The following is a 72,089-nucleotide window of genomic DNA, read 5'->3' as shown; positions in this document are numbered from 1 at the left end:
TACAAGCGAGAGAAGTCATAGAAATAACAAACATGTAATAATCGGGTGAATCAGTTCTGCAATAATGACCGTACTAAAACCTCCACAATACAGTAAGAACATTAAAGATGTGAACGTCTCTTTCAGGAGAGGTTCTCATCAACTTCTGTAGATTTTTCTTTTTTTTTTTGAGAAGTCAGGATTTATTTTCTCTTTTTTGAAGATCCCATTATTTTGGGAGATAATAAATATGTCTGTGAACAGGTTCTTGATTCAAAAAGAAATCTGATTGCCACTGTGAAGTCAAGAAGGTTTTTTTTTCCCTTTCTGTGACGCAGGGCCAGATTAAGAGCACATAGCGCCTGGTGCTGACAATTATGATAAATACATAATTATGGTAAATCCATACCTCCTAACAGCAAGTCCAGTGAAGTAGAATGTTGGTCGGCGAGGTAAAGGGGTGAACCATTGGCGCGAGTCACGTAACCAGAATGAAAGCATGTTAATAGTTTAATTGACATGCCTTCTGGAAGAAGTGATATTTTTGAATTAATTTAGACTTGGCGAGAGTCTAATTGAACAAGGAATGGAGGACAGACACATGTTGTTTTTCACAGTATTGTTAGAAATGCCTTATTTAACAGTGAGGACAGGTGTATAAGAGCAGTGTTATGAAGTTATTTATAAGTAAGGACAATAATTTTACAATCTAAATCTAATGGGAAGCCCATTTAAGGACTGACAGAGGGGTTTGGTATGGGATGTGCGGGAGGTCACGAAGATGATCCAGTGGAGCATTCATTATAGATTATGATGGGGTGATCAGGGAATGTTTAAGTTCAGTGACAAGTTGATTATATTAGTCTCACTTAGAGGAAATTGGATGAGTGAGCACCTTAACTGCAACTGGTGTAGGGTAGAGATGGATGCAAGCTATTTTTGTCAGAGTGAAGAACATAGAAGAGAATGCCAATAGGCCATAGAACATGATAAAATGATAGGAAATGAAAGTACCTTTCAAAGACATCATGTGCCTTCATCTATAAAGCCAGAGACCTTGTTAAGATAAATCCCCACCTCCACATCTTAATGAACGGACATCAATGTATTGAAGGTCAGCTGGTGGTCTCGGGATTCCACAATACCAAACACCGTTACTTATTTTATCGTAAGACTTTCTTATTATTTACACATATTCCCAGGTGGGTTTTTTTGGGTTCTTTTTGCCCAGGGTGTATTTGTTTCCATTCTGTAACGCTAAGCCGGTGCTTATGATTACGTAATCACTGCTTTACAGTGATCTCATTATGTTTTGGTGCTCACTGTTTGTTATATAATTTTGCATGCTCGAGAATATGTTACCATTTTTTCAGCTGTCCTTCCGAGTCAATCGTTTTTACTCTCTCTCACTTCAGCCTTGTTTTCACAGTTCATTTAGTTCGATAGAAAAAAGTTACATTTACCGGGAAGAGTTAGTGAGATCAAGTGACATTGATCTCTGTGTTACGATATCATACCGCAGTGTTCTTGGTGTCTCGTAATGTTCTATTCACTAAAGTAATGAATTGCTGAAAATTCTAGGTGAATAACATTTTTCTTAAATTTGACTTTCATATTTGTTCCTGTTTGGCAATTTTGGACAAAATTTAAAATGTACTATGATTTCAATTTGAATTCCCACCAAATTTACACTTTAGTGTGGTTCAGGGTAAAGATGACAAAAACATATCTTTGCTTTTGGAGACACAGATCTAACAGCTCCCTACCATATAGGCCACCAGAACAATATTGTGCTTTGACGTCCTAACGTCTCTTGGTCTCAGAGTATTAATTCTTTAAAACTAAATCGATAGAAGCCAAAAAGAAATTATCTGCAAATAGTTGGCAGGCATGAATTACCTATGATACAATAAATTTAACATAGAAAAAAAAAGTTGTTGTTTTTTTTGTTTTCAAGAAAGGCTAAAATACTTTCTGAATACGGAATTCTGTGCATTTTATTTGTGTTAGATCTTATAAAAGGCATGTCTTGCAGTGAAAACTTGAAATCCAGCTGTTTCTGTTTTTTTCAAGGGTTTTCATGAGCTTAAAGTTATTTTGCTTTTAAAGTCAATAAATGTTAAATTTGTGCAACTCAAAGGGAGCCATGTTAGACCAAGATCAAACCCTACAGTTTGTGAAAGTATGTACTTTCTATTATTTTAAATGTGTTACAAAAGTACCATCTAGTGGCTGTAGTCACAAACTGCACAGTTATGCAGAACTCGTAAAGAATGTCAAAATAACTGTTTACTGGCTATTTATTTACTGATTGACATTTCTGCTTGCCAAAATTCTACTAAAATGAATGCTGTTATTAACTTGATTATTTTGTCTATCTAGAATTGTAACATTTGTACTTGCTTATTCGTTTATTATGTTTGAAACAGAATGTTCTCGCTTAATGTTAAATTGCTGTTATTAGAAGCTTCATTCAACGGCATTACTTGTTTTTAACCTTGTTGCCAATTACTTCCATTAAACAATGAAACTAATTAAAAATATAATATACAGCATCATTTTAGCCCAGAGGAAGTTAATCTCCGGCTATTTAATATAAGCCACGGGGCTCTCACAGATTGCACTGTGGTTACCTCCTTTAGTGTAAATAAAGTTTATTGAGATTCAAGAAACAGGTGATGTAGAATTATTAAAAATATTTATTGAACTTGTATTGAATTATTGTACTAACTCCATTTTAACCTAACATTGTAACAAACCCTCCATTTTGTCCTCATAACCTGACTTCTTCATTTTAAAACTACATTACATGACAGAATTTCCCAGCACATCTAACACAATGGACAAAGACTGTATTTTCTATAAAGACATGACTAACTCAGGAACTGCTGAATTTCCCCTAACTCGCAACATAGTATAAATTGAAGGCCATGAGAACACTGTAGTAATGAAATGTTCTATTCATAAGAGACCTTGCACCTGACCACAGACCTGACATCACTGACTGTGTAAAATGACGCTCAAGCCCCCCTTTCCACCGAGTAAACCTCATGCTAAGGGAAATGGCGCTTGAGCCCCTTGTCCCCACCCGTGTCCAAACAATACCACCTCTCGGTGGGTGGACACATAGCTAACCACTTAGTTTTTGAGCCAATTAATTATATTGATAGGTGGACACTAATCCAGACACTTAACAATTAATCCAATTAATGATGTGTATTTACTAATGTCTTGATAATCAATGATGACGCAAAATGCCTCTTAAAAGGGCCTGCGCGCCCGCTTTTCTTCACTTGCCAATAAATTTTCTCGAAGTTATTTTAACCTGAACTCCGTGTGTCAGACTGAATTACTTCAGCGTATATACGCAATTCAATTTTCTTAATTTGGACAGGAACAGATAGACATTTAAACATTTTGGTTTACTGCTAAAAAGTACCATAACAACTTTGGCGCCCAACGTGGGGCTCCGGGCTATGTCTGGCCGGTGAGCCGTCCTAAGGAAGACGCTGTTGGACGGAGGAATCCGGGGGGAAGGAAAGGAGATTGATCACCTCCAGGTACACGGTAGAGACTTCTGCAGAGCCACCGGTATGTTCCGGCCCCTTTGATTGACCCGTCCACGTGTCTGTGACTGCTTCCCGGGAGGACATCAAAGACAGGTAATATCTTGCCCGGAGTCTCGTTACTCACTTGTTTACCTGCATTTAGTCTATCTGTTGCCTGGGTGTGTTTGAATTGTTTGCTTGTTTCCCCTTTTTGGGATAAAGGGGGGGGTGGACCTGCGGGGCTTTTGCCTGGGGTCCTCTGTTCGCCTGTTTGCTAGTTTACCCCTTTTGGGTTAAAGGGGGGTGGACCCGGGGGATTTGCCTGGAGTCCTCTTGCCTGTTTACTCCTTTTAGGAGCCACGTGGCTGTGGCTGTAGGGAAAAAGGGGGGTTGACCTGTGGAAGTTTTCCTGGGGGTCTTCTTTGCCTGTTTACCTCTTTTAGGAGCCTCGTGGCTGTGGCTGTATGGAAAAAGAGGAGTGTTGGAACTGTGGATTTTGTGTAGACTCATAATTTCCTGTGATCCTTCTTGTGTCACTTTGACAGCCTAGCTAGCTCCATTGTGCACGTAACTCTGCTTGCAGAGAGGTGGTAACCCACAGCTTCGAGCGCTGAGGCTGGTGGAATTCCAATTTTCTTTTATTTGTGGCGGGCGGATTCAAGCAGGCATTGCTTGTCTCCAGCACCACGTAGTAGTGAGACTTATGAGTGGGTTTCATAGGGGCACTACGGGAGTGAGGATAGAGGTGGCCACTGTTAGTGGACTGCTGTAACGAGGGAGGCTAGACAGGATTCGGGTCGGAGAGGATTGCTGTTTCCTGTGGCCGCTGGTAGTGAGACTTGAGGAAGTCGTTCTCCGAGCGGGGACACTACGAGGTTGAGGGAGGTGACTTAGGTCACGCGAGTAAAGGAAAGGTTTACTGCTAAAAAGTACCATAACAACTTTGGCTTTTAGCAGTAAACCAAAATGTTTAAATGTCTATCTGTTCCTGTCCAAATTAAGAAAATTGAATTGCGTATATACGCTGAAGTAATTCAGTCTGACACACGGAGTTCAGGTTAAAATAACTTCGAGAAAATGTATTGGCAAGTGAAGAAAAGCGGGCGCGCAGGCCCTTTTAAGAGGCATTTTGCGTCATCATTGATTATCAAGACATTAGTAAATACACATCATTAATTGGATTAATTGTTAAGTGTCTGGATTAGTGTCCACCTATCAATATAATTAATTGGCTCAAAAACTAAGTGGTTAGCTATGTGTCCACCCACCGAGAGGTGGTATTGTTTGGACACGGGTGGGGACAAGGGGCTCAAGCGCCATTTCCCTTAGCATGAGGTTTACTCGGTGGAAAGGGGGGCTTGAGCGTCATTTTACACGGTCAGTGATGTCAAGTCTGTGGTCAGGTGCAAGGTCTCTTATGAATAGAACATTTCATTACTACAGTGTTCTCATGGCCTTCGACTTATACTATGTTGCGAGTTAGGGGAAATTCAGCAGTTCCTGAGTTAGTCATGTCTTTATAGAAAATACAGTCTTTGTCCATTGTGTTAGATGTGCTGGGAAATTCTGTCATGTAATGTAGTTTTAAAATGAAGAAGTCAGGTTATGAGGACAAAATGGAGGGTTTGTTACAATGTTAGGTTAAAATGGAGTTAGTACAATAATTCAATACAAGTTCAATAAAGATTTTTAATAATTCTACATCACAGGTATGATGATGGGAAGAGAAAAAAAAAGAGGGTTGTGGGTTATACCATAGTCATTAATACGGTCCAAAATAATATATTGCTCTCCAAAATATTAATTGTAAAGCAGCCATTCCAAGCATTTGATGAGAGACGATCGAAATAAAGTTGAAGATATCAAATTAAAGTAGATAAAATTCTCAGGTTAAAGGACAACGTTCAACAGATTTTTACCTTTGTTTTTTTTAAATTGATTACATTTGAGGACGCTTATTTTTGAAATTATGGATATTTATTTTTTTGGATAAAATTATTATTATTATTATTATTTTATCTGGCTGAGCAGCCATGTTGAGTCAGCCTCTACTATTAGCTGACTGCTACTCCACCTAACGTGCCTGCTGTTCTGTGTGGATTGTGTGAAACTGCAGCAGTAGACATGTCAGCTCGAGAAGCAGTTGGTCAGATAACAGAATACAAGAGATAAAATATGCGGATATAGGGCAATATTGTCCGTGCATATAAATGTAGTGGCAGGCTCCTCACTCATCTAAAGTATAAACTCCTCCTTGATCTTAGTGATCTTAGTGATCTTCTGTAGACATCTATAATACTCATAATCCTGATGAAGTCTTGAGAGTAAGATAAATTTCATTTCATGTTAATGTCCCTTTCCTTGCATTACATAGTATACATAGTTACATAGCTGAAAAGAGACTTGCGTCCATCAAGTTCAGCCTTCATCACATTTGGTTTTTGCTGTTGATCCAAAAAGAAGGCAAAAAAACCCAGTTTGAAGAACAATTTTGTAACAAGTTAGGGAAAAAATTCCTTCTTAACCCCATAATGGCAGTCAGATTTATCCTTGGATCAAGCAGTTATTACCCTACATTGAAAGATTATATCCTTGAATATTCTGTTTTTGCAAGTATGCATCCAGTAGCTGTTTGAACATCTGTATCGACTCTGATAAAACCACCTCTTCAGGCATAGAATTCCACATCCTGATTGTTCTTATAGTAAAAAAAACCTTTCCTTTGCCTTAGACAAAATCTTCTTTCTTCCAGTCTAAACGCATGGCCTCGTGTCCTATGTAAAGTCTGGTTTGTGAATAGATTTCCACACAATGGTTTGTATTGACCCCGAATATATTTGTATAATGTTATTATATCCCCTCTCAGGCAACGTTTTTCTAAACTAAATAGGTTTAAATTTGTTAACCTTTCTTAGCTGATATGTTCCATTCCTTTTATTAGTTTTGTAGCCCGCCTCTGCACTTTTTCTAGTGCCATAATATCCTTCTTTAGAACAGGTGCCCAAAATTGCACAGCATATTCAATATGTGGTCTTACCAGTGATTTATAAAGAGGCAAAATTATATTCTTGTCCCAAGAATGAATGCCCTTTTTCATGCATGACAATACCTTACTGGCCTTGGCCACTGCTGATTGACATTGCACATTGTTGCATAGTTTGTTGTCTATAACAATTCCCAAGTCCTTTTTGTGTGTTGTTATCCCTAATTCACTTCCATTAAGGGTATACGTTGCTTGTGTATTCTTTATGCCGAAGTTGCATTTTTCAACATTAAATTTCATCTGCCATTTGAGTGCCCAGTCCCCCATTCTATCTAAATTCCTCTGCAGCAAAGTAATATCTTGCTCACATTGTATTATTTTACAAAGTTTTGTGTCATCTGCAAACACTGAAATTTGACTTTCAATGCTGTCTTCAAGATCATTTATAAACATGTTAAATAGAAGGGGTCCAGAACAGACCCCTGAGGGACACTACTTGCCACCTCTGTCCAGCTTGAAAATGTACCATTAATGACAACTCTTTGTACTCTATTTTTAAGCCAATGTTCTACCCAAGAACAAGCATTTTCATCTAGACCGATTTCCTTGAGTTCCTATTGTGTGGAACTGTATCAAATGCCTTGGCAAAATCCAAATAGATCACATCCACTGCAACACCCTGATCTATACTTCTACTTACTTCTTCGTAGAACGCAATCAAGTTAGTTTGACATGACCTGTGCTTCATAAAACAGTGCTGATTTTTGCTGATAACCATGTTCTTCTCAAGGAATTCTTGAATATTATCCCTTAAAAACCTTTCAAATATTTTACCAACCTCAGAAGTTAAGCTCACAGGTCTATAATTTCCAGGCAAGGATTTTTAACCCTTTTTGAATATAGGAACCACATCTGCCTTCCTCCAATCCTCCGAAACACTTCCTGAAAGAAAAGAATCTTGAAAGATTAAAAACAGAGGTTCACTTATTTCTACACTTAGTTCCTTAAGTACATGTGGATGGATACCGTCAGGCCCTGGAGCTTTGTTTATATTAACTTTCTTTAGTTAATATAACCACCCTCAGCCTCACCACCCTCACCACCCTCAGCCTTCCCACCCTCCCCAATACCCTCAGCCTCACCCCGTCACCACCCTCAGCCTCACCACCCCACCAGCCTCAGCACCCCCCACCACCCTCAGCCTCAGCACCCCCCACCACCCTAAGCCTCAGCACCCTCAGCCTCACCACCACCCTCAGCCTCACCACCCCCACAACCCTCAGCCTCACCACCCCACCACCCTCAGCATCACCCTCCCTCACCACCCTCAGCATCACCCTCCCTCACCACCTCAGCATCACCACCCTCACCACCCTCAGCATAACCCCCCTCACCATCCTCAGCATCACCCCCCCACCCCAACCACCCGCAGCTTCACCCCTCACCATCCTCAGCATCACCCCCACCCCCTTAGCCTCACTCCTCACCACCCTCAGCCTCACCCCCACCCCCCTCAGCCTCACCCCCCTCAGCCTTACCCCCTCACCACCCTCAGCCTCACCCCCTCACCATCAACCCCCCTCCTTCTCACATCACCCCCCTCCTTCTTACATCACATCACCCCCCTCACTCTCACATCACTCCCCTCACTCTCACATCACCCCCCACTCTCACATCACCCCCCTACTCTCACATCAACCCCCCTCACTCTCACATCAAACCCCCCTCACTCTCACATCAAACCCCCCTCCTTCTCACATCACCCGCCTCCTTCTCACATCACCTCCGCTCACTCTCACCATCACCCTGCTCTCCCTCTCACCATCACCCCCCTTTTCCTCTCACCATCACCCCCCTCACACCATCACCCGCCATACACACAACACACTTCAGTCTCAGACAAAAACGCAAACATGCTCACAGAGACATACATTCTCACACACAAGGATACTCTCTGTCAGACACACTCTCAGGCATATACACAGGTAAACTGTGCATCAATGTGTATATGTGACACTTTTTTGTTAGTGGGGCCTCATGTTTGAGTTTTGCCTAAGGCCTCATAAAGTCTAGAGCCGTCTCTGTTCGGCACGTTCCCTTTATGCAAATGGACCGAATGCTGGCTCTCGGGCGGCCGTTCACATGAACCAAACCCATTAGTAGTCCTCAGCGGTACTTAGCCACGACCGATACGGAACTAATTTCGGCATGAGGACTTTGTGGGTCACCAGGAGAGCTCTTTTTGGAGGGAAGGTGCCTGAGACTAAGGGGAACAAACGCCACCAGAGACCCAGGCGGAGCACCCCATATTGCAGCCAAAGCACCAAATGTCCTGGAACAGTTTTGGGCATAGGATGACGTGTGCGGCTGGTCAGAACTTTAACACGGTGCGTTTCCTCTACACTGCATGGGTCTAAGCGCTATTTGGAGAACTTGGGCAGTTGGGCACTCAGATCAGGGCTATTTGGGGATGTATTATTTGTGGGGTTATTTTTATGATGTTTTTGGGTATTATCATGTTTTATATTTTTATGTTAGCCTCTCTGTTCCTGGAAGATAATTAGCTTAACAGTCTTTAACTCAATTATCTCCCAGGCACAGTGATCTTTGGGAGGGGCTTGCATTGTATTGTGTGGAGACCACCTGCTAGGGGTTGTGTATCAAAGCAGGCAACTTGGCAATAATGAACCAGATCCTTTACACCCTTCACTCAGTCTGGGCTAGTGTTTGGGTGGATCAGCTAAAATCTTTGCAGGAGAGCTTAATCACTTGAAGCTGTACCCAGGACTAGGCGGGAATCAACAGAGAGACCCCAGCCAGCTAGGGGCTGAAGCACTCCTGTGTCGCAGAGGAGAGCTAGGAAGAAAACTTGATGGAGGTACCCAGTCGGGGTGCCAGGCGGTCCGTCACAGCTATTTGTTAAAACAGTGTTGGTGCCAGCAAACTCTGGTGAAGTAGTAATAAATGGACTCTAACTATGTGAAGGCTAAAATATGTGTGGGTTTGAAACAGTCTGAAAGTCTGTGATTAATAAAAATAAGCTGTATTAGTTAAATGTCTTCTGTGATTGCTTTGGTAATGAAAGGGTTTCTTAATGACTGATGTTTCTATTACCCTTTTACGTAAGAAATATTCTCCACAAATCATGTGAGATTACAATACTGACTAAAGTTTGGTGAAACTGATAATTAAATATCAGAATAATTGGCACTTAGTGCGGGAACACAGTAAGATATTCTCACACAATATACAGAACTGTGAATGTATTCTAAAAATGCAGACACTGGCCTAGGAGGTCACTAGGTTATTTCAGGATGGCCTGTTCTTCATTTTCAGACAGAAATTGAGGGAACATGGTTTAAATTAAGGGAAATGTTTACTTGAATTCCCCAGATCCATAGCTACCCTGCCAAACACTGATAATAACAATAATAACAACCTTATCACCCCCATCCCTCTAATAAATATAATAGAGGGAGCAGCTTAGATTACCTGTAAAATGAAATTCCATACCTACCTGTTAAAGCTGTGCTTAAAGAACTGCACATCATAGGCGCTAAAACAAAGCCAAAATAAAATGTGTCATATTCCATTCCGGCTATTGTTAAAGGATCACTATAGGGTCAGGAACACAAACATATATTCCTGACCCTATAGTGCTAAACCCACTATTTAGGTGGCTTACTCCCCCTCAGCCCCCCTATAAAAGTTTAAAACTCACCTTATTTCCAGCACTGTGCGAGTCCGCCGGCGCTGGCTCTGCCCCCTTTGTGACATCATCAAAATGGTCAATTTTTTCAACTATAGGGAAAGTATTGGATTGGCTAAAATCAGCACATGTGCAAGTCCAAATGCTGTTTTGGCCAATCAGACCTCCTCATAGAGATTGAATCAAAATTGAATCAATCAAAATTCAATGTCTCCATGCAGAACGTGGGGACGCTGAACGGCAGGGCTGCTTACTGTGCAACCCTGAGCCAGGAAGCCCCTCCAGTGCCCATCTGAGGAGTGGCCACTTGGAGGTGTCCCTAGAGGCAATGTAAACACGGCCTTTTCTCTGATTATACTCACCAGAACAACTACATTAAGCTGTAGTTCTGGTGACTATAGAGTCCCTTTAATAACAAAAAATATCTCAATGAAAAAAAATGGGAACAAATAAAACCCACAAACAATATATAATAATCCATACAACGTGTAAAATCAACCTACGACTGTCTAATCTAATGCATAATCCCATTAATGCAAGACTTGCCTAATGATGTAATTTTCACGATTATATAATGTACTAAAATAATATCAGTGAGAGCCACTTCCACCCTGACAAATGTCATATCTTCATATTGCTAGCCAAGTTAAAATCCAGGAGGCAAACCACTTTAACCAAAAACAAATGATTTCTTATCTGTGAAGTTCCTAGTTTTATACCAGCCACCAGTTCAACATAGTATCTGTCTCAAACAGGCCATCTGCCTTGCTATATATCTAGAACAGGCCACATACCTCTGTTGTGTACCATCAGCGCACCATATTCTGCTGCATTCTGACACACACATACTGACATACATACTGGCACACACACAAACAGTGAAACATATACACACACACTGTGATGGATGGCCTCGCACCCCAACTGGGTGCTTCCGCCAATCCATGCTGCCTAGTGCTCACTGAGTACTCCAAGCAATCCATCAGACACCATAACCACCATAAACCCCACAGCCAGTGTTACAGCTTGGTTGGGGTCTCGCTGTCCTCCACCCACCTTGGACCCAAGATCAGGATCTAGATTCCAGTGGGTAGACCTCTCCCAATCCAGAGAGTAAATGAGGATAGTTCTTACAAGAGCTAGTGATTATAATCCAAGGGAGTATAATGAGTATAGCAATCCCCAGAGTGAATATAGCTGTTCCCTCCACACATGAGACGAGGCTCTATGTTGAGGGTAAAGAGAAACGGATTTATTGGCAGCCACAACTGGCCTTATATGCAAGTCCCCATGCAAGGGGTTTACTAAAACATATTCCAGGGGCATTCCCCACTGGACCTGAGAGGGGACTATGACAAGGGAGTATGACACTTTAATTACATTGGCTCGCACACAAAACAGGATAATCCCTCCCCTGTGCCTGAGAGATAATTGAGTCAGGAACTGTACTAAACTCAATTATCTCCAGGCACAGAAAACATACATTTTACAATATCCCAAAAGTACCCCCAAAACACATGGAAACACCACAGTCACATCCCCTTTAGCCCTGATCTGGGGGACCAACATATCCAAAAATCACCCAGGTTGGTTCAGGGGTTCGGGATTTCCATGGAAGTCATAATTTTGACCGACCATGCACATAGTCCTATGCCCAAAACAGTTCCAGGGAATTGGGGCCAACGGTCGGTCTCTCTTTTTGGAGTACAAAAGTACATAAATCACATACGTTTTTAAAGGGCCCACAGTCTTTTGGCAAGAGGCTGGCCAGCAGGCCCCTCCAAAAGCCAATGGCGAGGTTACTTTTGCCACACACGCACACACATACTGACATAAATACAGACACACACATACTGACATACATACATACTGACATACACACACATATATACTGACATACATACAGACACACACATACATACACACACATATAGATAAACACACACGCACACACACACAGAAAGACACACACATACATACAGATACACACATACATACAGACATACACCCACACATTCACACACACCCATACATACAAACACAAACATACATACACATATACACACACATACATACGTACATACGGACACACACGCACACATACATACATACATACTGACACACACATATACTTACACACAGATACATACATATATAGACACACACACACACACCTTCATACATACATACATACACACACATACATACATGCTGGCACACAAACACATGCAGCTTATTTTTTTAGCCACCCTCCTGTTTCTTACCTGTTTGGGAAATTTTCATTTCTTGAAAAAAAATCTCTATTTTATCTGGCTGAAGAGCCATGTTGGGACAGACTCTACTAATATCTGACCAACTACTGCCCAACCTAACTTGCCTAAGTTAAAAAGGTGATTCAAATGTGCTCACTGAGGCCTTAGGGGTGTCATATATACATCTTGATGACCAGGCCCGATAAAGACCAAAGTTATCATTGGAGGTTGGTTAACTCTTCTGCAGATGGATCTTGTCAGCATATTGGTTCTGGACTGCCCTTGTGGGTATTTTAATAAGTGACTGGCACAGGTTCAATCTGCAATGGTGAGTTAAAATTTGTATGGGATCTGACTAACCAAAGAACAAGCTATTAAAGGAACACTAAAGCGTTAGGAATACGAACATATGGTGTTCTTCCCCCAATTTGGACTCAGGACTCCCCTCAATCAAATGAAAACAAAATGTTTAATTTACCCCTTTTACAGTGACTTCATGCCACCGCCTGCTCTCACTTCAATGATGTCGTCCTGCAGACTGTTTCATCTTAATCTACTCATTCAATTCAATGCTTCTCATAGAAAAGCATTTGGGAACTGAAGCACATAACCAGCGATCGCTGCTCTTGTCCAATTTAATGCTTTTTTATATGAAAGCATTGGATACAGCGCGACTCTAACTTAAGAATTTGATGAGGTTTGACGTCTAATGTCTCTTAACCACGTCAGACACAGTTGTAACAGTGGAAGCACTCTCTAATGACTTGAAGAACAAGGTCATTGCACCCAGACTACGTCATTATGATAAAGTTGTCTGAGTGATTATATTGGTCCTTTAATTTTTTGCCAAATCTCATAAACTATCTTTTAACTTTATAATGTTACAAGAGGATCATTTATACTATTTTACCTCTAAAGATTCCTCTGTTTGTAATTTAGAATATGATAATGAAAAGACGGGACATTTTATAGAGCATAATAAACTCTGTTACATGGTGACCTCACCTCCCCTGCCGACGTCAGATCCCAAGTGGAGCGGAACGCGCATGCGCGACAAGAGCGGCGCGCGCATTCTAACAGTCCATAGGAAAGCATTTCTCAATGCTTTCCTATGGACGTTCTGCACGCTGAATGCAAATTTCGCATCCAGCGTCGCAGAAGCGCCTCTAGCGGCTGTCACGAAGACAGCCACTAGAGGTTGGATTAACCCCGCTATGTAAACATAGCAGCTTCCTTGAAACTGTTATGTTTACATGTGAAGGGTTAAAACCTGAGGGACCTGAAACCACTTCATTGAGCTTAATATACTATATTTTTATTATTCTCAAATCTTAATAGCTTTTGCACACAAAATAAAAAATGTTTTATAGAATGCTCGACCATAAGCCTGCCTCCTTAGCCACGCTCCCTTGTGTCAGAACGACTTCCTTATCAAAGCAATGTACACACTCTCAGCAGGGCCGGATTAAGAGCACAGTGGGCCTGGTGCTGACAATTATGATGGGCCTAATTACGGAATCTTATCGACCAAAACACTAAAACAGTCATACCTCCCAACGGTCATGTATCTGATGGAGATGGTGCTGGAAGGAAACTCATAGGATGCAGCTATAAGAAAACACATACTCTATGCTAATCTCTCTCTAATTTATGCTTTCATCTTTCAAGTAAATCCATGCCCCCTAACAGCAGTGTTCTGTGAAGCAGGAAGTCAATGGGCAGGGTAAAAGGGTGTGCCACTGGTGCGAATCACGTGACCAGAACTGCCAAAAGGGGCGAACATGCCCAAAAAGGGGGCATGTAGGTCCAAAGAATTTGAAGGACAGCCTGGCATGAATGCCAATCATGCAGGCTGTCCAACTAAAGGCATACTATGCAGACAGCCCCCTGAGCTTGGCATAAATGCGTCTAATGATGCGCTCACTCCATGTTTTCTAAGGACTGCCCCCTAGCACTCGCTGGTCCACTTGTCTCCTTACCTTATTACTAGCAGGCAGAAGTTCCTGGTATATAGTCTGGGACAGAGTAAAGGTGTATGTAGTGAGTGTAGAAGAAAGGGGACATGCCACAGTGTTAGAGAGACCAACGTCTGCATTACCTAAACTAATTTTATTGTCATCCAGTCCACAAGTTTTGTTCCCATACATCCCTCTTAAGCTTCCAAACTTAAAGGGACACTAAAGTCACCAGAACAATTACAGCTTATTGTATTTGTTCTGGTAAGTTGAATCATTCCATTCAGGCTTTTTGCAGTAAACACTGTCTTTTCAGAGAAAATAACTCCAATGGCTGTTCCTTATATGGCTGCTAGAGGTGCTTCCTGGGGCAGTACTGCCTAGTGTGCAGCACTGCCATTCATTGTCTCCACCCTCTGCATTCAGACACTGAACTTTCCTCATAGAGATGCATTGATTCAATTTATTTTTATGAGGAGATGCTGATTGACCAGGGCTATGTTGGACTTGTGCTGGCTCTGCCCCTGATCTGCCTAGTTGACAGTCTCAGCCAATCTTATGGGGAAGTATTGTAATTTTCTCAGACCACCACTTCTAAAGATGTCAGCAGACAGTCAGTTCAGAGGCAGAGCCAGCAGCTGCAGACTTGACTACAAGTAATATTTTACTATATTTAGAGAGGCAAGAAGGGGTTGTGGTTTTAACATAATAGGGTCAAAAATACATGATTGTGTTCCTGGCCCTATAGTGCTCCTTTAAGCAAGAGTCTGTGACACCTTTCTTGGGAAAAAATACCAGCCTTAATCATTTGTATAATTAATTAGTTATGATGTAAATCATAAGGAGTGACATCAGAGAAAAGTCTGTAAAATCACCAACAAACTACTCACAGTTTGATTCTGCTGTATAGATGGATTGCTCCCAGTGTCTCCCTGTCTCCCAGTCTCAGTGTCCCCATATCGCCCAGTCCCCTAGTCTCCCAGTGTCTCAGTGTCCCCATTTCTCCCAGTGTCCCAATGTCTCAGTGTGTTCCCATGTCACTAGGATACTGGGGACACTGAGAGACATGGGGACACAGAGAGACATGGGGACAATGAGAGACCCGGGGACACAGACACATGGGGACACTGGGAGATATGGGGACACTGAGACACTGGGGACACAGACACTGGGAGACATGGGGACACTGAAACATTTGGGGACACTAAGACACTAGGGACACAAAGACATGGGAACACATACACTGGGAGACTAGGGGACACTGGGGACATTGGATGGGAGACAGACACTTGGGGACACTGGGAGACATGGGGACAGTTGTGGACATAGACATGGGGACACTGGGACATATAGGGACACTGGGAGACATGGGGACACTAGGCACACTGAGACACTAGGAACACAGACACTGGGAGACATGGGGACACTGAAACATTTGGGGACACTAAAACACTAGGGACACAGAGACATGGGAACACAGACACTGGGAGACTAGGGGACACTGGGAGACTAGGGGACACTGGCTTGGAGACAAACACTTGGGGACACTTGGAGACATGGGGACTGTTGTGGACATAGACATGGGGACACTGGGACATATAGGGACACTTGGAGACACTAGGCACACTGAGAGACATGGGACATTGAGACACTAGGGACACTGGCTGGGGGACATGGGGACACTGGGAGACATGGGGACATAGTGTCTCCATGTCCCAATGTCTAGGTGTCTCCCAATGTCCCTATGTCTCACAGCATCCCCATGTGTCTCAGCATCTCCATGAGTCACGGTGTCCCCTAGTGTCTCAGTGTCCCCATGTTTTCCAGTGTCCCCAAGTGTCTCAGTGTTCCCAGGTCTCCCAGTGTCTGTGTCCCCATGTGTCCTAGTGTCTCAGTGTCCCCTAGTGTCTTTTTCCCCATGTGTCTGGGTCCCCTAGTGTCTCAGTGTCCCCATATGTCCCCTAGTCTCTCAGTGTCCCTCTAGTGTCTCAGTGTCCCCATGTGTCCCCTAGTGTCTCAGTGTCCCCATGTGTCCCTGCTGCCTTTCCCCCCATCCCTCACTTACCTGAGCTGTAGAGCTGCTGGCTGTGTTGCTGCTCCCCCACGGATCAGTGAGTAGAGAGAAGCAGGGATATGCTGTAACTTCCTATCCCTGCCTCTCTCGACACACAGTGACCCCTACTCGCCGGTGCTGGTATTGCAGAGTAATCTCCATTTATTCTGATAAAAATACCTGCATTTGTATTGCCGGTATTACTGCAATACCAGCACGGCCAGGCAGCCTCAAATACCAGCTGTACCATTAAAATACCAGTCAGATGGCAAACCTAAGAGTAGTGTGTAAAAAAAAAAAAAAATATTTTTTTTTTTTTTAAATGGGCCTATTCCATGGGCCTGGGCCTGGAGCTGCAGCTCCATCAGCCCCTATGTTAATCCGGCCCTGACTCTCAGCCCCAAGAACACTGAGTGAGCTGCTTTTAATTTGCAACCTGGCTGCGGAGAGTCAGATGAACTACAAATTGGTAGCAATATCTTTATTATATGCCTCCCTGGGTGTCCTCACCTTTTAATGCAGGTTTTGTTGTTCAGATCAATTAGTACAGTCTGTGACTGAGCTGTGTGCATACCTTTGACAAGGACGCATTCTGCAAAATATTTATTTTATGCAAAAACTATAAAGATTTAAGCATTCAAGAAAATAAAAATAAAGCATATTATCAAATACTGTGACCGAAGCTCCAGTGCCACTGACTTTTGGAGAGGCTTGAAGGCCAGCCTCTTGCCCACAGATTATGTGCCTGGTCTCAAAAGCCCATCAAAGGATCTTGTGATGGTAGCAATCGATTTACAAACTATGCATTGTTAGTTTAATAACTCTGCTGTGCCCTCTGCTGACTGAATGGAAATGTGAACTTTTACATAGTTACATAGCTGAAAAGAGACTTGCGTCCATCCAGTTCAGCCTTTCTCACTTTAGTTTTTTGCGGTTGATGCAGAAGAAGGCAAAAAAAAAAAAAAAAACAGTTTGAAGCACTTACAATTTTGCAACAAGCTAGGAAAAAAATTCCTTTTTGACCTCAGAATGGTCAGATTTACCCTTGGATCAAGCAGTTATTGCCCTACATTTAAAGATTATATCCTTGAATATTCTGTTTTTGTAAGTATGCATTTAGTAGCTGTTTGAACATCTGTATGGACTCTGATAAAACCACTTCCTCAGGCCGAGAATTCCACATCCTTATTGTTCTTACAGTAAAAAAAAACCTTTCCTTTGCCTTAGACGAAATCTTCTTTCTTCCAGTCTAAACGCATGACCTTGTGTCCTATGGAAAGTCCAGTTTGTGAAAAGATTTCCACACAATGATTTGTATTGGCCCCGAATATATTTGTATAATGTTATCATATCCCCTCTCAGGCAAAGTTTTTCTAAACTAAATAGGTTTAAATATGATAACCTTTCCTCATAGCTGATATGTTCCATTCCTTTTATTAATTTTGTAGCCCGCCTCTGCACTTTTTCTAGTGCCATAATATCCTTCTTTAAAACAGGTGCCCAAAATTGCACAGCATATTCAATATGTGGTCTTATCAGAGATGTATAAAGAGGAAAAATGATATTCTCATCCTGAGAATGAATGCCCTTTTTCATGCATGACAATACCTTTCTGGCCTTAGCCACTGCTGATTACATTGCACATTGTTGCATAGTTTGTTGTCTATAACAATTCCCAAGTCCTTTTCCTGTGTTGTTATCCATAATTCGCTTCCATTAAGGGTATACGTTGTGTGTGCATTCTTTACGCCGAAGTGCATAACTTTGCATTTTTCAACATTAAATTTAATCTGCCATTTGAGTGCCAAGTCCCCCAGTCTATCTAAATCCCTCTTCAGCAAAGTAATATCTTGCTCACATTGTATTATTTTACAGTAAATAAGTAGTTCAATGTATATATTGTCGATTTTTATTCTGTTAGAAAAAGTTACTATTATTATATATTTCATGTGTTAAAGGAGCACTATAGGGTCAGGCACATAAACATGCAGTCCTGACCCTATAGTTTTAAAACCACCATCTAGCCCCCCTGGTCCCCTCTGGCCTCCCTAAATATAGTAAAATCTTACTTGTATTCAAGTCTGCAGCTGCTGGCTCTTCCTGTGAACTGCCCATGTCTGCTGACATCATTGGAAGTGGTGGTATGAGCCAATCACTATGCTTTCCCATAGGATTGGCTGGGACTGTCAAGGAGATCGACCAGGGGCAGAGCCAGTACAAGTCAAACTAAGCCCTGGCCAATCAGCATCTCTTCACAGAGATACATTGAATCAATGCATCTCTATGAGGAAAGTTCAGTGTTTGCCTGCAGAGGGTGGAGACACAGAATGTCAGTCACACTGTGCAGCACTGCCCCAGGAAGCACCTCTAGCAGACATCTAAGGAGTGGCCAGTGGAGTTATCACTAGGCTGTAATGTAAACACTGTATTTTCTCTGAAAAGAGAAAGTGTTTACTGCAAAAAGCCAGCAGGGAATGATTATAGTCACCAGAACAAATACAATAAGCTGTAGACTGTAGCTGGTGACTATAGTGTCCCTTTAATTAAGCTGTAGACTGTAGCTGGTGACTATAGTGTCCCTTTAATTATAATTGCTTGTTATTCAATGTTCTATATATTTGTATTTTTTTTGTATTGTTTGACAATTTTTTGTAGGTTCCTGACAGTAATATTGAGGCGTCTAACTCAATGTCAGTTGACTATCCGTCAAAAGTTGTGGTACTTAGTCAGGATTCGTCCATGATCTGATGAACATCTGTTGGGTTGGCCAGTTACCAGGGCTCGTTATTTGGGAGTGGTCTAGTTGAGAGCACTTCAACCATTAGGTGGTTGGGTTTTGTTTATGTTACTCTGGATATATGTCGCCCATGTCTTCTGGGATTTATATTATAAGCCTTCGAGCCATATTGGTTTCTGAGCAGTTTCATATGTCCAATCAAGAGATATCTAGTCCTGCAGATTCTGTAAAGTTAGGGGATGAGATTGTTTCCAAAGGCGGGCTATGAGGGTGTTGACTGACATTAGTACGTGGTATAGAAGCGCCAGTGTGACCCTGGTTAGGTTGGTAGGTAGCATAAAAAGAAGGCAGTGTATATTTGTATTCTAAATGCTTTTCAGCTAAATTTTAAAGACAAGGCCCTGGCTGCACTGGTCCCTGATTCCGAGGACAAGCTGAAGGGACAATATAGTCACGAAAAGCACTTTAGTTTAATGAAGCAGTTTTGGTGTATAGATCATGCCCCTGCAGTTTCAGTGCTTAGTTCTCTGCCATTTAGGAGTTAAATCACTTTGTTTATCCATCCCTAGTCACACCTCACTGCATGTGACTTATAAAGTCTTCCTAAACACTTCCTGTAAAGAGTCATCTAATGTTTACACTTCCTGTATAGCAAATTCTGTTTAATTTAGAATGTCAGATCTCCTGTGCTGTTAAAACCTTGCTAGACCCTGCAGAAACCTCCTGTATGTAATTAAAGTTCAATTTACAGAGCAGGAGGCAAAAACATTTAAAGTCAATTAACATCTGATTGAATTTGAAACCATTTTGTTTTCATGCAGGCTGTGTCAGTCACAGCCATCGAAAGTGCGGCTGGGGCTGCAGAAACAGAAAAAAAAGTGATTGACTCCTAAATGGCAAAGAATTGAGCAGTGACAGTTTTAGAGGCATAAGCTATTCACAAAAACTGCTTCATTGAGCAAAAGTTGTTGGTGACTATAATGTCCCTTTAAGAAAGAGCTAGGCTTGACAGCCACAAGTGCCTTTGTAAAGGCAGTAGCTGGAGACAATATAGGAAGAGGTGGTGATACTTGCCTGGGAGAGGAACAGAAAAGGCAAAAGCAGAGGAGAGGACACTTGCCTGGAATGAGAGAGTTGGCGACTGGTCTAGTAGAAGAGATCAAAGGATCTCCAATGGCGGCCCATGCAGTGCAGCACTGGCAGCTAGTTGATTGCAGTAAAGTTACCGGGTGGGGTGGAATGTACCACGAAGCCACAGGATGCACTCACGGCAGCCTTCTTTTTTTTAAATTAAATGAGTAAATATGTTTTTTAAGCCATGCTTATTTAAACCCTTATAAGCACACACCCCCTGCACTTTCACTCACAAACACACACACACTATATAATACCCTCTCTGTCTCATTAGAGATTTTGTTTTGCCATTTGAGTTACGAAATAATCTCTGATTTATATAAATATGCACAGGGATTTTGAGTAGTGCACAAGTAACTTTTTTCTTTGCTTTTTATTGTATGTGTTGGGGGCTGATGTGTACTATGGACATTGCTGCCACCCAGTATGTGAAATCTGAGTGCAGGACTTATGTTTGTGTATTTACACACACTATATACAATCTATATACACACTAAACCGCCTGCACTTACACACAAAAATACTACACACACTATAGCGCCTATTATTTCAGCCATTATATACATGCACACACAACACCCCCTGCAAATGTGGTGGAATCTCGGTAAAAATAAATTTAGTAGGCCGAGATTACCACGTGGCATGTGTACGTGCATATGCTGACGTATCGATCAGTTGGTTGCACGAGGCAAGATACGATCAGTAGTGTACGGAGCATGTGCAAGAATACAGGATGTAGTATTCCCCCTCCTACATTGTGCTGGACAAGCCATGCGGTCAAACAGGAAGTTAATTCTTATTTGTGTTGATTGGTCAAGAGAATGTGCGGGTGGAGCTTAATATGGGAGGAGTTATGTGCCTATATAAGGAGCCTGCACTATTGTCCGGGGCTCAGAACTTGCTGTATTTTGGTGACGTTAGTCCCTCTGAGTCCCGATCGGTGATCCAATAAAGAATCTCTTCCTTCCTGAAGAAACCTGTGTCCATCTCTCTGTGCTTGGCTTCCGTCAGTTTCTCCGGTATCATTTGGTGCATTGGCCGGGAAGCTCATCGTTCAACGGTAGCTGAGAGGCAGAGGCGTGAGACGGTCTATCTTTGCCCACGTTCTCTACGGCTGCACCCCTGAACTTCTGCGTGGACCTCCCTTCGTCTCGGCGCCACTGGTCTGTTGTCCAGGAGATCATCGGCCTCTACGTGAGAAGTGCTGGGGTGTCCCCGTCGATGAGTGTGAACTCAGGTTCAGGAACGAGGAGGTAAGACAACTGCTGTTTTAGACGGCAGGACCCACTAGGGGTATACCGATTGTGCGGTAGGCCCAAAGGGGTTTTGAATCTGTGTATCTGCCCCCTCTGTCGGAGGGAAGGAGCGAAGGCGCACCGCTCGATCGAACGCTCTTTAGTCAGACCGTTTGATTTTGTTAGTCAGGCGGGGTCCTGGTGTAAATAGCCCTAGCCGGACACCGGTGTCTTGTCTAGACTAGCGTTCTAGGGTGTATATTACGTTCGCTAGGTCGGAGGGACCGGGAGACTAAGCGGCGCCTGTGTAAATTCGGTTCGCTAGCTCTCAACCTATCTGGGCTAAGTGGGAAGGCGTGTAAATTTGGAACCCACTAGACTTTTGATAGTGCGACTAAGAGGCGCCTGTGTAAATTCGGTTCTCTAGCTCGCTATATGTGGTGATTGGGCAGTGTGGCTAACCAAAACGGGTGTATATAGTTTTAGGTAGTCCATCAAGGTACTGGCCAATAGTTTAGTTGGGAATTGTAAATGTGTTAACGATTGTTTAGTAAAGTGTATATCTTGTTAGATAGCGCGAGCTCAGCCGTCTAGCGAGAGTGTTAATAGTGTGTTGCTGTATTATAGTGCACGGTACCATAACCCTGTATATTTACTGACACTGTATATAAGTACTAATCATTGTCGTCCATTGCATGTCTAACACCATAACCACTAATAATTGTATTGTGACCTTAACTTGTGCTTTGACCTATGCTAACCGTACTGTAACCGCTATTTGTAAAAGACGATGTTACTGGGGTGTGTTATAGACGGGTAATTCGTATATAGAGAATTATAGCGTGGGTGACTGTATAGTTACGCCAAAGGGCATAATATTGATTATATAGTGACTGGTGTAACAGCTGTGTGTGTACGGGAATTCCCTGAGTGTTTATTGTTATTGTGTACGTTTCACTTGGTAACCGTACCACGTGGTGCTGTTGCCAGAGGAAACGGGTGTGACTGTTGAATAGTACGCGTGTATAGTATTCGTTGTCAACGACGTTCCATTGATAAGTATGGGTGCGTCGCAGTCAACGATTCCGGATCCCTTAGGTTGTATGGTGAAGAATTTTAAAAAGGGATTCAAAACTTGTGATTTTGGGGTTAAAATGTCTCCTGTACGTTTGGTCACTTTGTGTACTAGGGAATGGCCTACTTTGGTTGCGGCATGGCCGCCACGTGGCAGTTTGGATCCAACTCTGGTACAGCGCTTACACGTGGCTGTATCAGGTAGGCCTGAACTTTACGGCCAGTTTCCTTATGTTGATTGTTGGAGACAGGCCGTAAATGACTCGCCAAAATGGCTCCGGACATGCCACGAGGAGCAGTGTCGCCTCATGGTAGCTAGGACTTGTTCGTCCACTAGGACTGGTGTTAGGCCCATTTTGGACACGCCCCCTGAGTCCGAGATCCCTTTGCCGCCCCCTTACTTTCCGTTAAGAGGAAGTGACGCAAATGCAGGAAGTCCTGCAACCCTCCCCTCATTACCCCCATCCACTTCCGCTTCCTCCTCCAGTACAGGATCCACCCCCCCTCGTACTAAATCTCCCCTTCCGGAATCAGAACCAACCCCCATTAAAAACGAATATCCTGATTTGGCGCCACTTCAGACTTCCGGTCAAGCTTCATCTAGCTCGACTCGAAGTGTTCTATTTACAACCTTTTCCCAAAACCAAGCTCCCACATCCCCATACCCTATTTCTCCCCGACTGGAACTTATGACTGACGCCCCTCCACGTAGCCCCATACAGACCCGACAGTTGACCGGTGCCCAACAATTAAGACACTATCAGATGCCTCTTCGTCTGAATCCTGGGCCAGCCTATATCGATGCCGCAGGCCAAATGGCACATGCTGACCCAGTCTTTGTATACGTCCCATTCACGACAACCGATCTTTTAAACTGGAAGACCCACAATTCCTCGTATACTGAGAAACCACAAGCTATGACTGATCTGTTCACCTCAATAGTACAGACACATAACCCGACATGGGCTGATTGCCAGCAGTTATTAATGACTTTGTTTAACAATGAGGAAAGGACAAGAATAAATCAAGCAGCCATTAAAGCACTAGAGGATAAAGCCCGTACTTTAAACCAAGCTAATCCATCAGCATGGGCCGCAACACATTATCCCAACACCGATCCCGATTGGAATGTAAATGGTGCTGACATGGTTCAACTCAGAGCCTATAGAGACGCTATAATTGCTGGCATGAAAGCCGGAGGAAAGAAAGCTATTAACATGTCGAAGACAGTTGAGGTGATTCAGAAAAGCGATGAAGCGCCCAGTGTCTTTTATGACCGATTATTGGAGGCATACCGCTTGTATACCCCCTTTAATCCGGAAGACGCAGATAATTCCCGGATGGTGAACTCCGCCTTTGTCAGCCAAGCTTACGGAGATATTAAGCGCAAGCTACAAAAGTTAGAAGGGTTTGCAGGTATGTCAATCACCCAACTAATGGAGGTAGCGAATAAGGTTTATATGAATAGGGAAACAGAAAGTAAGAAAGAGGAAGAGCGCAAGATGCGTAAAAAGGCTGATATGCTAGCGGTAGCGATCGCAGGCGTAGATAGACGGGGCCCAGATAGAGGCGATAGTAGATGGAGTAGGGAGCCTTTGAGTAGGAATCAGTGCGCGTATTGCAAGGAAGAAGGGCATTGGAGGAACGAATGTCCGCAAAGAGAGCAGTACGAGAGAGACCTACCCAGGGCAGGCTACGGAAACTTTAGAGGCAGAGCGAGAGGTAGAGGAGGCCCCGGAGGGAGTAATGGTAATAGAGGGAATAATGGGAACAGAGGAAGTGTTAGGGAAGACAGGTATATTCCAGCAGCGCAAAGGTCCCGCGATAGAGAAGGCAGGGACTTCGTAGGATTGGCTGACACGGTCATGGAGGACTATTGATACCGACCGGGCTCCATCCCCCTTGGTCGAGCGGAGCCTATGGTCGATGTATCAATAGGGGGGAAAAGGAGTGCGTTCATGATCGACACTGGTGCTGAACATTCAGTGGTGACTAATCTAGTTGCTCCTCCATCTGGAAGGACTATTACTGTGATAGGAGCAACTGGAAGAAGTGCTGAAAAACCGGTTCTTAAAAGTCGACTCTGTACATTGGGAGGCCACGTAGTAAAACATCAATTCCTTTATATGCCTGAATGTCCAGTCCAATTGCTGGGACGTGATATGCTATCAAAATTACAAGCGCAGATTACGTTCCTACCAAATGGAACAACATCTTTAAAGTTTAATGGACCTTCAGGTATCATGACATTATCCGTACCAAAGGAAGAAGAGTGGCGACTTTATACAGCGTTGACTAGCCAAAACCCTAGGAGTGATGAGACATTATTTAACATACCAGGAGTTTGGGCAGAGAACAACCCACCAGGACTGGCCCGCAATATTCCACCTATAAAAATTGAACTAAAACTTGGGGTTTATCCAGTGAGCCTAAGACAATACCACATCCCGCAGAAGGCTAAGAAGAACATCCAATCCTATCTGGATAAGTTCATACGGTATGGTATCCTAAAATTCTGTACTTCCCCCTGGAACACCCCATTGCTGCCTGTTCAAAAGCCCGGTACAGATGAGTATCGACCTGTGCAGGACTTGAGAGCAGTCAATGATGCGGTTGTTAGTATACATCCAGTTGTACCCAATCCATATAACCTGCTTGCTTTAATTCCGGGCGGGGCTACTTACTTCACAGTCTTAGACCTCAAAGATGCCTTCTTTTGCCTCCGAATTGCCGCAGAAAGTCAATGTATTTTCGCTTTCCAATGGGAGAACGCTGTAACGGGCTCAAAACGCCAGATGACTTGGACAAGACTGCCCCAAGGGTTTAAAAATTCACCTACCCTATTTGGTTCAGCCCTAAGTCAAGATCTACTGGATTTCGAGTCCATCCCAGGAGAGTGTGTATTGTTACAATATGTAGATGACTTGTTGATAGCAGCAGTTACAAAAGAAATCTGTCAGCAAGCAACGCACGATCTACTACACATTCTCTGGAAGGCAGGATACAAGGTGTCTAGAAAGAAGGCTCAGTTGTGTTTGCCAACTGTCAAATATCTGGGATTCCATATCTCTGAAGGTCAAAGAATTATGGGGCCAGAGAGAAAAGAAGCTGTCTGCCAAATACCAATACCCAAGAATAGAAGACAAGTGCGAGAATTCTTGGGGGCAGCAGGCTTCTGTAGGATATGGATTCCCAGCTATGCGATACTGGCAAAACCTCTGTACGCAGCTATCAAAGGTACAGAGCACGACCCCTTCTTATGGACCCAAGAACAGCAAACGGCATTTGGAGATGTGAAGAAGGCTTTGATGAGTGCCCCAGCATTAGGTCTACCTGATCACACACGACCATTCTACCTGTATGTACACGAGCAAAGAAGAATGGCTGTGGGAGTATTGACACAGTACTTGGGATCATGGCAAAGACCTGTTGCCTACATGTCTAAGCAATTGGATGCAGTGGCCAGCGGACTTCCACCTTGTCTAAGAGCCGTAGCTGCAGCCGCCCTGCTAGTAGCTGAAGCCGATAAACTCACTCTGGGTCAAGAACTTTATGTACGAGTCCCACATGCAGTACAGACGTTGTTGGATTACAAAGGAAATCATTGGTTTAGTAACAGCCGTATGACCAAGTATCAAGCAATGTTGTGTGAAAACCCCAGAGTGCATTTAGAGACTGTAAACACCTTAAATCCAGCTACCCTTTTGCCACAACCTACTGAAAGTCAACATGATTGTCTGGAAGTAATGGATGAAGTATTTTCAAGTAGACCAGATCTTCGTGATTTTCCCATCCAGAACCCCGATGTTCAATATTACACCGACGGCAGTAGTTATGTGAAAGAAGGGATCCGCTATGCAGGATATGCAGTGACAACAATAGACAAGGTGATAGAAGCTCGGCCACTGGCGAAAGGAACATCAGCACAAAAGGCAGAATTAATAGCACTAACACGAGCGTTACAATTGGCTGAAGGTTTAAGAGTGAATATCTATACGGACTCTAAGTATGCGTTTTTAACCACTCATGCCCACGGAGCTTTGTATAAAGAAAGAGGACTACTGAATTCAGAAGGCAAAGAAATCAAATACGCAGCTGAAATCCTACAACTATTGGAAGCAGTGTGGGAGCCGAAAGAAGTCGGTATTATACATTGTCGAGCGCATCTGAGAGGAGATGGTGATGTAACCAAGGGAAATCGGATGGCAGATAGTGCAGCTAAGCGTGCTGCTGAATCAGGAAGACAGGAGTATGTGGGGCATATAGCTGCTCTTATACCAACTCCACTGTCCCAATGGACTCCAGTTTATACAGCTCAAGAAGAGGAGTGGTTAAAGACTGAACCAGGAAAGTATTTGGAGAACAAGTGGTATCAGCTAGAAGATGGAAGAATAGTCATACCAGCATCACTAGCGGTAGAAATTGTCCAAAATTATCATAACGGGACACATTCTGGGAGAGACAGTACTGAAGAATCTCTCAGAAAACATTTCTACATACCAAGATTGTCCAACTTGACTCAGGCCATTGTACGAAGATGTGTAACGTGTGCTAAAAATAATGCAAGACAAGGATCAGTAAAGCCACCAGGAGTCCAGTTTATGGGGGGACTCCCCATGTCCGATCTACAAATAGACTTTACAGTGATGCCTAAATCGGGTGGACATTGTTACCTGCTGGTAATTGTGTGCACCTATTCAGGCTGGGTAGAAGCATGTCCTACTCGTACAGAGAAAGCAGGAGAAGTTGTAAGATTCCTGCTACGAGAAATAATACCCCGATATGGACTACCCTGTTCTATAGGATCGGACAATGGTCCAGCTTTTGTTCATCAGTGCCTACAACAACTGACTCATATGCTTGGTATAAAGTGGAGGCTTCATACTGCATATAGACCCCAGAGCTCTGGTAAGGTAGAGAGAATGAATAGAACTATTAAGAACCAGTTGGCTAAAATGTGTCAGGAAACCCAACTTAAGTGGAACGTTCTCTTACCCATAGCTCTATTGCGAATCCGCAGTACCCCTACCAGAAGGATGGGCCTCTCTCCTTTTGAAATTATGTATGGGCGACCACCTCCCGTACTTGGTAACTTAAGGGGGGATTTGAGTCAGTTGGGAGAAGGAATTACCCGGCAGCAGGTTGTAGAGTTGGGTAAGACTATGGAGGAGGTACAGAAATGGGTACAAGATAGATTACCTGTGAATATTTATCCCCCTGTTCATAGTTATCATCCAGAAGATCAAGTGTGGATTAAAGAGTGGAATAATGTACCGTTAGGGCCCAAGTGGAGAGGTCCTTATGTTGTTCTTTTGTCTACCCCTACAGCGATAAAAGTAGCCGAAGTGACTCCGTGGATACATCACTCCAGGGTTAAACCAGCAGCAGTCGATTCTTGGCAAGTTACAGCAGATCCAGAGAATCCCTGCAAGATCCGGTTAAAACGCACTACTCAGTCGGAGTAACGAGGAATCGTGTGGATTACAAATTTTATTGTTACAGGGATTTGGTGCGTGAGTGAGAAGGCCATAATAAAGCCTGTCCGCTTACCAACACATAGTATATAAGCCAGGAAAGTCTCGAAGGGACACCTGTGAAGACGAGCAGGACTCCATTCCCTGCAGCCCTCACATCCTGGAAGCTGAGGCGCCTTCGCACGGACAAAGACTGAGGATGACGGCGAAAGATGTGCTTTTGATAGTGTTTATTTATATGTGTTTTTATATTCAGGAAGGTAGAGGTACCGACACTCCTAGCTGTGAGGTATGCATTAAGACTACGAGAACAGGTAACCATATTTCCCAAACCCTAATTTGGCATTCACAATACGAGTGTAAAGGAGATGTATCGAGATGTAGATACTTAAATATAGACTATAGTGTGTGCCATTTAGGAGTAGGAGAACCTAAGTGCTTCAGTCCGGAGTATCAACCTCGTACAATTTGGTTGACTCTCAGGAATGGAGATCCTCAGGGGACCCTAATTAATAAGACGGTGTTAGAATCCGTACATTCTTCGGGTGTCCTACTATTTGATGCGTGTAAAGCGATATCGAGTGGTAGAAAGCCGTGGAATGTATGTGGGGATCTTAGATGGGAGAGGACGTATGGGTCTAATGATAAATATATTTGTCCCAGTAGTAAAAATAAATATGTGAGTCCTAGATGCCCAAATAAAGACTATAACTTTTGCCCATATTGGTCTTGTGTGGGGTGGGCGACTTGGGGACAGACAGTAGACAAAGACATGATAGTGACTAAGTTGCCGACTAGCCCATATTGTAAGTCTATGGAATGTAATCCCATCCATATACTTATAAATAACCCCGATAAGTTCTTAGACAAATATGGCAATTTATTTGGGTTTCAGATATACGGGACGGGTTTAGATCCTGGGACATTATTGTTTATAGGGATAGAGACTGATACGGTATCCTCCCAAACTCATCAAGTATACCATTCCTTTTATGAAGAGATGAGTATAGATAATAAGATCCCCCATAATGCTAAAAACCTGTTCATCGATTTAGCCGAAAGTATTGCCGGTAGTCTTAATGTTACCAACTGCTATGTGTGTGGAGGTACTAACATGGGAGACCAATGGCCTTGGGAAGCAAAGGAGGTAATGTCCGGTTCTGAGGCAGTTGACCAACTAATATCTACACAAGCCGATTATCATATGAGTGTTAGAGGTAAATCTGAGTGGAGATTAAAGACCTCCATCATAGGTTATGTTTGCATAGCAAGGAAAGGAATAATGTATAATACTTCTGTAGGAGAATTAACTTGTCTAGGGCAAAAAGCTTATGATGATGATACAAAGAATACAACTTGGTGGTCGGCTTCAAATGTCTCAGAACCATCTAACCCGTTTGCTAGATACGCCAATTTAAAGGATGTGTGGTTTGATTTATCCATCACATCTACCTGGAGAGCCCCAGCAAATTTGTACTGAATCTGTGGTAAGAAAGCCTATTCGGAGTTGCCACAGGACTGGGAAGGGGCATGTGTGTTGGGTATGCTTAAACCATCCTTCTTCTTGTTACCGATTGAAACAGGTGAGACTTTAGGTGTTAAAGTGTATGATGTGAATCATAGGAAGAAAAGGGGACCCATAGAGATAGGCACCTGGGAAGATAATGAATGGCCTCCCCAGCGTATCATAGATTATTATGGGCCAGCCACGTGGGCTGAGGATGGTACCTTTGGTTATAGAACCCCTATTTATATGCTCAACCGTATTATAAGATTACAGGCGGTGGTTGAGATTATCACCAACGAGACATCACAAGCGCTCAATCTTCTAGCGAAGCATAACACCAGGATGAGGACAGCAGTCTACCAAAATAGATTAGCCTTGGATTACCTTTTGGCAGTAGAGGGAGGTGTATGTGGGAAGTTTAACCTGAGCAATTGCTGTCTTCAAATAGATGACGAAGGGCAAGCAATAGCTGAGCTTACTAGCCATATGGTTAAACTAGCGCATGTGCCTACTCAGGTATGGAAAGGGTATAATCCAAGTAGTTGGTTTGGTAGCTGGTATGAGTGGTTTGGAGGGCTTAAGGCAGTGGTAGGTGGAGTCCTACTAATTTTAATGTTGTGTCTAGTCCTGCCGTGTCTTATACCCTTAGTAGTTAGGTCTGTGCAAAGCCTGATAGGAAATATAGCAGAAAGGAAGGCTGCTGCACAGATAATGGCGATTTATAAGTATAAGGCTTTAGATCAGGGAGAACCAATGCAGGAAGATGAGTGTTAAACGATTCACATCATAAGGTAAGTCTGGTCTGGTTCAAGGTAACTTGCGGTGTATGCAAACCAAGGTTAAGTGATGCCTCAAGTAATTGTAAAATATCAAGAGGCATCAAAGGGGGGAATGTGGTGGAATCTCGGTAAAAATAAATTTAGTAGGCCGAGATTACCACGTGGCATGTGTACGTGCATATGCTGACGTATCGATCAGTTGGTTGCACGAGGCAAGATACGATCAGTAGTGTACGGAGCATGTGCAAGAATACAGGATGTAGTATTCCCCCTCCTCCATTGTGCTGGACAAGCCATGCGGTCAAACAGGAAGTTAATTCTTATTTGTGTTGATTGGTCAAGAGAATGTGCGGGTGGAGCTTAATATGGGAGGAGTTATGTGCCTATATAAGGAGCCTGCACTATTGTCCGGGGCTCAGAACTTGCTGTATTTTGGTGACGTTAGTCCCTATCGGTGATCCAATAAAGAATCTCTTCCTTCCTGAAGAAACCTGTGTCCATCTCTCTGTGCTTGGCTTCCGTCAGTTTCTCCGGTATCACACTTACACACATACTATATACACTCTAGATGCACACTACATCTCCTGCACTTACACACACACATTACACCCCCTTGCACTAACAAACACACGATACCCCCTATGTACACACTACACCCCCTGCACTTACACACACTCTCTATAACCACTATATACACACCCCCTGTGGTCACAAACATACTACACACTTTATACCCTTATTTGCACACAACAAACCTGCACTACACAAACTTTATACCGTCTATAAACACACACTACATCCAATGAACACACACTCTATACACCTATATACACAATGCACTTACACATAACATACTACACACTCTATACCCCGTATAAACACACTAACACTGCTCTACGCCTAAACTCACAATACAACCCCTAGATGCACACACTCTACAACTCATTAAACACACACACATACATATTTCACAGCCCAGAAACACACATAATCTACAGCCCAGAAACACATAGTACACCACAAACAGACCCCTTTATAACCTACACAACAGACTCCTCTACACACATCTAATCCCACAAACAACCTCCAAACACATACAACACTACGGGGAGCATCCTCACACATGCACAACACACGTTAATATTAAAATATATCAAAACATATCATATATAAATAAAATATATATATCAATATAAAAAAAATATATAAATTTGAAAAAAAATTGTTTTTTTTTATAAAATGTAATTATTTAAAAGTTTATGTAAAAATGGTAAATAATAGGGAGAGGGAGAGAGAGAGAGAGGCAGACACTCTCTCCCCATTCAGCATTCTCGAACTCTATGGTATCCACTTCCGGTCTACAGTCCGAAAGCGAGGCGTGACCCGGGGGCCTTTTAGGGCTGTTCTGGAAAGTGCCTTAATTTTACAAATTTCTCGAATTCCCATTCCAGCTGCTCCCTGTGCCCACCCGGCTGTTGCTGAGTTACTGGCACGGAGCTCAGCGCTCGCTATACATTCGGTGTCTGTAGTGCAGGCAGTTAGCTGGCCGCCTTAGCGCGGGGTCCTCACTCACAGCGGACGGCGCTTTCAAGATGTCGACCAAGAATTTTCGCGTCAGTGATGGTGACTGGATCTGCCCGGATAAGAAGTAAGTGTCTGGCTCCTCGAGAGCTTCGATATCACTGGCAGAGGGTTATCTACCCCAGGGCTGCCGAAAGCGCCCTCTGTAGGGGTATTAACAAGGAGCTCGGGCCGGGGCCTGCTGGCTGCGTGTGTCTCCTGAGGCCTGAGCTGGAGTAGGAAGACCGGGGGCAATTCAGGGGAGGTTATAGAGGGAACCAGGGCTGGAGTAGGAAGACTGGGGGCAATTATGGGGAGGTTATAGAGGGAACCAGGGCTGGAGTAGGAAACCGGGGGCAATTCAGGGGAGGTTATAGAGGGAACCAGGGCTGGAGTAGGAAACCGGGGGCAATTCAGGGGAGGTTATAGAGGTAACCAGGGCGGGAGTAGGAAGACTGGGGGCAATTATGGGGAGGTTATAGAGGGAACCAGGGCTGGAGTAGGAAACCGGGGGCAATTCAGGGGAGGTTATAGAGGTAACCAGGGCGGGAGTAGGAAGACTGGGGGCAATTATGGGGAGGTTATAGAGGGAACCAGGGCTGGAGTAGGAAGACTGGGGGCAATTCAGGGGAGGTTAGAGGGAACTGGGGGCAATTCAGGGGAGGTTAGAGGGAACTGGGGGCAATTCAGGGGAGGTTAGAGGGAACTGGGGGCAATTCAGGGGAGGTTAGAGGGAACTGGGGGCAATTCAGGGGAGGTTAGAGGGAACTGGGGGCAATTCAGGGGAGGTTAGAGGGAACTGGGGGCAATTCAGGGGAGGTTAGAGGGAACTGGGGGCAATTCAGGGGAGGTTAGAGGGAACTGGGGGCAATTCAGGGGAGGTTATAGAGGGAACTGGGGGCAATTCAGGGGATGATATAGAGGGAACCAGGGCTGGAGCAGGAAGACTGAGGGCAATTCAGGGGGTAGATTTATTTTTAATAGGTAAAAGGATGGGGAAAGGAACATAGTGGCCGTTTTACCATCTCAGTCTTAAAAATGTTATGCTTAAATGTATATTTTTCTAATGTCACTTGGTCGGAAACAAAACAAAGTATAATTTATTTTGTACTAGATCATCATAAACAGGTACATGGAAACAATGTTATATACTCCTGATATTACATAACTGTGGAATTCTTGTCTTGTTGATGTACAACTCAGTAGCAAGAAAAACGCTGTTGCTATTTCATTTACACAAAGTAACATTGTAGCACTCTTACAATTTATCAAAATGTAGTCCGTGCATACTGGTTGTATCAGGGATTACAAAGAGTGGCAAAAAGGGGCTCCAACACTCTATTTTGTATTATACCTTTCCAGATGGATGGATGAAGGGTACAACTCTCTAACTGGTATTGGGCTATGGCTAGGTTTTTGAAGGTTTATAGTGGTTAAAGTCTCATTGTTCCTAAGGTTTTACTAGGAGCATCTAGTGCAGCAAAAGTCCTTGACTATGGCTGCACATTTCCTGTCCCTATTATACTTCATTAAAACATGTATAATATGTAACTGTGACAAACTCATTCTGGTAGTTTGAGCTCCAGGTCACCTACACATTGTGCTTTTCAATAATTAGTCCCAATTTCCACTTTTAGCTTGGTGTATGAAGGCTGGAGGTCCTTGTTGTCATCTTTCCTCCCTGATTAAAACATTGTAACCCCTACGTTGCCCTCCCAGCACCCATCTGCTCTGCCTCTTTGTCTCCTCCTCAGGCCTTGGATCTAGTTAGGAAAATTTTGGCTTGGCTGCCAGTGATAGACAGAGGCTCCATCCAGTCTTTATCGCCCCCAAGGAGGCTTGGCTAAGCTCTGATGTTCAGGGTCAGCTCATTGGCTGAGAGCGTCAGCTGAATGGTCTGAATACTTCCTGGCAACATAATCACTAGAGTGGGCTGCTTGGAGTGTTTCATTAAGCCCTTAAAATGGAACAATTGCAAAATGTTATTAGGTGTATTTATTTACATCTGTAAATTCCTACATTTGTTTTTACAGGAATGAAGCACTCCGTTAAAAATGTATATGCACTTTAGTTAATATACCAAACAGAAAATATGCATGTAACATTTTTTTTTTTTTGAGGCTGTATAAAATATTTGCTTGCAATAGCTGCAGAATGTTTTACTTTTTCCCCACCACAGGTTTGTGCCTGTTCAATCTTGATTACAGTTCATTTGAAAGGCTTTGCAAAGCAAGTTCTTTGTACTTGCCTGCTTATTCAGTTATGCGCCACTGAGCTAAACTACCTGGAAGCAGCAGGACTAGCTATCTAATTGACAGCCAGGAAGGTGTAACAGGGTTCATTTTTAAAAGTGCTGATTTCTATTTAAATTTGTGTTTTTTTTTTTTTTTGTTTTTTTTTAACATGGGTGATGGGGGTGGGAAGAGGGCATACTCTTCACACTTAAAGCTCTATGGCTTACTGCAGTTTGTGTGCAAAAATAAGTTAATCAAAAGAGCACTCCAAAACATTTTTATGAAAAAATTCCTTGTTTATTTTGTAGGTGTGGGAACGTTAACTTTGCCAGAAGGACTAGCTGTAACAGATGTGGACGCGGTGAGTTTTTATTTTTTTTAATTCTTGTTTGGTATATAGATACATTATTGATGTCTCGACAGTTGGTATTTCTCACATGCTGCAATGGAGGTGTAATTTAGAGGTTTTGGTATATGTTGCTTGGCATTTAATGTAGATGTTCATGTCCTCACCATTGTTTATTGCAGTGGAAAGCACGGTGGTGGTGTTATGTCCAACTTCTAATAACGGTTAGGCCCAGGCACTCATTTTCTCTTGCTATACTACTCCATGGTTTCCTTTTAGATGGTCATCTTTATTTATATTTTTATGTATTAGAGCAGTCTATCACTGTTACTGTTTTTGGTAAGTCACCAGGTTTTTGGAAATGGTAGGCCAAAATATCTGAGTTTAGAAAAAATCTTAAATTTGGCTATTATTTCCAACTAGTATTTTAAACCAAAATGTTATATTTTCTGCTCAATTCTAGACAAAAACATGTTTTAGGGAATAACCCTGTGGATTCATATAATTGTTTTGGCTTAATGTATATGTTAACCAAATCTAAGAAAGTTACAAAACCAGAGCTACTTTATAAACTGAGATTAGTAAATAGTGAATTACTGCTCTATGTGGGATTCAGTGGTAAGTTTGTCAAGCATTTCTAAAACTAGAACTGTAACCATTATAACTGACTGCATTCATAGCAGCACCATTGCACTCAATACAGCAAATTCAATTTCTGCCGCACTGGATGGCTGTCTGAGCAGTGTTTGTAGCTGTATACATACTTACAGTGGCATCCATAGTGCTGAAGGGGCATGGGTCTACCTGGGTCAATAAGATGTTAACAGTCTCCTAACTGTGATTGGTTATGCTAATTTAATTTTTTTGTTTTTCTTCTTCATTGTATGCACAGAAAAAACAACTGATGCTAAAATGATGAAAGCTGGTGGTACGGAAATAGGAAAAACTCTTGCAGAGAAGAGCCGTGGCTTGTTTAGTGCTAATGACTGGCAATGCAAAACGTAAGTAATTTTAAATAATTCTAAAACAATGTGACTAGTTTGAATAGGAAGCGCACTAGGGCACTCCTAACTAGAGAGTGCCCTAGTGATTATGGTGCGTGGAGTGTTCTTTAAACAGGGAAACAAAAGAAATGTGGTTCAAACTAAAACATAACCTTTATTGAATCATAATTTAAAAAGGGCATAGGTACCCTAAGTGGGGAAAAAAATGATTAATTTAACACTCGACAATAAGCACAAAAATCCACAAGTAACTAGTGACCTCTAGTAAGATGTTAATATTGCATATGCAAGGAGTTAGATGATGGGTAATCTGATCTCCAAAGAGGTAGCACTATGAATACCAAGAGAGAGGTGTAATACTACTAACAGATTATGGAAGGTTAGATAAACACAAGCCCGAACTTTGAAAAGGTATAGCCAAGATGTGAAATTACCCAACCTTGAAAGGGTGGTTACAAAAAGAATATGGGTAGAAGGTAAAGATGACCCAACCTACTGGAGGTGGTTACACATGATTGGTTGAAATGTTACCAACAGGACCCCAACCCTAAAAAGCGTGGTTAAAGCATTAGACTCCACCTATATAAAGGTTGTTACAGATTGATTCCTCACATAGATAAAGCTTACTGTATAGTACATAAAAATCCAGAGTTTGAAGGAAAAACTTTTGCCTATATTGTCTGTAATAATATTTGTAATCTCCCTATTCACTAATTATTGACTACCCAATTAATTTTTCCTGTGGAACCCTTTGACCTAGTATACCAACATCGTGAAACCCCAAAAAACATTTTGCGCCATAGCACAAACATTTTAAAGGGACACTATAGTCACCCAGATCACTTCAGCTCAATTAAGTGGTCTGGATGCCAGGTCCCTCTAGGGTTAACCCAGCCTGCTGTAAACATAGCAGTTTCAGAGAAACTGCTATGTTTACATTTGGGGTTAAGCCAGCTTCTAGTGGCTGTCTTCCGGACATTCACTAGAGGTGCATCTGCAACTCTGGAGGCATATTATGCCTCCATCACGCAGAGCGTCCATAGGAAAGCATTGAAAAATGCTTTCCTATGGACACTTTGAATGCGCACGCGGCATTGCCGCGTATGCTCGTTCCGCTCCACTGACGTCGGCGGGGGAGGAGAGGTAAGGGAGCCTGGCGGTGAAAGAAGGTGAGGTGGGTTTTAACCCCTTCAGCACCACGGGAGGGGGACCCTGAGGGTGGGGGCACCCTCCGGGTACTATAGTGTCAGGAAAACCAATTTTGTTTTCCTGACACTAGTGATCCTTTAATTAGCAGAGTGTGATATTTTTTTTTGACACACGCACTGGCACATACACACAGATACACACAATGGCTAAAACATACCAATATATGTTAAAATGTTCTTATTGGCAGAAACTGTCCTGTTCGCTTACCTTGTGTCCAGGAGGATGGCTTGTTTGGGGCTCTGCTCCTGGCTGAGGCTGATGGGCGTGAGCATGCAGCAGCTCACTCCAGCCTCTCCTCCTTCCTCACTCCATTCCTCTCGCTTTGTGAAGCAAGGAGGAATGACAAGCTGTCACTCCCAGTTTTCAGATGCTGCAGGGGCTCAATCATGTTCTTAAAGAGCAGAAGCACCTGAACCGGCCCCTATTCAGCAATAATACCGATCAGGTGGCCCAAAGTGCATGGGTCACCCAATGGGCAAATTGCGTCAGATGCCCAGATTTTTTTCTCGCGGAACCCCAATTAGGAAACACTGTATTGAAATCCTTAGTGGGTTTACCAATACCAAAGTATTTGGACTTGAAAGTTGCTTCATCTGGTGTCGGTAATTGACATTTGGTATTTCATGAAATGCCTGTGATTACAGATAGGCTTCCACTAGATGTCACTAATCATTAAATTAGAAATGCTAATATTTATCTCTAAGGTAGGATAATAAGAGTAGGATACTCGTTCCTGAACACTTGTCAGCCAATCAATGTTCCCACCACTAAATAAAAACAAAAAACAACGAAGTGAGTAAATAAATTAGAAGAAACTGTCGACAAGTCAAGCGTGAAGAAAGGTAATTTCACTTCTTAGTATTCATGGTACTACCTCTTTGGAGATGTGATTACCGTATATACTTGAGTATAAGTCGACCCGAATATAAGTCGAGACCCCTAATTTTACCAAAAAAAAAAAATGGGAAAACGTATTGACTCGAGTATAAGACTAGGGTGGGAAATGCAGCAGCTACTGGTAAATTTCTAAATAAAATTTTATATCCCCCCAAAATTACATTAATTGAATATTTATTTACAGTGTGTATATAATGAATGCAGTGTGTGTGAGATGCAGAGCCTTGGTGGGGGGTGGGCATTTTTATTATTTTCTTAAAATTATTATTATTATTATTATATAAAAAAATTTTTTATATATTATATTTTATTTTTATATTTTTTTTAATATTATTAATATATTATTTTAATTCTATTCAAATTTTCATTTATATTTTTTCGTCCCCCCTCCCTGCTTGTTAGCTGGCCAGGGAGGAGGGCTCTCATTCCCTGGTGGTCCAGTGGATGGGCTGTGTAGGAGGCGGGCTGGCAGGAAGCGTTTACTTACCTTTCCTGCAGCTCCTGGCATCTCCCTTCTCACACCTCCGGTCCGGTCAGCTCCCTCTGTCTATATTATGGCAATGTAAGTTGCCATAATACAGATACTCACTCGAGTATAAGACGAGTGGGGGTTTTTGAGCACAAAAAATGTGCTGAAAAACTCATCTTATACTCGAGTATATACGGTACCTATTATCTAACAACTCAATGCTTATCTTTCTAGAGGTCATTAGTTACTTGTGACTCTTTTACTTGATTAGTGAGTGTATCTATGCCTTTTTATTTTTTATTTTTATTCTGATTCAGAATTTAAAAATGATCTTGTGGTGTACCATATATGAATCTTATTTACGTTTGTGTATTCACAATCATTGTTCTTCAAACAGGGTGGCAAAGTGTGCAGTCTTTCTGTTTGGGCACACCCCTTCTGCACAGCTGTGACTGCAATATTTGGCATATTTTTACATATTGGATGAACTATTTAGACATGTTATTGCATTAAAGCAAATTGATGATTTTTTAATTATTCCTCTTTGTCAGTTGTGGAAATGTAAACTGGGCCAGGAGATCAGAGTGTAACATGTGCAACACTCCAAAGTATGCCAAACTGGAGGAAAGGACTGGTAAGTGATCTTATATTTTTTCATTTATTATGTCTGTGAAATGTCTAGACTGAGACTGTTGCTTGGTTACAAAGAGGCTTAGCATGGGGCCATGGGGGTGACTAGTTGGGTTATTCACTAAAGTGAGTGCAAATTCAACATGAATTTCAAATTTAGGTTTAAAATGCCTATATTTAAAAAATAAAAAAAATACTCTAAGACAGCTATTTTCAGTTTGGCTACTTTGGCTTCAAACTTGGAAATTCTCCTTGAATTCACTTTGAATCCTCCATGTAGCATCCTGATCATTTTACTGCACACATTTAACACACTACAAAAAGCAGCCATTATGTTTTGATTTGCCTTTATGAATGCATATTTATTTCAGAGTTGGTCACACAGTTAAAATATTCAGTAGCTATCTGAACATCTTGAAATATAAGTATTTTGCCTACAATGCTTTGTTGATTCTTCGTGAAATATTGTTCCCTCCATTTGTATCATGTATGAACGTTAATCTTCTCAGGTTGTTACTTCTTTGTGTTCTAATTTATACATGATTAAATCTGGATTTTTTATTTTAATATTTAGGGTATGGTGGAGGATTTAATGAGCGAGAAAATGTGGAATATATTGAACGTGAAGAGTCCGATGGCGAATATGACGAGGTAAATACTTTTTGCAGTTTTTGGTGTTTTGTTTTTAAATTTGAAAGCACTTTCATTTAATAATTTTTCTGATGGCAGTTTGGACGTAAAAAGAAAAAATATCGTGGAAAACCACCTACAGCCAAGTCTGGACTGAAGAGTAATGAACAAGATGCTTGTCCTCCAGAAGAAGATGATGAAGAAGAAGAAGAAGGGGCTGATCTCTCAAAATATAAACTGGATGATGTAAGTAGTGAAGGTTTTGAAGTTGTTTGGTTTAATACACCTGTAGAGGCGTGGAATTTCTCATCCTATGCCACTAACCAGGTCTTAAAAGTTACTCGCCACTGCATTCCTAGTGGGTCCATTGATAAATGTATCCTCTCCAAGGCTTCTAGCATCATAACCACTACAGCTAATTTGAGTAGTAGTGGACAAAAAGATATCCCAGCAACCCGCTGGTCACATCCTAATGAGGACGTTTTTGAGACTTTATGGTATAATCTTATTTAACCCCTTAACGACGAGTGACGGACGAGGTCCGTCACTCAGGGGAATGCGTTAATGACGAGTGACGGACCTCGTCCGTCACCTGTTAAAATTAACCCCAGATCGCCGCGATCGTGGGGTTAATGGTGCTCCGGTCTGCCTCTGCATTAGAGGCAGACCGGGAGCACCGGATCGGGCTGCCCCAGTACATGTGCCCGCTCTGACAGCATGTCTGAGCGGGCACATGTGCTCTCTATACTCACCTCCGCCTCCCTGCACTTCCTGGTTCTGTGTGAAGTGCAGGGAGACGGATCTTCAGTGATCCTGCACCCTGGTGGAAAAAAAATAGTAAAATTTAAAATCCCACCCCCCTTTACCCATTTTAATAAAAAATATTAACCCCTTCCCTGCCAATTGATCACTGACTACAGTGATCAATTGGCAGGGATTACATTTTACTAAGATCTGATTTTTTTTTTTTTTAACCCCTGAGGGTTAATAATTTTTTTTTTTTTTAACCCTCAGGGGTTCAATTTATTTTATTAATTAATTTAAATATTTTAAAATTATAAATTTAGCTAGCTGGGGAGGGTGGAAGTTAGTGGGGAATTGGGGGATTTAGTATTACGCTAACTAGGGGTTAACGTTAAAAAAGTTTAAAAATAAGCTTTAAAAAGTTAAAAAATTAAGTTTAAAAAAAGTTTTAATAACGTTTAAGTAAAAAATTTAAAAAAAAAACCCTTTACCCAGTCCAAATAAAAATTAACCCCTTCCCTGCCAGTCGATCACTGCCTACAGTGATCAAAATACAGTTCACAGTATTATACTGTTCTAATTTTTTTTTTTTAACCCCTGACGATTAACTTTTATTTATTTTTTTTAACCCTCAGGGGTTAAATTTATTTAATTAACTAATTTAAATATTGTATAATTAAATATTTTGCTAGCTGGGGTGGGTGGGAGTTATGGGAAAATGGGGAATTTACTGTTAGTGCTGCTTACTGCTAGTTAGGGGTTAACGTAAAAAAAAAAGCTTAGAAAAATGTTAAATCTGTAAAAAAAAGTTTTACGAAAGTTTAGGAAACTTTAAAAAAATTAATAATCAAAACAAAGTTTAAAAAATAGTTTTAAAAAGTAAAAAAAGTTTTAAAGTAAAAAAATACATTTAATAACTCTCATTACCACTACACCTGGTACAAGCTAGCGGAAAAATGATCCCACGCTAAGGTTCAAAATATGCCTTTTGAAATACCCTGGGATGTCTTCTTTAAGAAATGGTATGGCTTTATGGGGTATTTGGTTTATATAGCCAGGTAAAATACTCTAAAATGGGACATGGGCACAGCGTAAAAATTCAAAATTGAAAAAAAAAAAATGGAATGGCTGTGTCCCAAATGTGCCCCTCCGATGTCCACATATACCTGGCAAAGGTACATACGGGGGTATTTTTGTACTCAGCAGACATAGCTGAGCAAAATATGAAGTATTATACAGTGGTAGTACACATATGGTTTGCAAAATATACTGTGCAAACTCACTTTGTGTGTCAAAAAGGCAGAAAAAAACGCTTCTAACCACTACACCTGGTACACGCTAGCGGAAAAATGATCCCACGCTAAGGTTCAAAATATGCCTTTTGAAATACCCTGGGGTGTCTACTTTAAGAAATGGTAGGCCTTTGTGGGGTAGTTTGAATTTAAAACCTGCAAAGATGCTTGGAAATTGCACATAGGCCCGGCGTCAAAATTCAAAGTTCGGTCAAAACTGATATGGCTTGGTCTCCTATATGGCACTGTAGCTTCACAAAATAGTGCCATAGACATACAATGGGGGTGTCCTTTTACTCAGAAGACTTAGCTGAGCATAATTTGGGGGGTTTGAACTTAGTGGCACGCATGAAATATACAAAATGCCCAGCAAAAATGCAATCCGTATGTAAAATATGCACAAAATTATTTTTTACCACAAACTTTGGCATGTAATGGTAAAAAAATGGGGTCATGTTAAGGCACAATATGCACCTTATGAGAGATACCCTGGAGTGTCTACTTTTACAAATGGTAGGCCTTTGTGGGGTTTTTTTGAACAGTCAAACTACTATAATACCCCAAATGGAAGCATAGGCTCATTAAATCCGTCTCTCAAAATTCTACTGTGAATACTGAAAAGGACCGGTCTCCTATATGGCACTGTAGCTTCACGAAATAGTGCCAAAGACATACAATGGGGTACCGTTGTACTCAGCAGAAGTAACTGAACACATAATAAAACTTTGTACAGGAATAGCACACACCAACTTTACAAAATACACACGAGAAGTTCTTTGTTATAAGTTTGTGTGCGAAAACCCCCAAAAAACACAATTTTACTCCAATATTTAGCAGAGGTTGGCGGTAAAATGGCTACGTAGAAAGTGTCAAAACAACCTTGGGTAAATAGCCTGTGGTGTCTACTTTATATAAATATATACTTTTGTGTGGCAATTTTGTTTTCTTTTATGGCTATTAGGCTTACAAGACAAACATACCAAATTCTAAAATCGCTCCACATAAAAAGTTTATTTTACTCCTTGTGCTTTGTGACCTGTAACTACCAAAAAAAAACTTAAAATCCCAGACACATTATATATTCTGTAATTCAGAACAACTAAATGAATTTATTTTTAATTACTTTCCTTAACCTGCACTAATTATGTACACATTATTATTGCAAAAACTGTAAAAAAAAAACACACAAAAATTCATATTTTTGCATATTTCTGTATTTTTTTTTAATAATAAATAAGCATTTATATATATGTGTTACATCAAATTAAAGCCCTTTCTGTCCTTTAAAAAACGGTATATAATATGTGTCGGTGCAATAAATTAGTAAAATGCAAATTGCAGTTGAACGCAAATAGCAAAAAATGCAAAAAAATGCCGTTGTCGTTAAGTGAAAGACAAGCTTCTGAAGCTCTGTCCTTAAGGGGTTAAGGACTGAGCCAAATGTACACGTTGTGAACAGAACAAAACGTAAACAAAACCTGGCATTTGCGCTATGTCTGTCCAACCGTAATTCACCTCTTTCATATTAAATGCAACCCCTCCTTATTATATATCATTTTATTCAGGGGAAACAGGGCTTTCATTTAATATCAAATATTTAGCTATGAAACATAATTTAATATGAAAAAAATGGGAGAAAATACATTTTGATTTTTTTTAGTTCTACATGACATTTTAACTGTCAATGTCATAATACGGTTTGCTTTCTCTGCACTAAAATACACATTTGTATACAGCAAAGTCTCACGTGTAAAACAGTACCCCCTATGTACAGGTTTTATGGTGTTTTGGGAAGTTACAGGGTCAAATATAGCATGTTACATTTGAAATTGAAATTTGCCAGATTGATTACGTTGCCTATGTGACCCTATGGTAGAATTTTAATGTGAAAAAAATAAAACACAAGCCTAATATTTGATGCTGTAACTTTTGAAAACACCTTAAAACCTGTACATGAGGGGTACTGTTGTACTCGGGAGACTTCGCTGAACACAAATATTTGTGTTTCAAAACCGTAAAAAGAATCGCAGCAATAATATCGTCCGTGTAAGTGCTGTTTGTGCGTGAAAAATGCAAAAAAGTCACTTTTACTGGCGATATCATCGTTGTAATATATTTTACTGTTTTGAAACACTAATATCATCTGTGTTTTAATGTATAATATATATTATATATATATATATAATGGTAAACTACACCTAGTGTGTATGTGTTATATATATATATATATATATATCATATCATCGTTGTAATATATTTTACTGTTTTGAAACACTAATCTGTGTTCAGCGAAGTCTCCCGAGTAAAACAGTACCCCCCATGTACAGGTTTTATGGTGTCTTGGAAAGTTATAGGGTTAAATATAGTGCTAGCAAATTAAATTCCCTATACTTTCGGCATGGGTTGTCAGGCAGGTCCCGCTAATTGTAATTAATTGGGATACCTAATTATGTAAAAATATTACATAAATATGTGTAGAATTGATGTATGTATGTATTGCGCTCACTCCCATCACTACTGGGCCGGCAGCAAGGACCACAGTACACATCAGCCCCAATATATAGTAAAAACCAAATTGATTGGAGAGTGAACTATACGAAAAAGAGGTTGTGACGTAATCAGTGCTATGTCAGAGGTCAGAAAACGTTATCTCAAAGTAGAGAGATTAACCCTGTGGAGTGTGAATAGTGAATGGAAAGTAAACTAATGGATTGCCGAGATCTGGAAATTCCCATACTCGAACATCCTTAAAATACAAGGAAGATCTATAGAAAAAGGAGGATAAGGGTGCCGCCCCAACATACAGATCTTATAGGAGATCTAAAAAGTAAATATATATAAACCAACATAGTAGATATCAGTAAGGGTAGCAGACCAATCCCATAAAGGGAATTCAAGGACCTAGAGAAATGCAGTCATCAATATCGAGTAACATATACGCAGTATACAACAGGCTTGAGTTACATAGTCTGTAAACACTAAAAAGAAAGAAACAAACAAAAAAGTTACTATGTTATCCTGATAAGGCTATTTGAACCAGCAACAATTGAACACAACATTATCTTTTCAAAATAAAACAATTCTACTATGTTGGTTTATATATATTTACTTTTTAGATCTCCTATAAGATCTGTATGTTGGGGCGGCACCCTTATCCTCCTTTTTCTATAGATCTTCCTTGTATTTTAAGGATGTTCGAGTATGGGAATTTCCACATCTCGGCAATCCATTTGTTTACTTTCCATTCACTATTCACACTCCACAGGGTTAATCTCTCTACTTTGAGATAACGTTCTCTGACCTCTGACATAGCACTGATTACGTCACAACCTCTTTTTCGTATAGTTCACTCTCCAATCAAAACTCTGCTCTACCGTATTTAAATCACTATTTTTCCCGCTATTCACTGTCTTGATAAAAGTCCTTCGTGGACTGAAACGTCGACTTGATCGTTTCTGAATGTTTGCACGTTTGCAAAATAAACTACATTGATTTTTTCAAAGAAGCCCTCTCGAGTGCACTCCTTTCTATTTGTATATATATATATATATATATATATATATATATATATATATATATATATATATATAATCACAATACAGTTGGAACGAAATAACACACATCTATATATTTTTAAATTATTTTAATAATTTTATTTTTTTACGTATTTACATTTTTATTTTTTTATATTGTATATAAATATGTGTGTGTTTATATATATATCTATATCAAATTACACGTAGACTGATACAGATTATAATTATTGTGGTGTGTGTGTGTATGTGTGTGTATATATATATATATATATATATATATCAAATTACACGTAGACTGATACAGAATATAATATATATATATATATATATATATATATATATATATATATATATATATATATATATTTGTGCTCGGAATTTAAATACGTAATGGATAGTAACTGTGAGCAAAGTTGGTTGTGGTGTGCCGAAACCAACGTACGAGTGGGCCTGTAAATAAAAGAGGGCCCACCAAGGAGAATGTAATTATAACAGGGTGTAGGTGGGTGGGAACAATCAGCTGAAAGGCAGAGGTGAGTAGGGGCTGGGAGTTTAAGTAGGGGACTTACTCCTCCCACAAATTCAGGCCTCCACAAGTTCAGGCCTTTTAACTTGTGCTCGGAATTTAAATACGTAATGGATAGTAACTGTGAGCAAAGTTGGTTGTGGTGTGCCGAAACCAACGTACGAGTGGGCCTGTAAATAAAAGAGGGCAAAAAGATAAATTCGAGAAATACACACTTTATTGCATTTTTTACAAAACCAAGTTGCTGAAAGCTTGGCGAAGCTCTTTCTCCGGCTGTGGAATATATGCAGTATATATGGAGGATTTCCACCGCCCCAGTCTCTTGATGATATGGACCGGTGTGTTAGTGCTAGAGGCTGCAGAGGCGGCTCTTATACGGAAGGAGTGCCTAGAGAATGCAATCGGGTTGTGTCCGAGCTTAGATAACAGAATTCTGATATGAACCATCAATTTTGCTGTGGTTAACGGGTGCCCTTGTAGTGTTAAGAGCGGAGAGTCCAGTAGGTGACCGTGCAGAGTTGACCGTAGGTGGTCTAGTACTTTTACCGGACACCAGGCATTATCAGTAGGGAAGAGAGGAATTATAGTAGGGTGTAGTGACCGGTTGGTTTTAGTTGTAGGGATCGAAAGTTGGTAGTGATCCTCTATTTTAGTGAGGTGTGATATTTTAAGTCTTAGCTTCGTATCTCCTTGACAAATTACGGTGAACTCTCTAGGTCTGAGAAAACCGTAGAAAGCGAGATATAAAGCAGATTTGATCACCGTATTTGTGCCGATGTCGAATGGGGCTGTGTCAAGGAGATTGCTAAGTGACCTGAAGATAGGCCCATCTATAGGTAATCTAATGGTAGAGAGTGGAGGTGAAACCTTTGATATTCCTTTCAAAACCTTTTTGACTGGGTATGAAGACAGGAAAGGTGTGTTGTTAGGAAAAAAAGGTGAGGCTGTGGTGCTGGACCCCCGTGAGATATAGTTTAATGGTGTTGTGAGAGTTTAAGGTGTAGGTGGAAAAAAGAGGCAAAAGCCACCATGGTTTGAATAGAGAAGTCACCTTGTAAACCGAACTCTGCTGTGAATTTATTAAATATATTAAGAGCCCTATTGTAAGTGATAGCCGTGTTTGGTGATAATGCTTGGTGAGTGAGTGCTCTAGCGTGGTTCAAGAGTGTGCTTAATCCAGGATTAGATCGTGGAACCGTGGTGTCCTGGATGGTTGTAGGTGAGCCGTTGGGAGTGCCTGAGAAAATGCCTGAAATTGAGAACGAGAAAGAGCGTCAGCGGCCGTGTTGTGAATACCCGGGATGTGAAAACAAACTAAGTGAAACTGGCCGGATGCTGCCAACCAGGTCAGCTTGCGAATCAGCCGCATGATGGTCAGGGAAGATGATCGCCCTTTGTTCACGATTTCGCAAGCTGCCGAGTTATCAGAGTAGCATTTGACTGCCTTGCCAGACCAGAGATGACCCCAGGTGTGTGCGGCCGCCACAATGGGATAAATTTCAAATAGTGCTGAGGTCTCTCTGAATCCTGGCAAGGCATCCGTATCAGTGAGCCAATGGCCCCTGAACCAGTGGTTCCCAAAAATGGCTGCAAAACCGGTATTGGCTGCTGCGTCTGTGTGGATGATGGGTGAAGAGGGGGAATAAACATGGAGATTCCATTCCAGTCCTTCAAAAACTTCCCCCACATAGCTAAGTCAGCCTTGGCGTGGGGGTCCAAAGAAACTGTGCCAGAGTCCGGAACTCCGTGCAGCAGGCAAAGGAGTCTGGATATGAAAGACCTTCCCTACGGAATGATGCGCATCGCAAAGTTCAGGGATCCGAGAAGGGACTGAAGTTCTTTTCTAGTGCAAACATCATTCCGTAGGAACAAGTCATCTCCCCTCTCAAACGTGACAGTTTGTCATGGGGGAGGCTAGCTCTGAGGTTAACAGAGTCCAGTTCTATCCCCAGAAAGGTCAATTTAGTTGTGGGGCCTATAGTTTTGGTTGTGGACAAAGGGACTCCAAGTGTGGAAAATAGTGCAGTAGTGCTTCTGATTGCTGTGGGTGAAGGTGACCCTGGCTCTATTAGTAAAAAGTCGTCGAGGTAGTGGATAACTGAGTGACACCTGGTGACGTTCAGAACCAGCATAGTGACTCTGCGAAAATGTCGAACAGTTTGGGGCTGCTTCGAGAACCGAAAGTGAGTCGTGTAGAGAAGTAATATTTCCCTCGCCATTTAACACCGTGTAAGTGCCAGAGTGAGGGGTGCATGGGTAGTAATTTAAACGCGTTTGTGATGTCCGTTTTGCTAAGCCAGGGTCGATTACCAGATGATATGATGGACTGTATGGCGTCGTCGATGGTTACGTACTGAAGTGAGAATTTGTCTGCTGGAATGAGTGCGTTTATGCTTGGAACAAAAGAGGAGTGCGGTGCCGATAAATCAATAATTAGACTTTTTTTTTTTTTTTTAGAATATTTGTGAATAGCAATACTAATGGGGTTAGTGCGCCAGGAGGAGAATGGTGAAGAGGTGAAGGGGCCGATCATGAAACCGTGATTTCAGAGGCAATGAGAGTGTCTATGGAGACTGGGTCTAAACGTGCTGACTGGAGATTAGGGCATTCTAGTGTACCTGGGGGAATGGCTACAATACCCGTGAGAAACCCTTTAGTGAACCATGTGGTGAGATAATCCACCAGATGATTAAGCCTGGGATCCCTTGTCTTGAGCACCACAGAGAGATCACCATAATTGAATGCCTTGTTCTCAAGTACATCCTGTGAGGCTATGAGCAAGGACACCAGACACACATCCTTCCCGTCTAGGATATCTTTCCTGATAGAGTCAGGGACGGAGTGTGCTGGTGACTCAAATGGTGTAATGGCTGTGCCCGGTGCTGGAGGGGGGAGTATAGGAGGGCATGTTGGTATAGTAGGTACAGCCGTGAAAGCGACTGGGACTACCGTGGTAGTACCTGGGGAGGAGATGGCGCTTTCCACCTTAGATAGCCTGCTATTGAGGGTATGTAGATTGGCCAAGATCTCTGCCAGGGTATCCTGGGTGGCCGTGCTGTTGCTTGGTGGTTGTCCTTGAGAGCTCGTCCCTGACCTGGGCTCGGGGGCTTGGTGAGTAAGTAGCCTATAAAGTTCAGCCTTCCTAGCTGTGGCCGGAAAGGGGATTCCCCTGAGCCTAAGCTCGGCCGTAATTTTGGGAATAGTCCATGCTCTCAAGGACGTGGGGGTTGAAAGAGTGAGTGATTCGCCTGGAGACCCGGGTCTGGTAGGCGTGAATGGAGTTTCTTCTGTCAATTCTTTGGTTGGAATAGGTTCTTGGGACATTCTAAAAGGAATGATTATGTGAAAGATATATTAGAAGGGGCGTAAGGTAAGTAGGCGGGGTATGTGGGGTGGTGTATATGGAAGAACTGGACTGTAATGCTAGATGCCAAAGCGAAAAACTTAACTGTTGAATGTTTGGATAGGTGAGGCCCTGCTAATGCCAAGTGGCGGTGAGAGGCTCTACCTATGATTTGGCTTATGACGTAGTTGCCACAGACGTGGTGGCGGGATGTTGGCCTCTCGGTGACAGTAGAGAGAAATCAAAACGTGTGGCCGTGACAGGTGAGGCCCTGACTAGCGCCCTGTAGTAGGGCATGCGAGGCTTGTAACTATGATTTGGGCGTGGGGCCGTACCTCCGTGTTGAGGTGGGGGGGATGGAAGGCCTCGCTGGGACGGGTTTTCTGATAGGGTGCGCTAAGGCATTAGCCTAGACCCTGTAGCCAGTTCGATTGTATATTTAAGGATAAGGTGAGAGGACTGGAATGTTGTGTAGATACTAACCTTGAATTCTTGCGAATGGTATCTGGAACCTTCTGGTGGTAATAAGTGTGTTAAGTCTCGTCTTATGCGGTCCTTGAGGAAGAGTCCTGAGGCTTTAAGACAGATGTTGACGTATTTATGCGTATCGTGGTGGCGTATGATTTGAATTGGGAGTAGGTTGTTTGTTAGGGGCGCAACGTGAGATCCTGCATTGAGGGATCTGGAAGGTTTAAGTGTGTGACTGGGCTGAAATAGATATTTGTGAGAAGGCTGGATGAGGCCTTGGGGTGACGATTGGACGTATTTGGGTATAGACGTAAGTACCTGAAGGTATGGCTGAGTACCGGGTCAGGTTTTGGTGTTTTCCGGAGCCTGATGGCTGTATGACCGTATGTCTGAGTAGAAATAATAGTAAAGAATTAACGTACCGTGGGCGTAAGCCTGTGGAAAAGTAGTAATGAACTTGAGACCGTGATAGGTTTTATATGAGGTGTAGTAACAAACGAGTTGTGAACTATACCTTGGTTTGACATAAAGAAATTACGTTTTGCAAAACGGTTTAACTGTGTAGAACCGGGGGAAGCCTAGAATACTGGAGCTTAAGGGTTAACCGAAGAAAAATTCCATAGTTAACGACAGGTGTGGAGGTAAGTAATAAAACCCAATATGTAAACATTTTAGGCCTATGGCTTTATAATGCAAAGTGATAAAATACAATACAATACCTGTTCCTGTAATAAAAGATCTTGAAATAAACAACTTTAGCGCAGAAAAAGCGAGAAACCGATGCAGTCTGTAAAGCCAAAAATGTGACAGCGTGATTATATGGAAAATGAATAGTACAGACGTTTATGCGCCGGATATTGTGTTTATAAACAGTATTTATTAGTATATGTGACAAAATGAAGTGTTTAATAGGTAAATATGTGTTGTGGCAAGGTCATAGAGGCTTTCTATGTTAGTAATAGATTGGAGTGCTCTCTATTCCCAGCATGATGGGGTTAATTGGTGGGAGTCACCCCTTGAATGTTATATACCAGGTGAATGTAATTAACCAGCACTAGGGTTTTAAAAGGTTAGCCTCTGAAGACATCAGAGAGTCTAACAGCTGGGAGAGAGGAGGCAGTTAAGCCTGAGACAAAGGTACTGTGTGAAACCTGCTTAAAGTGCTGTATTTCATTTTGTTTAAAACTGGGAACTAGATTAGCTGGCCAGTTGGATAGTTAGTAACACTGTTGTTTAGTAAGTCTCCAAGTTGGAGTAGGATTTATTTTCTTTTTGTTTTATTTTGTGGGAGAGCACAACCTTGTATATATTGTGGAAAGTGACAAACTGCAGTACTATTTTATCCTGACTGTTGCATTTGAAGTTTGTGACGAGCCTGGCCATCCTGCCACAGTGTATAGAAACCGTACGTTTATGATAGACGTGGATATTTTAAAAAGTAGTAAAACAAATTAACTGGTTAACATAGAAAGAAAATCACAAGGCAGATTTTTAAACAAGCTAATTATATCCCCAAACTGACAAAAAAGGTATCAGTAGCAATATGACCGAACAGGGAATATACGTAAAGAAAAGTAGAATTCGTGAAATAGAACTTAGTGCATACTGTAGCCTATTTGAATAAGAACTAGCCGAATATGGATTTAGAGCAAGGTGTTTGTTTTAATCGTACGAAATAGATTGGTCCTGGGTGACCAAACGGAAATAAGAGAATGCCCGTAATAATATTACTGTGTATATAAATAATAATAGATTCGGTAGTTTCCGTACGAATATGTAAAAGCAGTGATAAAGTGCCGAGCATTCGTCTGTTTTGGCGTGAACACTGAAATCGGTTAAAAAAGCGTGTATTTGTACGAATATGATAGAGGGAGCCTACCCCTACGTTTTTAGGCCCGAACGGCGGGAAATAGCGGGGCGCTATTTCCTACGCCTAACTTACGTGAACGTGCCGGTCTCGTGACCGGAAACCGGGTACCTTGACCGGGAACCGAGTGGAAGGCCTCAAACGGACAGAGGACTGGTCAGGACGTCTGACTGCTGGAAACAGGAAAAAATTCTGGAGGGAAGCTGGACAGGAAGTGCTGGTTGCTATGGGGACAAAACAATCAGCTGAAAGGCAGAGGTGAGTAGGGGCTGGGAGTTTAAGTAGGGGACTTACTCCTCCCACAAATTCAGGCCTCCACAAGTTCAGGCCTTTTAACATATATATATATATATATATATATATATATATATATATATATATATATATATATATATATATATATATATATATATATATTATATTCCGTATCAGTCTACGTGTAATTTGATATATATATATATATATATATATATATAATATTCCGTATCAGTCTACGTGTAATTTGATATATATATATATATATATATATATATATATATATATAATATTCCGTATCAGTCTACGTGTATATATATATAATAGTAAACTACACCTAGACAGTGTGTATGTGTTTATATATATGTGTGTGTGTGTGTGTATATATATATATGTATGTATGTATGTATGTGTGTGTGTGTGTATATATATGTATGTATGTATGTGTGTATGTATATGTGTGTATATATATATATATATATATATATATATATATATATATATATATATATATATATATATATATGTGTGTGTGTGTGTGTGTGTAAATTATTATTTTTTGCCCCTGCTGGCAATGCCTGAGCCAGCAAACCCCACCATGTGATTGTGAGGTCCTCACAAGGACCTCACTCTCACATGGCCTGGAGGGCGGGGGGGTAAGACCGGGTAAGTAAGAAAAAACGGAGGGCGTACAATTACGCCTGGCGGCATTTAGAGCCGCTTAAAATAGGGCGTAATGGTACGCCCTCTGGTCTTAAGGGGTTAATAAGAAGCTGAATGCCCTAGGGAGTGGATTTAGCCATGCCATATCACAGATGACCTGTTTGGCAACACCATATTACCTTTAGGACTACTTGTGGCCCTCAGTGACGAAGACTGTTTGTATGGAGGGACATTTTAATTTTTACAACTTTACATTTGTATTTAGGATGATGATGACGACGACGATGATGATGAAGAAGATGAAGAAGGGGATCTATCAAAATACAATCTTGATGCCAGTGAAGAAGAAGATGACAGTAAAAATAAGAAACCAGTGTCTAGCCGTAAATCTCATTCCCGATCGTCCCGCTCCTCTTCTCACACAAGCTCAAGGTCTAGGTCCAGGTAAACGGGTACAGATCAAGGGTAAAGCCGGGAAAAATGTCAGTATCTACTTTAACTTTCTTTACTTTTATATCAATATGTTTTATGTCATAATGACTTGGCTTTATTTACACTCAAATGTTTTTGTTTTTAATTTTTTTATTTTAGTACTTTTATCTTTGGCTGTAGGTTTTTTTTTTTTTTTTTTTTTTATCCAATAACCTCCTGCAGTACCTTTCAAGAAAGCATATTCATGTCAATTATTGGCAATGTTTACCTTTAAAATTCTCATGATCTACACTCTCTGTTTTAAAGGGAAACTGTAGCTGAAATACCCGGTGGTTCTAAATGTAGAATCATTGTGTGCGGTATTCACTAATTTCATTAAATGTTTCCAGCCCTCAGCAGAAACTAGAGCTTCAAATTTCTTGTGAACTACTTCATGGGACTGGAGAGGCCATTTATATTGGCGTTCTTCTTGCATTGCCTGCACTAACATGATAAAAAAAAGTGCACATTTATAAAATTGCCATTTACTTGTTGGTCCAGTGTTCTAAAAGGTGCCCAGGAATAATATTGTCCCGTTTTAGAACTGTGGATAGATAGGATCACAATATGTAGTGTCCGGTCTCTGGTGTCCTTTAAACAGATGTCTCTACATGCTATCATCTTTCCATCCTTATGCTGGCAATCAGGATATTGTGTGCAAGTGAAAGAAGGCTGCAAAGCTGATTCTTAAGCTGCTACTGCACAGTCGGGATTTTTTTTTTTTTTTTCTCCATGTAATATGACCGACAGGGGAACGTGGATTGTGCTAGTACTCCTATCTTGGCAGCCATTCTGAACTGACACCATAGGCTTGTTGAGCTGAGGGTTATCAAAGAACTGGTCACACCTCACTGATGGGCTTGTGTGTGTGTGTGGTTTATTTTTATTTTTTTTTTATTTTTTTTATATATAGCATTATTGCATGTAGCTAATGAACTACATTTGCTAACATTTATATATTGCACAATGGGTAAATAATTGACAGCTTATGTACAAAATGATCTTCATAACCGCTTGTATAGTGTGTTCCTACAGAGATCACTGGGCAATGTGTTCTGAATGAAACTGCCTCCCCCCCTGTATTTTTTTCAAACCTTACAATAATAATGAAATGATTTGAAGGTAATCATTAATATATTGTCATTTTGAAAAAGGGATGTGTAATAAAGAACCTTGTGTGATATTAGGTGAATTAAATCCCACCATTATCTCTTTTTAAAGCGTGTGCTTGTAGTTCTTAAAAACAAATCTTAAATTGGTAAAATACTAAACTTTTGCTGTGCTATCTGATGGTCAAACTGTGTGCTATTTATCAGTATTGAATTCACCTAATTGTTAATTTTGTGGTTGCTGATATTTTTAGTGTAATCCACATAAAATATTTTATTGAAACACTTCTAGTTTCCAAAGGTTTTTAGTCATTTTAACATTTGCTAATGACTTGCATGACTCCTTTCCATTTTTCTTTTTCTTTTTTTTTTTTTTTCTTTTTTTTAATAGTCCGTCCACCTTTTAATTTTTATTAGAGTAGAATTTAGACAATACTGCCAAACTTATTATGTCCCGGTCAGCTTACTGCGGCACTGTTACCCTCCACCTCAAAACAGAGTATGTTAAAAAAAAAAAAAAATTGAATCTTTATGAAATACTAATTTTTTGGAATTTTGCTTAATATCCTATCCAGTCAAGAGATATGAGGCAAATTATTTAATATGTATGTGTGTATGTGTATTCTCGTGGGATCCTCCACAGACCTCAATGCTAAAGTCTTGCACATGTGTGAGAGTTCAGCAGTGACGTCTGCTCCTGGCCCTGAAGTGCCGCTAGCTGAAAAGGACATGCTGGGAGAAGATGGCGACGTCGGTGAGGGACAGGTAAGTAAAGCTCCCCTTTGTCCACCCCAGTGCTCCCACCTCCCCGTCGTGTGGCTTTTGTAAAGTGACTTTAATGTCCACTGATTATGTTGAATGTTTCACGTTTGTTTGTTAGCCGCTATTTCTTAATCCCTAATTTTTTTGCAGGAGTTGTATTCATAACAATTTTAAAAGGACACTGTAGGCACTATAACAATTTTATCTAATTGAATTGATTATAGTGCCTCTCGTTCCTTGGCGCTGTCATTTCATTCAGTGTTAAACCAATTTAGAGCATCAATGGCTTCCCACAGTTTGGCCCCAACTGCAGGTATGACTAATCTAGAGATTACGCACTACCTTATTCATACCAATTTATTCTATCAATGGAAAGCTGAAAGAGATCAACTGATACTCTCAATAAACCACTGCCACCCATTGCTGCTAAGGCTAATGTCTCTTCATTAGCCTGAGCAGCACAGAGGGGACCGGCTGCTAGGGACTCTAGTGTGGCATTAAAACTGGTTTAATGCTGTACAGAAGGAGAGAGCCTGGGGACTCCCGCAGCCAAAATAGCTTATGAAATAAATCCGGTATAGTGTTTACAGTTTCCCTTTAAGTCAAGCTCTGGCATATTTTTTTTTTTTTTTTTATAAACATAGTCTGTTTTCCCAGCTGTAGACGTGTAACAAATAGTTCTACGTTGTATAATGTTTAAGCAATCAGTAGAAGTGGAAAAATCTGCCCCATGTTGTTTCAGGTCCCGATCAAGAAGCTCTTCCAGTTCCCGCTCAAGATCTCACACCAGGTCAAGAGAACCTTCTAAATCTCGTGGGTCGAGATCAAGGTGAATGGGGGGTAGCACTCTCTGATGCAAAAAGAGAGCAAGTTTTCCAGGTTCTCACTAGGCCAGTGTATGACAGTCCACTCCATTTGCAGCTTTTTAGAACCTTAAAAGTGTTGCCTTCTAGCAAAGCTTAAATTTGCCAAGTTGCATAATTATTCATAAAGAAATTGTATAATTGACCATTTAAAAAGAAAAAAAATAGTTTTAATCGGGAATCCATAAATTCAAGCAGGTTATCTCAAACCTACTAATAATCCAGTTTATAGTAATAGAGTGAAATTAGGGCAATAGGTCCAAAAAGATAATCCCATAATGAATTTGCTCAGGTTGTCATAAAAGTGGGAACTAGTGACAACTAATATATTCTTGGATTCTGCCCTTCTGCAGAAATGTGCAAACCTTCCACGCAAATACACTTCCTGCATTCATATCCACTAGCACTCCATGCTGGGGACAGATACAAATCCAAGACAAACTCCTTGCCTTTGTGGTGGTAAAGGAACATTAAGGCCTGTAGTGTAATGTTTTAAAGCTCCTCTGTTACTTGTGGGTTTTTTGGTTGGCAAAGACTCCACCAAAGTATGACATGTCCACTTACGTAGCCTGGGAGAGACAGGAATATTTAAAAGCTCATGTAAACCTCTCAAATTGATTAGTTTTAATTTCCTGACTTTTCTATGTAACGTTTAAGGACAATTTTCCACTAAAAATGTCTTTCCTTCGTTTTTTTTTTTTTTTGTTTGTTTTTCTAACACTCTATTAAGGGAAAAAACCTTGAATGTCTGGTTGTCAGGTCAAATTAGCATTTCATATATTGTTTATAAATTGGTACCTCTGAGGGAGGCAACGTGTATATTAAAGGGGAAGTATTGTTTTTTTATTTTTATTTTTTTATTATTATTATTATTCCTAAAGGGATATTCCAGACCCCTAAATCACTTTAGCTTGCTGTAAAGCTTTGTGTGGACAGTGTGTCCTATTTATTTCGTTTAAAAAAAGTGCAGATTTCAATAGAAACTGACACTTTCATAAATTTAACTGGTTACACACCCTTGACTTTCACACAGACCATACATCCTGTTACTTTCTGGTTTGGTTAGCTCAGTGGAGATAAACTCAAGATGCAGCAATCATTCAGAGCACCTGCCTTGCAAAGATTTCTCATTGAGTTACATTAGGAAGTCTGTGATTGGACAGCCACAGAAAGTCTGGCCGGGGTTAGAAGGGGAAGGATTGCAAAGGCAGAACTGCACTTTTGCAAGCTGTTTTTACATATACCGCAATGAAAAAGTGCATAATTAAAACCATGCAAATTTTCATTTAGGATATACCTACTAAACAGTGATTTTTGTTTTGTATTTGGGCACTGGAGTGTAACTTTAATGTGAAAATGGAGTTTGTATGTTAACATATTCCTATCTGCTACCTACGCGGGTCTTTTCTGATAACTGCACACAGCTTGACATTTTCACTGGCGCAAAAGGTTTAGCTATTTTACCTGATACGTTATTTAAAAGTTCAGAAGTGTAAATTAATTGTATTTAACACTGTTTCAAAATAATTTTTAGAGAACTGATTAACTTGTTCTTGTGTTTTTAAGGAAATAATTCCTTTTTGTTTTATTACCATAGTGTTTATTGACTGATTTCCTGCATTAAATCTTATTCATTTTTAATCAATAAAGATCCAGCTCCAGGTCCCAAAAGGACTCTCGTTCTCCGAGAAAAAGATCTTACGCCAGTTCCCGATCTTCATCTCCTGAGAGAGGCAAGAAGAGAAGTCGCTCTAGATCCTCCTCTGGTGACCGCAAAAAAAAGAGATCAAGATCACGGTCTACAGAAAGGTTTGGGTTACTGTAGAATTAGAAAAAAGGTTGTTTTTGTGTTCATGTAAAATCGGAAATCTTGGGGATTTTTTATTTTTTTTATTTTATTTTATGTAAATGAAGATTTGTTAACATAGACATATAACTAACATATTCAGTATATTTACAGCGTATTATCTTTCGACCTCTGTATTTTCGTTGTAACAGTTTTGTCAAAGTTGCACCTAGCAAGCATTTTATTTATTTTATAAATACAAAATTTTATAAGTTCTTGCGGGATTTTCAATTCATTTAGTGTTTGGTTTTTTTTTTTTTGTTTTTTTTTTTTTTTTTCTGTTACATTAAACTTATTCCATGCATGAAATATTTAGCCAATACCTAACCAATGGGTGCTTTTATTACAAATTTTTGTAAAGCAATAGTGGAATAAATGATCCATTAGATATCTGCTAGTTGTGGTTTTGCGGGTCGGTTTCTGAACACATATGTGTGTTCCCACCCCCCATCCTCTCCATTTACCTATCTGATTAGAAGTTTGACACATAGTAGCAAACACACTTGAAACCGCTTTTGTTTGTTTTTTTGTTTTCACTCAATCCGTTGCAAACTTTCTGATTTGTGTTTTGCAGACGTCGAGGTTCATCGTCTGGATCATCTCATTCTGGCTCCCGTTCTTCGAATTCCAAAAAGAAATAATACACTTTTAGAAAAACCAATATCAATTCCAGTGTAATGCATGAGGCAACATCAGAAAAAAATAGTCTTATCTGATGAAAAGTGGCAAAAAAGATCAATTGATAGTAGAGGTGCATGGTCTTTGTGCTTCCTCAGCTACAACTGCAGCAAGCTTTTCCATATAACAATAGCATTTTAAGCCATAAGAAAATGTTTTTTACCCTTCTGTTCTTGGAATACAGTGCAACAAATCGCCATTGCCTTTCCTTTATCCATTTTTTGTTTGTATAATTAATAGCATGACGTGAAATGTGAATATTTTTACAATAATTAGTGTGCCCATATCTCCAACCCCATTTTCTTTTCTCTTAATTTTTCTTCCTTATGGCTTAAAATGCTTTTTTTTTTTTTTTTTTTTTTTTTTTTGGATCCTCCTCAAAACTAGATTTATAAATGTTGCAGGCCTATTTGTTCTAAAGAAAATGTATATCAACTGGTGGTATTACAAGGTAAGTATTAGGTATTTATAATGAGGACAGAAACAAAGTTTCATGACTAAATGCCCAGAATGAACATTTTCTTTTTTTTTTTTAAAAAGGATCATCATGTCTACCCAGATTTTAGAAAAAAAATTACATTTCAGTTGTCCTGACCAGGCCCCTCATCCTACATTTCTGTGCTACGGGCATACTGTCTGAACTCTTGCATATTTTCATTAAATAGTGAGTTGATAGTTTTGCAATTTTAGCCAAAATAGACCAGTTGGGGGATCTGCAATTTATAATTTTTGGAGGATTGCCTCTTAACTCTTCTACCCTGGCCTAAATTTTGGAAATATATCAGCTTGCTCTGTGAAGAATTCATTTTTTTTATTACTTTGTCCTTTCATTAATCTCTGCCCTCCCCCACACATAGCCAGATGTCTTTTTTGATCTGTATTCCTACCATGAATGTAACTTGTCACTCAAAATGTAAATTGTACTTGTGCCTATCGCTACTTTAAAAGCTACTCTTTCAAATCTGTGCAGAACTTCTTAACCACGTGTTACTAGAAGCCATCAGTAGTCTGTCCATCTTTGTATACAAATGTGTGCTGACAAGGTGAGCGTTTTTACCATTCTATTACAGAGGACACAAGCATTTGTTGAAAAACTCAATATTATTGTTTTGTTGGGTTTAGCAAAAATGTAATTCATTTTTTGGGGATTTCTTTTCTGTAGACAATATGTAAATAAAGAGAAACTGACTCGTGTACCCAGCACATTTTGTATCTGTATTCTATTAAGTGGGGATCAGACTCCAAATATCCGTCATTAAGATTGTAAGTAATTTCTCTTGCAAGCATTTTATGTTCTTATATTACTAAACTTAAAGAGAAACTATATAGTCCCCAAAACCAGTTTAGCTTAATGAAGCAGTTTTGGTGTATAGATCATGCCCATACAGTCTCACTGCTCAATTCTCCTCTTGACTAGTGTGTCTGATTGCCTTTCAGCTTTTTCTAACTGGATGGCTGCCCACTTCCTTAAGCTCAACTTTTCCAAAACAGTCTCTTCCTCCCTCAAGTGTTGCTACTCCCGTTTGTCTCCCTTCACGGTAATGGTGCTACCATCAGCTCCACTACGCAGGCTCACTGCCTAGGTGATCTCTTTGATTCCGACCTCTCCTTCACCCCTCATGTCTAGTCTATTGCCAAATCCTGCCGTATCCATCTCAAAAACATTGCGTGCATCCATGCCACTGTCCTCTCTCGCCTTGACTACTGCAATCCGCTTCTCAGTGGTCTTACTTGCTCCCCACTGCTGTCTATAATGAATGCAGCAGCGATGCTCATCTTCCTGTCTGCCCGCAAGCACCTCCCATGCCTTACGCCTCTCAGTCCCTGCATTGGCTTCCTGTAAGATATAAGGCTCAATATAAAATTCTGGTTCTTGCTTTCAAATCTCTACATAATGCTACTCCCACCTATCTATCCTCCCTAGTACACAAAAATGTCCCATCTAGGCCCTTGCGCACTGCCGAAGACTTGTCTATCCTTTGTTCGTACTCCCACCTCTGATGCTCGTATCCAAGACTTCTCTAGGGTTGCACCGTTCCTGTGGAACTCCCTTGCCTTTTCCGTTAGATGCTCACCCATTCTCCACTCCTTTAAAAAAATCATTAAAAATTAATTTTTTCACAAGCATATCAATTAAACTGTTAATGGCTCCAAAAAAAAAAAAAAACCTGCGCAAAGTCTTCATTGAATACTATTCTACCAATCTGCTTCCCTAATACTTTCCTTACCTTTTGTGTTACTATACCCCACTCCCTTTAGCATGTAAGCTCATTGAGCAGGGCCCTCAACCCCTCTGTTTCTGTGCATCGAACTTGTCTGGTTACAATTAGATGTTTGTTAGTCCACCCATTGTAAAGCGCTACGGAATTTAGGAGTTGAATCATTTTGTTTATACAGCCCTAGCCACACCTCTTTGCAAGTGACTTGCGCAGCCGTCCTACACTTCCTGTAAAGAGTAATCTAATGTCTACACTTCCTATTGCACATTCTGTTTAATTTAGAATTTATCTTCTGCTTTTAATAGCTTGTTAGACTGTGTGCAGGAGCCTCCTGTATGTAATTAAAGTTTAATTTACAGAGCAGGAGATTAAAAACTTTTAAAGTAAGTTACATCGAATTGAAAGTGAAAAATGTTTTGTTCATGCAGGCTGTGTGTCACAGCGAGGAAAGGTGTGGCATGGGCATCATAAACCGAAACAAGTGATGTAACTCCTAAATGGCAGAGAGTTGAGCATTGAGACTGCAGTGGCATGATCTATACACTATAAATGCTTAATAAACCTAGTTATTTTGGTGTCTATAGTGTCCCTTTAATGCTGCACTATTTTGTAATTCAATTTCTGCATTGTCTTACAAGCTTATTTACAGTTGTCTATCATTGGGTTATGAAAAAGATATTGGGAGAGGGGAATGTTTAACCCCTTAATGCTGTTAGGCGTTCCATGCCGTCGCGCTTTAAATCGGCTTTAAAGCCGTTGCGGCGGCATGGAACGCCTTAACGACTGCAGCCCCCAGGACCTTGGCGGTACTCACCTCCGCCACGATCCTCTTCTGGAGGGCTGCCTGACAGCCCAGGCAGCCCTCCCACGGCAAATGAGGCCCCCGGGGGCCATGTGATCGCTCTCAAAGAGCTATCACATGGCCCCCTATAGCTGGCTATGGATCTGTGTAGATGTATATATTAGTATTAAAATACACTTAGAATGACATTATATATGTGTATATATAGTGTGTGTGTGTGTGTGTGTGTGTGTGTATATATATCTATATCTATATCTATTTAATTAAAATAAATAAATTAATAAAAATAAACAAAATTTAATATAAATTATATATCCATATGTAATTTCATTCTAACTGTATTTTGATATATATATATAATTACAAATAACTGCAAAAATATATATATATATTCCATATAATTACATAAAAGATTACATTAGTATACACAGAATTTAAATACATATATGTATTTATATTGAAATTCTACATGTATATTTAAGTTATCTTTTAACATAATTATGTGATTTGAGTAATTAAAATTTGATTGACATGCCTGGCAACACAGGGAGAAAGTGCAGAGAATTTAATTCGCAAGCACTATATTTGACCCTGTAACTCTCCAAGACACCATAAAACCTGTACATAGGGGGTACTGTTTTACTCGGGAGACTTCGCTGAACTCAAATATTAGTGTTTCAAACTGGTAAATTGTATTACAACGATGATATTTTAAGTAAAAGTGACGTTTTTTGCATTTTTTTTACAAACTAACGGCACTTTTATGGACTATATTATTGTTGTAATATGTTTTAAAACACTAATATTTGTGTTTAGTGAAATCTCCCGAGAATAACAGTACCCCCCCCCCCCCATGTTCAGGTTTTATGGTGTTTTGGAAAGTTAGAGAGTCTCATAAGGCTTGCATTTCATTTTTTTCACATTCAAATTTTCCAGATTAGTTATGTTGCCTTTGAGAGTGTATGGTAGCCCAGGAATGAGAATTACCCCCATGATGGCATACCATTTGCAAAAGTAGACAACCCGAGGTATTGCAAGTGGGGTATGTCCAGTCTTTCTTAGTAGCCACTTAGTCACAAACACTGGCCAAATATTCGTTTTTTGCTTTTTTCACACAAATATGAACGCTACCTTCGGCCAGTGTTTGTGACTAAGTGGCTACTAAAAAAGTCTAAACATACCCCACTTTTAATACCTTGGCTTGTCTCCTTTTTCCCAAATGGTATGCCATTATGGGGGTAATTCTCTTTCCTGGGCTACCACACCGTGTCAAAGGTAACATTACTAATCTGGCAAATTTCAATTTGAAAATGGAACGTTCCAAAACACCATAAAACCTGTTAATGGGGGGGGGGGGGGGGGACTCGTGAGACATCGCTGATTACAAATATGTGCATTTTTTTTGCAGTAAAACCTAACAGTATTATGACATTCACAGCTAAAATGGCAGACGGAAATACAAATTTAAAAATTTTATTTTCTCACTTTTTTTAAATTTTATTCATAATCAATTATGTTCCATATATGAAGTTATTGATAAATTAAAGTCCTGTTTCTTCTGAACAAAATGATATATAATAAGTGTGGGTGCACTTAATGTGACAGCGGTGAATTACGGTTGAACAGACATATAGAGCAAATTCCAGTTTTTGTTTACGTCTTGTTTTGATCAGAACGTGCACTATTGACTCCGTCCTGAAGGGGTTAAGAGCACTTTTATATGTGCAAGTTTGTTTTGTAACTATTCTAGACAATGACTTCATTCACTTGAAGGGTACCTGTCAAGACAAATACAACTTTATCTTAAAGGATAATCAAATTTCATCTATACATAATTCTAGCAGAATTGCTAGCAAAAGTCTCTACATTTGTTTAAACCCAGGTTAAAGGATCACTGTAGGGTCAGGAACACAAACATGTATTCCTGACCCTAAAGTGTTAACATCACTATCTAGCCCCTTTGTGCCCCTCCTGCCTCCATAAATATAGCAAAATCTTACTGTATTCAAGCCAGAAACTGGAACTCTGCATGCTCTTTGCCTCAAAAAAAAAAAAAACAGTCTGCTGACATCATCAGAAGTGGTAGCCTGATTCAATCACAATGCTTCGGTGTCTGCATGCAGAGGGAGGAGACACTGAATGTTTGGGTGCATTTTAGGCAGCCATGACCCAGGAAGGATCTCTAACAGCCATCTGAGGGGTGGCCAGTGAAGTTATCCCTAGGCTGTAAAGTAAACACTACATTTACTCTGAAAAGACCATGTTTACAGCAAAAAAAAAAAACCAGAAGGTAATGATTCTACTCACCAGAACAAATTCAATAAGCTATAGTTGTTCTGGTGAGTATAGTGTCCCTTTAACAAACCGCATTTTCCACCTACTGTTACTAAATTTTGTGTGTGCCAATTGACACAGAGATAAGAAGGCTTTGCGCTGCATGTCTGTTAGGGAAACCCTCCTCTGCTTGTCTTCAGCCTAATGGAAATCAGTGCCTGCAAGTAGAAGGGGACAGGATTTGTGTTAGAGCAGCAGTAGCCTGTAGAAAATTTTAGAGGGATTTTATTGGAGGAACTTTTAACAGACAATCTAAAAATAGATGACCGATATGAACAAACGGGAGAGAACTGGAAGCCTGAAAGGAGCACTCGAAGGAAAGGGGTTAACCCTAGGGGAACTACCAAAGTAGTATGAGAAGGAGAGAGGAGGTTGAGTGCCCTAAATTAGTTAATACATAACCTTTAATATTATACTTAAAATGGATGTGGAAATCGCCACCATAAAGGTTAATAAACTTCTCAAATGCTATCTATCAGATGTATCGGTGTTTCAAGGTAAAGCCCATATCTATAGACAACACAAAAGTATCCAAAAAAAAAAATATATATATATATATATATATATGTATATGTAACGTTTCCCTGGTAGGGTGAATAAAAGAGGACCTGTTCAAAAGTTTTCAGTGTCCTCAATACAGAAATCTATTGCGCAAAAACAATTTTTTGCCCAATGAAGAAATATAAGTAAGATTGTATGCTAGAACCTCCTAGATGACGGCAGCAATACAGTTACTTATTCACACTGACATATAGGCTAGTATAGTGCACTAGTGCAGCTTCAATCTAATGACTAGGTAATAGTGAAAGGCTGAGACCTCCGAAATGGAGATCGCTAATCTGCCCAGAGCTTAGTGTAACACCTAATCAACAATGTATCAATGCTGTGAATATAAGAGGACCTGTTCAAAAGTTTTCAGTGTCCTCAATACAGAAATCTATTGCGCAAAAACAATTTTTTGCCCAGTTAAGAAATATAAGTAAGATTGTATGCTAGAGCCTCCTAGATAACGGCAGCAATACAGTACTTATTCATACTGACATATAGGCTAATATAGTGCATAAGTGCAGCTTCAATCTAACGACTAGGTGATGATGAAAGGCTGAGACCTCCTAAATGGAGATCGCTAATCTGCCCAGAGCTTAGGGTAACACCTAATCAACAATGTATCAATGCTAACATAGTTAGTAATAGGCAGCCTTGCATGGTGCCTAGTAAAAGCCTTATATGTAAATATATGACGGGGTATCGTCACGATCAACAGTAAACCCCAACACAGAACATTATTGGTACATGAAAAAAATAAATAAAAGACTAACAGCTAAATAGGAAGGACGTGTGTACAGAACCGGCAGGATAGCCAATACACGGTAAAGTAATGCGGCTAGTTCATAACAGGGAGAACTCAGCCGTTGGTCGTTGCCACTCCAAGAGGAAACTGGAAGTCAGCTCGAGATCCGAAGTGCCACATAAACCGTGGTACGGGAGAGTAAGTGTAGCAGCAAATAGCGATAGCAGAGGATCATCGAGAAGCCCCTGACGCGCGCGTTTCGCCCGCAGCTCATCAGAGGGGAGCCGATGTGCGGGAACTGGACCGATATTTAAAGGTAGGTGACGTGAAATCATTGGTGGAGTTCGTGAAAACGTCATACGTTATTAGCCTCTCATGGTCAGGCTGAAGAGTGATGTAACTGAAAGGGATTAGAATGGAACCAATTAACCCCTTGTGGGTGTAATGATTCGGAGACTCAGATCACGGAACGAGAATACTTATAAGCCTGACGGTGAAGTAAACCCGGTAATGTCATTGCTGCAGATAATGTGCAAGCGAGAATAAAAATATAAATATATATTATTATGGCCCGTCCTGGGGATAGGTGTGATATAGAATGGGCAATATTAAACAACTGCTATTGTGCAGTAAAGGACGAGTATATTAATAGAGACTTTAGTGGACACAACAAGTAAGAACACTGAGATGCTCATATGTTGAAAGGGTCCAATCATAGCAAAGAAATATGCCAATTTAGAGCTGGGTGGATGTCTGAATAAGTCGGGCATGTAGTAGATATGTAAAAAATCTCAGTGCGAAAATGCCGAACAGACTTTTGATGATGTAGTCACTGGTATTATCGGTTGAAGTTACCTTTCCTAGAGTTCAAAGTGACTTTCTCTAAGGCTTGGAAGGATAAGTGATTAGAATTGCCATCGTGAAAGTGGCGAACATGATTCGCTACAGGAGTACTTAAATTCAGATTGGTAACAGAATTGACATGGAGAATACGTCTCCTAAATTCCTGATACGTTTTCCCATGGGAAACTGCGGTAAGTGATCAAATGACATAAATTTACCACAAATAAAACATTTGTTAGACTGTTGGCTAATAACTGAGGGAATACAGGAACAAAATGCAAGACTGAAGCAATGGTTGTCTATTTAACTGGAAACGATCTAAAGATACTGCCCATGATTACAAACATGTTGATGGAATAGAAGATAAGTAATATAAAAGTGGAAGACATGAAAAACATGAAAAACAAAAATACAAAACAACTATCTAGTATGTGCCAATAGGCCAATTTAAGGTACCCGGGCCATATTGCAAATAAAGATGGTCAGCTTATTCCCACCAACCAGTACTGCCTACCTGGTGAAGTTGTATCACTCAGGATCCAAAGAGCATTGCACCTCCAGGCTCAAACACAGTCCATCACACTTTGCTCACAGGTCAGATTACGTTCAGCTACTCCAATGGTTTCTCAGGATCTCCCCCCAGAATGCCACCTTTGTAAAAAATTAAATGTTTCCAATTTTTGGATATTTTAATTATAATATGTGATGTATTTATGGTAGCATTTGAAATTATTTGCTCATTCCACCACAATTACCCATTTATCAGTTTCAGTTAACTGAAACATTTTCCATCACTGAATCAGGTGTGTTTTTGTGGCAGTAGTGCAAGGAAGAATTTTCCAACACGTCTATCACCTAGTCATTGTTTAGGTGACAAGCAGGGCCTATAGGCGACTTAGACAGTCGCCTAGGGTGCACCGGCCCTGGGGGTGCCAAATTTGAGTGACCCGGTAGGAGAGAAGCTCAGTTTAGTGTGGCCGGGGGGACGCAGACCGTGGTACAGGAGTTCTGTTTCCTGTACCAGGCCTGACTGAAAGAAAGTGCTCTCTCAATAACTCCTGTACCGAGGTCCGCGCAGCCCAGTCACGCTACACTGAGGTAGGAAGCACACAAGGGAAGGGAATGGGGTCAGAGAGAGAGACCACCATTGGAAAAGGGTGGGGGAGGGGGGGGAGAAACCACCAGGTGAGGTGGGGGAGGAGAGACCACTAAGGGATGCACTGAGGGTGGAGGGAGCTAAAGGTTCGAGCTGCCAAACGTCACCTTCGAAAGCCTAATGACTTGGAGAGGATCTGCAAATCTGGTGGCCAATTACAAGAAACGTCTGACCTCTGTGATTGCCAACAAGGGTTTTGCCACTAAGTCGAACGGGTCAAATTCTTATTTCACTCATTAACATGCAAATCAATTTATAACTTATTTGACGTGTTTTTCTGGATTTTCTTTTTTTTTTTTTTTTTGTTCTGTCTCTCTCACTGTTAAAATACACCTACCATTAAAATTATAGACTGATCATTTCTTTGCCAGTGGGCAAACGTTCACAATCAGCAGGGGATCAAATATGTTTTCCCTCACTGTTTATCTGAGTAATAGGCATGTTGCTTTATAATTATTTTATTTGTGACAATGTTAGATATGAAACATTTGATGTTTAATGATTTACACAACAATGTTTGAATACCCCTAGTCCTATACGGTTATGTTTCAAGGCTTTATTATGGTTTTATTTTTAAACCTGAGAATTACCATAAATTCCAAATGAGACAATAGCTTAAAGTTAGGAGATTACGGTGCACTCGTGACTTACATTATTGCCGTATTCCGCATATGTCTATGTTGATACTTACCTTGTGTCTGGCTATATATTGTGATAATGCCAGAAACTATTTCTGCATAAATGTTCAAATACATCACTAAATATTCACTGGGGGTATCTACAAAGGGTTTCTTCAAGCACCATGACCACCTCCGTGTTCAGTGAAGTGGTCATGGTGCCTGGAGTTTGTATATGCAGTATTTTGCTTTTAAACTGCACCTCCTTGACTGATGCTGGTATGGGATGTTCCGGGATGGTTAATGTAAATGTTGTGCGAATTATATTGCACAGTGCATCATTCATTAGCAGAGTGGTCAGCCAGTAAATTGTGACTGGGTTGTGTCACCACATATGAAAGGAGTCTCTGAGAACAGCAGGGACACACAATCAAGGGTAAAGCATTATAAAGCAGTGTGCCCCATTCGCAGGGAAACAAGACCAGAGTACACCATATATTATCAATACATTGTTTTTTAAATCAATTAATTTTATCAACGTTTGTTTTTTGGGGTATCGATTACAATATTGCCTAAAGTTTTTGCTGTGATAAAGTTGAGTCTAAAAATACTATTTTTATTTATTTATTTTTGTTACTCTTTGAAAACTGTCATGAATCAATATTATATGATCTAGAATAGCAATGAAAGCTTCTTGGTGTAAAATGTTTTTTTTTTTATTGTCTTGACACCTTCCCGCCGGATGATGGACCCGGTCCCTTCATGGCGGGGAAACAGTTAACGCCGAATGACATGGTCCATCATGCTGTAAAGTTAACCCCAGATTGCCGCGATCGCGGGGTTAACGCTCCTCCGGTCTGCCTCTGTATTAGGGGCAGAACGGGAGCACCCTTCAGAGCGAGCACATGTGCTGCAGGGACTCACCATCCGCCTCCCTGCTCTTCCGTGATCTGTGTGACGTGTAGGGAGACAGATCAGTGATGATCTGCTTCCCCTGTAAAAAAAATAAAGTTAGTTTAAAATCCCATCCCCCTTTACCCATTTTAAATAAAAATTAACCCCTTTCCTGCCAATTGATCACTGACTACAGTGATCAATTGGCAGGAACTACATTTTACTGTGATCTGATTTTTTATTTTTTTTTTAACACTTGAGGGTCAACTTTTATTTTTTTATAACCCTCAGGGGTTAATTTTATTTTATTAATTAATTTAAATATATTAAAATGATATATTTAGCAACCGGGAGGAAGTTAGTTGGGAAATGGGGGAATTTGGTGTTAGGCTAGCTAGGCGTTAACGTTAAAAAGTAAAAAAATGTTTTAATATTATTTTTTTTTGGTTGTTAAAGGGACACTATAGTCACCTGAACAACTACAGCTTAATGTAGTTGTTCAGGTATGATCCATAGCTCCCTGCAGGCAATCTAATGTAAACACTGTATTTTCAGAGAAAATACAGTGTTTACATTGATTGAAAGGAATACCTCCAGTGGCCGTCACTCAGACGGCCACCAGAGGGACTTCCTATCATGCAGGGCCCTAAAAAGGCCCTGTACACGTCAGACGTATTAAAATATACATCTGACGTGTCTAGGAGAGAGAAGGCACTGTGTGCGCGCCTTCTCTCTCCAGCTTGTCAGCAGAGGAGGGAGGCGGGCAAAGACTGCAAGCTGAGCTGTCAGTCAGCTCAGCTCGCGGCCGCGCACACCGCGTGCATGCGCGGTTGTGCGCTCAGGACTTCGGAGGGCAGCATGAATGCCGTCCTCTGAAGTATGTGCGCATGTGTGGCGAAGCCGCGCATGCGCACAAGGGAGCAATGACGCTTCAAAATGGAAGCGTCTGATTGCTCCCTGCTCGCGCCCGCCTATTTCGTCATTTTTAAGAAATAGGGGGCGCGGCTTCACGAGGCTCCCGGCGCTGTAACCAGGTGAGTAAATTCGGCTGCCTGGAGAGTCCCTTTAAAGTAAAAATCCCACCCTCCTTTACCCAGTCCTAATAAAAATTAACCCCTTCCCTGCCAGTTGATCACTACCTACAGTGATCAAAATACAGATCACCGTATTATACTGTGATCCGATTTTTTTTTTATTTTTTTTTTAACCCCTTAGGGTTAGCTTATTTTTTTTTTTGCATTTGAGCATAAACTGCAAAAAAAAGGCCGGTGTCCTTAAGCATAAGACATGCTTCTGAAGCTGTGTCCTTAAGGGGTTAAACGAGAAAATTTAATGCACATAAACCTACTTAATATAAATAAAAGCGTCAATCCTTCCCTTTGCTGCATTGTGGTTTAGCAGGATACAGAATGCTAGAATCTCTCTGTTGGGGTGTGGATTCAAAGAAATTTGATTCAGGCAAACCAAATAAAATTTTTGCTCAAGTCTACAATATACTGTAGAAATTGGCATCTGCCGTGTGCAAGTGTTACACATTTCTAAATTTTTTACACACTTGTAACACTCATCGAGTAAGTCTTATTGTGGAGGGGGAGGAGGGTGCAGCACTTTAAATGTCCTTAGTTGTAGTGTAATGAATTAAGTATGATAGAAGGTAGAAATCTGTTAGTGTAGTATATTATAATCACTGAGAAAATAAGGAGAAAAGGGTGCACTTACACTATGTTGAGCTATAAGGTAGCTCCTTTTATGTGCATGAGATGTGGATCTGATTGTACCTCTTGCTCAAAAACCTATATTACATCCAATATGCAGCAGAGGGGAACAAGAAAAGGGAATCCAAAAACAAAACTATCTAGTGTAGTATATTTGGCAATAGAGCACTGGATGAGTAGATGAATGCATATGCACTTACATTTATTGGAGCCCTAAAGTGACTCCTGTAATACAGGATAGAGCATTATGATCCTCACTCTGGGATATGTGGGTGGTTCAGGTTCTCTCCTGTGTGAATATGGAATAGAAAACATACCGTAACTATATATTGCACACCATTTGATGAATGCGTTAACATCAATGGAAGATTATTTGCAGTGACCAGAGTAAATATGGTCTGCTCAATCCTTAGGGCTTAGGTGGTGCATACCCCACCAAGGAAACAGAAGCCGGAAATATTAACCTAAAAAATTTTTTTTTTTATTAGTTGATAGAAATAATAAAAAAACAGTAACCACTAACTTGTTTTGTTGATAGAAATGGTTTTACCAAAGTGTTGCATAAGCCTGGAAATCTTCTCTTTATATAACAGTCACAGAAATGCAAAATTTGTTGTCAAATGATGTTGTAATGGATTCTTTTATGCAAACCAATACGTTTGATTGACTATCTGTTCCTGTCCAAATTAGAAATAATAAAGTTGCGTGCACGCAGAAGTAAATTCACACTGAGACACGAGGTTCAGGTTAATGAAAGAACTTCAGGAAATTTAATGGCATCTGTTAAAAAGTGTTTGCGCAGACCCTTATAAAGGCATAATTACATCACTTTAGAATTCAAGATAACAACAAGTAAACATTATTAATTGTGGTTTAGGTGTTAAGTGGTTAGTTAAATTCCCTCCCTACTGGGTGTACCATCTTATGTCATTACTGTCGTCATGAAGTTCTCCTCCGGATTCCAGCACCATCTTGTTAGCACGAGGAGTTCACTCGATGGGAGGGGGGCTTTGGCAGCCATTTTGAGTAGTTGGCACGTTAGTCTCAAGGTTAGTTCTCAAGGCTTTTAGTAACTTCACATTTTATTAATACTAGCTGCTACAATGTTTCACTCAACAGGAACCTAACATTTCCGCTGACACACAATTTCTACTAACAAAGCATTCTTGTAAGACTTGAACTATGAGGCCTAAGGCAGAATTTTATGGGGCCTAATAATTCTACAACAATGTCATTGTCGAGTGACTGCTAATTAGCATATTTGCATTTCAAATTGTAGTTTACAGGATAGACCGTAAATATATTAATAGAAAACAAATTATGCATGCTAAATTTAAAAATAGTCATGTCGTGATTTTACAAGTGAGGCCACTACAAAATGGCTTTGTAGAGAGAGTCATGTGACACTTGATATTGTAAATATATCACACAATAGAAAATTAAATTTACCATATTGTGGGGATATCTAGATGTTCTTTGGCAACTGTATAGAATAGGAAGATATTGGCAAATAGAAGAGCGGAGTAGACCCAATAAAGGGAGATTAAAAATGCGGGCTTGTCGGTGAAGCTGAATGCACATATACCCACCTCTAATCTTTCGGCCAAGGCAGAGCCTCCAGGATCCGGTCTGTGGGCCATTGCCATGTGACCAGCCATTGCCCATGCTACCACCGCTGGATGATTTGGAAAAAGAGGCTCATGAGAGTGCATCGACTGGCACTTAATCGCCGACGCTGGGAAGTGGTGAGAGGATTGCCGGGGCTGCAGCCAACACAAGCATGCAGCATACCTACAGCTACACCCCACAGATGTGTCCCCGCATGGCACTCAAGAGGAGGCCAAATACTCCTGCATAATCCGTGCTGTCAGAGGATTCCCACTTGGCAAGGCCTGCAGCGTGCATCATGGTGGTCCAAACAGCGGGTTTGCATCCGCACATGGAGTTGTGGGGATGCCCCCCATGCCTTAACGGACTCTCAATTCCCACTGTCCATAGCTAACCATCTGTGAGCATCGGCTGAGCAGCCCTATACTAGAAACTAGTTTGTTTTTGCATTGTTAATACATATAACAAATATTGAATTACTTAGTGGTAATAGCTCATCCTCATGTCAGTATGTGCAGCTTGAAGATTTCACTCACACTTTTCTGCGGACATGTTTTTTTCCCTAAACTTGTCTCATATATTATAAAATGTACTGTATTCTGATATTTCCTAATAACTTTCCACCCGTGCATCTTTGTTTATACTCTTGTGGAATGTCATTAACTAGCTGTTTTTTATTCTATGCACTACCAAAAATAAAGGATGTCAAAAAAGAGGGCTAGTAGTGTGATTAGAGGATAGTGGCGCCAATGTAGTCACGTAGTGGGACAACATAAAGGGGCTGGACAT

General features: G+C 40.8%; 1 protein-coding gene across 3 annotated transcripts; it reads left to right on the top strand.

Annotated features, from left to right (window-relative positions):
- Positions 1 to 31,961: 31,961 nt before the first annotated feature.
- Positions 31,962 to 58,419, top strand: ZRANB2 (zinc finger RANBP2-type containing 2). Of its 3 annotated transcripts, none has more exons than XM_063427914.1 (10): positions 31,962 to 32,067; positions 34,522 to 34,574; positions 35,452 to 35,560; positions 38,690 to 38,772; positions 39,343 to 39,419; positions 39,498 to 39,644; positions 52,358 to 52,536; positions 55,177 to 55,263; positions 56,948 to 57,106; positions 57,718 to 58,419. In XM_063427914.1, exons 1-10 carry the CDS (start codon positions 32,012 to 32,014, stop codon positions 57,782 to 57,784), a joined length of 1,017 nt encoding a protein of 338 aa, XP_063283984.1. In that variant the 5' UTR covers positions 31,962 to 32,011; the 3' UTR covers positions 57,785 to 58,419. The 3 variants fall into 3 exon arrangements, with proteins under 3 accessions (XP_063283984.1, XP_063283986.1, XP_063283987.1); XM_063427916.1 differs by having other exon boundaries at positions 39,498 to 39,645; positions 52,365 to 52,536; XM_063427917.1 differs by lacking the exon at positions 55,177 to 55,263.
- The last annotated feature ends 13,670 nt before the right edge of the window (positions 58,420 to 72,089 follow it).

This window comes from Pelobates fuscus, chromosome 7 (assembly GCF_036172605.1).
Source record: "Pelobates fuscus isolate aPelFus1 chromosome 7, aPelFus1.pri, whole genome shotgun sequence".
NCBI classification, from domain to species: domain Eukaryota; kingdom Metazoa; phylum Chordata; class Amphibia; order Anura; family Pelobatidae; genus Pelobates; species Pelobates fuscus.
The sequence above is the reverse complement of the archived record's forward strand: the minus strand, read 5'-3'. Positions and strand labels throughout refer to the sequence as shown.

Excerpts from the sequence above, each read along its gene's own strand:
- ZRANB2 (XM_063427914.1), top strand. The coding sequence starts at position 32,012 with ATGTCGACCAAGAATTTTCGCGTCAGTGATGGTGACTGGATCTGCCCG. Across the intron at positions 39,420-39,497 it reads CCGATGGCGAATATGACGAG|TTTGGACGTAAAAAGAAAAA; the intron begins GTAAATACTTTT and ends TTCTGATGGCAG. Across the intron at positions 39,645-52,357 it reads CAAAATATAAACTGGATGAT|GATGATGATGACGACGACGA; the intron begins GTAAGTAGTGAA and ends ATTTGTATTTAG.